At 44.1% G+C, this 60331-nt stretch overlaps 7 protein-coding genes and 1 long non-coding RNA gene across 8 annotated transcripts; 7 read left to right on the top strand and 1 right to left on the bottom strand.

The window, feature by feature from the left end:
• Positions 1-5813: 5813 nt before the first annotated feature.
• On the top strand, positions 5814-7306 carry LOC129590849 (uncharacterized). The gene is made up of 2 exons (XM_055486276.1): positions 5814-6202; positions 6449-7306. Exons 1-2 carry the CDS (start codon positions 5888-5890, stop codon positions 7115-7117), a joined length of 984 nt encoding a protein of 327 aa, XP_055342251.1. The 5' UTR covers positions 5814-5887; the 3' UTR covers positions 7118-7306.
• A 1489-nt stretch (positions 7307-8795) lies between these two features.
• On the top strand, positions 8796-10642 carry LOC129590835 (uncharacterized). Its single transcript, XR_008690778.1, has 3 exons — positions 8796-9216; positions 9593-10193; positions 10544-10642. It is a non-coding gene; the product is annotated as an uncharacterized LOC129590835 (long non-coding RNA).
• Positions 10643-10776: 134 nt separating this feature from the next.
• Positions 10777-12861, top strand: LOC129590834 (uncharacterized). Its single transcript, XM_055486257.1, has 2 exons — positions 10777-11546; positions 11971-12861. Exons 1-2 carry the CDS (start codon positions 11253-11255, stop codon positions 12628-12630), a joined length of 954 nt encoding a protein of 317 aa, XP_055342232.1. The 5' UTR covers positions 10777-11252; the 3' UTR covers positions 12631-12861.
• A 1509-nt stretch (positions 12862-14370) lies between these two features.
• LOC129590854 (uncharacterized) lies at positions 14371-16036 on the top strand. The gene is made up of 2 exons (XM_055486280.1): positions 14371-14714; positions 15258-16036. The coding sequence occupies exons 1-2, from the start codon at positions 14373-14375 to the stop codon at positions 15399-15401; spliced, it is 486 nt and encodes a 161-aa protein (XP_055342255.1). The 5' UTR covers positions 14371-14372; the 3' UTR covers positions 15402-16036.
• Positions 16037-22130: 6094 nt separating this feature from the next.
• Positions 22131-30285, top strand: LOC129590837 (titin-like). The gene is made up of 15 exons (XM_055486260.1): positions 22131-22266; positions 22448-22817; positions 23132-23354; positions 23614-23766; positions 23852-24040; positions 24212-24600; positions 24751-24917; positions 26455-26662; positions 27144-27285; positions 28066-28240; positions 28388-28563; positions 28695-28850; positions 28940-29116; positions 29334-29615; positions 29877-30285. The coding sequence occupies exons 9-15, from the start codon at positions 27237-27239 to the stop codon at positions 30077-30079; spliced, it is 1218 nt and encodes a 405-aa protein (XP_055342235.1). The 5' UTR covers positions 22131-22266; positions 22448-22817; positions 23132-23354; positions 23614-23766; positions 23852-24040; positions 24212-24600; positions 24751-24917; positions 26455-26662; positions 27144-27236; the 3' UTR covers positions 30080-30285.
• Positions 30286-32491: 2206 nt separating this feature from the next.
• Positions 32492-33689, top strand: LOC129590771 (uncharacterized). Its single transcript, XM_055486144.1, has 2 exons — positions 32492-32851; positions 33090-33689. The coding sequence occupies exons 1-2, from the start codon at positions 32540-32542 to the stop codon at positions 33687-33689; spliced, it is 912 nt and encodes a 303-aa protein (XP_055342119.1). The 5' UTR covers positions 32492-32539.
• Positions 33690-37043: 3354 nt separating this feature from the next.
• Positions 37044-38988, bottom strand: LOC129590820 (translocator protein-like). The gene is made up of 5 exons (XM_055486226.1): positions 38329-38988; positions 38158-38239; positions 37975-38023; positions 37643-37809; positions 37044-37543 (listed from the first exon to the last, which is right to left on the bottom strand). Exons 1-5 carry the CDS (start codon positions 38466-38468, stop codon positions 37370-37372), a joined length of 612 nt encoding a protein of 203 aa, XP_055342201.1. The 5' UTR covers positions 38469-38988; the 3' UTR covers positions 37044-37369.
• A 6856-nt stretch (positions 38989-45844) lies between these two features.
• On the top strand, positions 45845-48204 carry LOC129590826 (uncharacterized). The gene is made up of 2 exons (XM_055486240.1): positions 45845-46311; positions 47349-48204. Exons 1-2 carry the CDS (start codon positions 46006-46008, stop codon positions 48045-48047), a joined length of 1005 nt encoding a protein of 334 aa, XP_055342215.1. The 5' UTR covers positions 45845-46005; the 3' UTR covers positions 48048-48204.
• The last annotated feature ends 12127 nt before the right edge of the window (positions 48205-60331 follow it).

Here is a 60331-nt window from a genome sequence, read left to right as displayed (position 1 = left end):
GCGGAATCCGGTGTATCTTATCCGCTCTCGGTCCTGTGGTGATTTATCCACGGTTGATCCAGCCTTTGACGATGTGATGAAAAGAGTTGTGGAAAAGAACTCGTGTGTCCAGCGTCTTACGCCCCTTATTCGACAGCTGGCACTGCTGTCTTTTGCCCGCAACCTGCTTTTATGTACAGCCCTTGCCGTGCAATCTGTGCGAGCTGGACCTGGCAGCAAATCGTGAAAACCAGGGGAAGGTAGTATACAAAGTTAAGCAATAGCTAAAGTAATAATACTGGGTGGTATTCAGTGTGTTTATGCCATAATCAGTAGCTAAAGTAATACTCGTAATACTGGGTGATATTCAGTGTGTTGCTTATTTATTGAGTAATTCTACAGCTCCTCTTTTTTTAATCAGACAGACGTCCATTCCTCTTGGAGCATCTGCATATTGTTCAATGATCTCCCTGTGCGATTTATTCCATGTTTTGGTGTCGTGGTACTGTGTGCGGAAGATGCACAGATCGTGGTTTCTGTCGGCAGGGAATCGATGGGAAGACTGGCGGATTTCCGTCGGGTGCTTTGAAAGTGACCTCCTGAAAGAGCATCTGGATCGGCATTTCGACTTCACCATCCTGGGGACCGTCGGCATGGTGCTCGTCGTGAGAATTGTCGAGCTGTTCTATTCTCGATTTTTCTTAGCTCTCTGGCTGCATTTCCCCACATGTTCTGGCATTATTCTACCCTGGATACGGATGGATGCCACTTGTTATTGGCTACCGTCCCATCGATCGGTTTAACGGTAGTTGGCTTGATTATCGCTCGCCAATATCGCCCGATGATTCTGCGGTTTCGACAGATTGTCCGGGCCGAAGCGGCTGGGTGTGCGTGTGATCAGTCGAACCTGATTGGACGGTTAGTCAGGGATTCGCCGGTGCTTTCCTACACAGTGCGCCACATTTTGCGTGACCGGTCTTTTTGGTCAGTCATCTGGATGCTATCTTTGATTTTCTGTGGCGAAAAAGAAACTTCTGTGATGAAGACTTAAGCACTAGGGTAATTCTTTTAAATATTCCGATGCGCTACGATTTCTACCCATCGATTCGTGCAAGGGTACACTGGCTGCTTTGCGTTGCAATATTTTTCGATTGCTTTGAAAGGTAAACGATTTCTATATACTGCTAACTTCGTACATAATGTTTTGCTTCGTTTCTGATCTTTCGTGTCAAGGCTTTCCCAAGCTGAAACTTGTGGCATTTGTTGGTCCGAATAAATAGTTTCTGCTAAAAACAAATTATCAGTTTTGGGTTGTCTGTATTATACTCTGTGCAACGGTATACTTTAACAGGTTTCTCAAGGTCACTTAACGATTAGAACAGATTGACTAGTGACAGATGCTGAAGATTTATTTTTCGTGCTTGCAAGTTTGTAGTTGATACTGAAAGGATTTCTGTATTCGAAAGACTCGTTTGCTAAAAGGATCCCGGAGTTTGTAGAATATTAACCGGCTGCATTTATTACAGACACTTATGAAAAGTTGCATTCGAAAACATACAGTATTACAGATAGGTTTAAGCACAAAAGCAGACACGCCCCACATGGTGCTTCACTTCTCAAGTTCTCATTGGTGGTCATCCATCAAAATAACGCAAAAACACCTACTCGTATAATCGTATTAACAGAGAATTACTACTAGAGGAATAAGACCGGCAACAGTGAACTGGAAAACAGACGCGAACGTGGAGCTTAAAAAGATTTAACCAAACTAGAAACCTCTTCATTTTGCGATCCGTGACCTTTATTTCGGCATCTCACAGGTACTGGCGGATCTTCAGAACCGCGAAAGCAGATTCTTCTGCGCTGTGATCACGTACGCCTTCGTTTTCACCGAGCGTGAATGAATTATTCACACAAAATCTGTACATAGTATCTGTACTATTACATCTGTACTAATAAGTACAGTAGTCTGCAAAGAGTGCGTCGGAAGTTTTCTCCCAATATCTGAGCAGGTCTGTAAGTAATTTAAGTTAGTAAACACGCAACCGCCACGCCAGACAGTGAAGTCGATCAGAATGCGCTGTTACTCTTTATTTTTGGAAAGCTGTAAGTGCCGGCTGGCGCTGCTATCAGTATTCTCTCACGTTATTTCTTAGAGGCGGTTGTGGACCACTGTTCACCACCATCGTGGAAAACTGCTTTAGCCATTAAAAAGTTTTTGATGCGCGCTGATCCTGACCGGCGATAAGTACTTGCAAGCTGCAACCGGTGATGGTAACAAAGATGTCATTTACCCGTAGTTCGTCACCAACGCTAATTTGTCAGGCGTCATGCAAACACGCTAAACACTTGGCCACAACACACGAGTCAGCACAATATCTCAATAATGACTGCCATACTTGAAGTATATTCCGGAAGTACAAAGCATCTAAGTATGGAAACTGTTTTCGAAGGAATAGCATGGGCGCTAATCACTATGCAAACTGGCAAAGCCGATGTACATGTTGATCTGTCGTTGGTAATTTCTGTACCGTGTTGCACAGTTATTCCATCATTGAGACTTTTACATGCTTTTATTTCATACAACGCGAATCACTGCATATTAATTACTGCATAGTTTCCTACAATAAAATTTCGTTTAACACTGCCGCTCCTTCCATTGTAATCCTTGCTTTGGGTGTTGTGAAATTTTGCCCAAATACGAGTACAGATAGTTCTTCAGCCATGCCGGCAGCGAAAATGACCAAGGATGACTCCATGATCCGACCTGTTCCGGACACGGTACGTTTTATCCGCTCTAGGTCGTCTGGTGATTTGTCGACGTTTGATCCAGCCTTTGACGATGTGATGAGAAGAGCTCTGGAGCAGAACTCCTGTGACAAGCGTTTCAAGCCCCGTATTCGACAGCTCGCAGTGCTATCGTTCGCCCGCAACCTGCTTTTATGTACAGCCCTTGCGGCCCAAATTATGCGAGCTCTACCTGGCGACAAACGTGAAAACCACGAACGTGAAAACCGGGAGAAGGTACCCTTCACTTTTCAAAAATTAATTAAAGATACTCTCCAGTGGGTACAGTACGGCTGCATGACCACATGCATCTTCTGTTAAGTTTTGTACCGTGAATTTAAACATGTACTACGTACTTTCGCAACCAACATTTTTTACGCGTGACAATTTGAGCAATTAACCGACAGTACAACATTACTCAACACAAAATATTTTGTGTAAGCGGTGACACTACAGGGTACAGTTTAAGTTAAAACGGCGATGTTGGTTGTAAAACGACTCTTTTTTCAGCCAGATAGACGTCCGTTCCTTTTGGAGCATCTTTCTGTCCTTCAAGGAGCAGCTACCGCTTTCTCTCTTATCGATTTAATCAATGCTTTGATGATGTGGTACTGTGTCAGACAGATGCGCGGAAAGTGGTTCCTGTTGGCCGCCAGTGCACGGAAAGACACGCGGATGTCCATCGGCAGCTATTACAGCGATCTCTTGAAAGGCCACATGGATCAGCATTTCGCCTTTACCGTCCTGGCTGCGGCCGGCATGCTGTTTATCGTGGGGATTATCGAGTTCTTCTATCCTCGATTTCTCTTGGCTCTCTGGCGACATGTTCTGTTTAAACATTGTGGTGGTATTATTCTACTGTTGATACGGCGGGAAACGAATTGTTATTGGCTAACCTCCTGACTATTGGTTTAGCAGTGGTCGGCTTGATTGTCGCTCACCAGTGTTGCCCACTGATTTTGCGGTTTCGGCAGACTTTCGGGGCCGACGTGGATACCGGTGTGTTTGATAATTTGTTGAGCATAATAAGGTTGCTTTTCTACATCGCGCGCCACTTTGTGAATGACTATCGTTCATTTTGGTCGGTCATGTGGATGTTGTCTTTGATCTTCCGCGGCGACGAAGAGTATTCTGTACTGATGGCTAAACGTTAGCCTCGATGTTCCGATTTTCAGCGATTCTTTTCATTGATCCTGTCGGTTGGCGCTTTACGACTGTTCTGCAAGCTGGTTCTCAAGTTTTGTCGTTGTAATTTCTGTAATAATAACAAGGTGACTTGGTATGATTCTCTGTAATATACATAAAATGAATATGTCGGATTATTCTGAACGGTTTACTTCTGATGCACCGGTCTTTCCCAAAAACGTGCAAAAAAGTCCTTGTGCGATATACATGTACGTATATAGGGTTGGTGCTGAAATTCCATTACTGTACTTTAGTATCTGCGCTTACTCGTACATAGATAGTGGACACTGAAATGGGCAAAAATAAAAATTTAAAAAAATCATAAAATCTATTCTAGGTGTTCGGTACAAGTTCCTAGGTAAAATAAAAATCAACAGTTTCGATCGGTACGAGGATGCACGCAGTCAAACCGACAGTCAATTTTTTCAGCGAGACCAACCGACAACCACGCACACAGGCAAATTATTTTTTAACATAACAGCCACCCGTGAAAGGGAGGTATCGTTTGCACTGTATGCGTGGAACAGGTGACAGCCATCCGTGGATGGTTGGCAGTCGCTTGCACTATATGCACGGTTGTCGGTTGGTCTCGCTGAAAAAATTTACTGTCGGTTTGACTGCGTGCATCCTCGTATAAATGATGACTCTTTTAGAAATGACTCTTTTTGCAGTCTTGCTAAATATGTTCCTCAAAGTCACATAACAGCAGACTGCAGACTAAACTTTGACAGACGTAAAAAATGCATTTATCGTGTCTAAAGTTTGTTTAATGTTTAATGTTCTTTAACGTCCGCACACAATCTGGGTCAAAACCCAATTCGAGGCAGCAGACTCGTCATAAGCAGACAGAAGTAAAGCACAAATAGCCACAACAGAAAGAACAGGAAAAGAAAAGTTCACTTCTACATTTGGATTAAAGACACATGGTCAGCATGGTAAAACTTTTTTAGTGATGGTACGCACTTCCAGTCGACATCATTTAAAGCTGTCGCAAATCTACCGAGGCTTTGATAAGCTTCAGCTGGAATCCGCAGATCGTTCCAAATCCTTGCCATCCGATATGTGAATGATCTGTCCGAGGGTGGCAGTTTGTGACCGCAAAATGTTGATCCAGTGGCTATAATCCGGCAGGGGTGTTTAGCCATCCTCCTTTGGTGACGCGTTCCACCTGCAACACCAGAACGCACAGCAGTATCTTTACAAAACAATTTGTGGCCATAAGGAATTAGGTTGTAGACAAACTTATAGGTCAGCCGTAGGCTACGCTTCAGATTCCGCCGTACAATCGGTTCCCATGATAGTTCTTTCAGTCTGTCAATGTAGTGGTTGCTGCCTGTGATCGATAGTTTGAAGACTCGTGAGCTGCTAATTGCGAAAGCAGATCAATAACATGTTACTGTAAGTCGTAACGGACTTACCGTCCAGTTGTATTTATTATAGGTAGACAGCTATGAAAAGTTGTAAAAGTTTGTGTAATAATATGCTATATTTGCTGAATAATACGATAATGAACACGATAATTTGATAAACATTGCTGTTGTTTTTCCGTGCCTATCGGCTGTGGGTGCCGGTTGGCGTAGCTACTTGTAAGAATTTTTCGCATGTACATTGTAAACAACCAGCAAGGCACTTTCTGTTCTTATGACGAGGTGTTCGTGGACGACTGTTCCCACCACCGTGGAAAACAGGCTTTATGCTTTATAAGGCACTAAAAAAATTTTGATTCGCGCAGACCTAAACGGCGATAATTAAGTAAGTACATACCGGCCACCGCCCGTTTCGACAGCTACTTGTCTAGTTTTCACTTTCGACTGTCGGAAACTTTAGTGAACTGTTCTCGATTTCACATAAGAATCGAGTATACCGTGTTGCATAGTCGTGACATTGTCATTCTTGAACTCTGAAATTCTCTCAAAATCAGAGTAGTTCTTCAGCTATGGCAATAGCGAAAGGGACCAAGGATGACTGTGCGATCCGAAATGTGTCGAATCCGTTGCATTTTGTCCGCTCTCGCTCCTGTGGTGATTTGTCGACATTTGATCCTGCCTTTGACGATGTGATGAGAAGAGGTCTCGAGAAGAACTCGTATGCCAAGCGTTTCAAGCCCCTTATTCGACAGCTGGCACTGCTCTCTTTTGCCCGCAACCTGCTCCTATGTACAGCTGTTGCCGTCCAGTTTAGGGGACTGATGGGAGTGCGAACTGGCGATGAGCGTGAAAACCAGGAACCTGACAACCAGCTCCAGAAGAAGGTACTCTTGTAGTTTCATAAGTGAAGGATATTCTGGGTGGCATAATACAGCTTTCTGTCTTGTGCATTTAATTATTTAAAAAAAATGTTATTCCTGTTATACGTTCAAATTTGGGCAAGAGCCGTCAGAACAACAGTGCGTGGTGTACCCTGCGGTAGCTGCGCATCCGTACTAGAGTAACTGCATCGTTTAGTAAAAACCAAAAACCAGCGCTGATTCAGTTATAGAATTTCTATCTGTTTTCAGTCGGACGGACTTCTGTCTCCCTTGGCGTATGTGCTTTTTGTTCAGGGAGCAACTCTTGCCTGCTCCCTCATCGATTTATTCTACGCATTCTTGCTGTGGAACGGTGTACGGAAGATGCGCGGACCGTCGTTCCTGTCGGCAGCCAACCTGCGGGACATCACGCGGATTTCCATCGGCTGCTATGAAAGTGATGTGCTGAAAAAGTACCTGGAGGAGCATGTCGCCTACACCGTACAAACCACAGCCGGCCTGCTGCTTGTCGTGGGGATTATCCAGTTCCACTATCCCAAGTTTTTCTGGTATCTCTGGCTCTATGTTGTCTACATCTTCTGGAATCACTCTACCTTGGATACGGCGGGACAGGCATTGTTATTGGCTACCCTCCCGTGTATCGGTTTAGCGGTGGTCAGCTTGAATATCGCTCGCAAATGCCGTCCCTTGATTCTGCAGTTTCGCCAAATCATCTGGAAGGAGATGCTCGTCGATGTTGCCTTTGATGTGTGGGACGGCTCGAACCTGATTGGATGGTTATACAGAAATTGGCCTGTGATTCGCTACCGAGTGCGCCACATTGTGCGTGACCGTCGTTCATTTTGGTCGGTTATGTGGATGTTGTCTTTGGTCTTCGGCGGCGACAAGAAATCGTCGGTAATAATGACCAAAAACTAGCCTCAAGTGTCCCCGATGTGCAACGATTCTTTTCGATCCGGTCGGTCCGCGCGTTACGACAGTTCTTCAAGCTGATTTTACAGTATATTCGATGTGCAATTTCCTAATAATACAGTAATTATAATTCTCTGTTGTGTACGTCAGGTGTGTTTCTCATCGGGAAAATCTGTCGATACTCCGTCTGTGACACTGTGGACAACATTGCCTGTATGCATTACTAACGGTAACACCTTCAGACGACATCTGAACGAACGCTTTCACTCTTTTATCCTTTTAAAAATTCGATTCACCGTTGGTTACATGCAGATTCTTCCTTCCTTCTGTTTCTTGCATATTAAAACCATTAATTCGTCTAAAGTACGAAAGCAAATACATTTGAAATTTTATTTTCTCCTTTTGCATTACCATTACGCGGAATGGAATCGCAAATCAAACCCAAACCGCGGAAATTGAGACTGACAAACCGTATTCTTACGTATTAAGTACAACGAAATTAGTACCCAGATTTTGCCGCCTGTGTGACGTGTCCAGTCATGCGCCGCAGTACGGTTAGCATTTGATAAGAGGAGACATGGTATGTAATGTTACCGGCAACGGGGCCATTAAGGAACGATGTAGAACCTCTTATATGACAGCTGGAATTTGGGGATACCCACCGTAATTTATCGGAAGCTGCCCGCTCTGTTTCTTAACCGGAATGAACGAATTGGCCCTGCGATCTGGCGGCACGGCGTTCTGCTGTTTCTCGATTCTTGTATATGTGGTCCTGGTTCTTCCGTGTTAACCACTGAAAACGCTCGAATGTTCGTCCCGATGTGCTAGGATTCCATTCGCCTATTAAACTGTTGAACAGTTTAATAGTCGCGAACAGTTACTGTTCGCGACTTTGCAACAGTTCTGCCAGCTCATTTCTTTTAATGTTTTATCGATTAATGTTAAGTGTTTAATAGTCTATCAAAACTGCATCGTGGACACTCGCTGGGCATTACACCTGGACACTGGCTAATTTGCACTTGGACACATGCGACATTTTCTTCCGAGCATTAGAATGCAGGTCGATAAAACCTCCACAAAACGCTGGAAATTCATAGAAGCCACCCTTCCCGAAATAAAGACTTCATCGAAAACCTGTACGAGGAATAGTGACCTCGGTTCACTATTGGGCAAAATCGTGATGGAACCTTGGTAAATCACGTCCAGACAGCTAAGTTAAGTCAGCCCGTCTGGAGAATCCGTTTCACTGGACACGGTACTTTGTACTTATATACAGTAATTGTCAACTTTGTTTACTTGCGGTCTTGTGCAAACGTTTTCTGGCGCTGCACGAATGCTTCCACGCATTTAATCGCTTGAAATTTAGAGTGAAGTGGGATGTAAAGTGGGATGAAGTCGCAAACCAAACCAAAACCGCAGACGTGCCTTGTTGCGGTAGTGCATACATGATACATGTGTATTGCTCACTTTAAGCATACTTATATTATGGTTTCATAATTTGCTACTGTGTCGTCGACGTCAAGCTCTCAACTCATATGCACTGCAGTACGGTAGCATTGGCTAATTTAAGAAGAGCATGTATGTGGTCGTTTCGCCGGTTTTATTGATTTTCTGTTGTAGGCAGTAAACTACCGTAAACCGTATCCGTATGTCATTTTGATTCTTGCTTTGGTGAGAACAGATTTCGTCGAAACCCCGATTAGTAAATCAGCCTTCATCCATGCCAGTAGCGTTAGAAACGAAGGATGACTCCTCGGTCCAAAATTTTCAGAAACCGCCGCATGTTATCCGCTCTAATTCCTATGGGGACTTATCGACGTTTGATCCTGCCTTTCACAGTACGATGAAACGAGCCCTCGAGAGGAACTCGTATGCCAAGCCTCTGAAGCCCCTGATACGACAGCTGGTACTCTCTTCATTGCATAAGTTGTATGTGGAATGTTTGGCGATTGTTAAACGACTCAGTCGGAATCAGTTGTTTGAGCTTTCTGCTGCCCGGAACCTGTTACTTACTGTACACAGCTGTTGCCGTCGACTTTATGCGACTAATGCGAGCTCGATCAGAATCTGGTGGCCAGCATGAAAACAGGGAACGTGAAAACCAGGTAAAAGTACGTTTCTGACGTTCCACAATTTAGCGATAGCCGATACCCACCGAAAACTAGTATGGCTGTACAACCCTAAAAGTTACAACCATGGAGAATCATTGTGTACTGTGCGTATAATGGTATAAGTAAAAACTTTCTATGCGTATAAATTTGAGCAGTGGCGCCAGTATATATTTTTTACAAACGCGGTGGCTTTTCGGTTTATTTATGCATTCTTATACTATGAGTGCACATGGTCAGCATTTCTGGAAAGTAGATTGAGCTTGACTGCTTGAGAAGTTCTTAATCGGTTCAGTAAACACTCAGGGCAATCTCTTTAATTTTCTTGCTTATTTAAACACCGACTTAATAATATGCGCCCGTCGCTTTTTAGCCACATACACGTCCATTCGTCCTGGAGCATCTCCCTGACGTTCAAGGAGCCGGTGTTGCATTCTCCTTCGGCGACTTAATTATGGCTGTAGTGCTGTGGTACGAAGTGCGGAAGATGCGTGGACAGTGGTTCCTGTCAGCATGGGATCTCGGCGAAGACTCACAGATTTCCGCGGGCTGCTGTGCAAGTGACAATCTGAAAGCGGGTCTGGAACTGCACTGCTTCTTCGCCATACTGGCCACGACATGCATGGTGCTGGTAATGGCAATAATCCAGATATTTTAACCGGGATTTGTCTTGGCTCTCTGGCGACATGTCATCTATGTATTGTGGCATTACTGCACCGTGCATACGGCGGGATATGGCTTGCTTTTGGCGACTTTCCCATGTGTCGCTTTAGCTCTGCTCGGCTTGATTACCGCTTGGCGGTGTCGGCGAACGATCCTACCGTTTCGGCATATATTCTGGGACGGGGCACAGGATGAAAGCGGCTATGATCTGTCGAGCATGTCAGGCTGGTTAGACTGCATGTTCCATATGCTTTCGGATCGATTCTGCTTCGTATTAGTGGACCTTGTCGATTGGTCGGTCCTTTGGTGGGGTATGTGGTCCTGGTTCTGCTGCGTCGGAAAGAAGTCTTCTGTGTTAACGACTAGCGGCCATAAAGTATAGGCGCTCAGTTTGTCCCGGTGTGTTAGGATTCCAGTTCACCGATGCGTTACTCCAAAACTTGACGAGAATTTAGCCTGTTTAATTTTTCCTGATTAATCGTTTGCTATTTTTCTGGTTAAAATGATTATTTGTTAACGCATACTCAATCTTTATCTAACAAAGCTTACGTCTGATATTCAAGTTTTTTTGAAAAAAAATAATGCACGGTGTGTTGCACAAGGCTTTCAAATAATCAATCATGTAATACTAACCAAAGTCACGCCGTTTTGACACATATAGATGCGTACGGACACATCCGTTGATGGCGTCGACTGAAAAACGTTGTGACCGCCATTGCTCTCCAGAGTACCTCTTCTACGCTAGTATCCTGTCGCGACAATATCCATATTTCCCTCTGCGATCCCTTTCCCTTCACCACGCCTTTGTCGAGCCGTAAACAGATTACTGTGCACTGGCTTGGTCAACGACGTCTTCGGGAAATTTGTAACAATTCAGACCATAATAGACCACTGTCCACCACAGTCGCAAAGGAAACCGCATTGATGTGCCTCAGAACTAAGCGACGATGCCTGCGAGTTTTAGTCGGCGCCGGAGGTTGTATCAAAATGCATTTTAAATAAGTAGAAATACCATAGAGCCATTGTAAAATGTGTTAGATTTTGCTAATGTAAAATCACTAAAATGTATTCTCGCATGTGCTAATCGTGTTCTCTAATGAAAAGTACCGTATCTGTGCGTAGTAAATACCTAGATATGCATTGTAATATAATGCCTGCGCCCATCGCGTCATGCAAATGATGCAGTTAAATATGGTTGCATTTCAAAGAAATAGAGCATATACCATGATATAATCTCCGCCGGTGTTATTGATTTGCTGTTGGTTGTTAACTTGTTGTAGCGAGCGATGTTGGCACGGTATCTGTATCTGGTTCTCGTTGCGGTTGTCATAAAATTTCTCGATCCCAAATCGTAGTTCTTCATTCATTGCATGGCATTAGTAACCATGGATGACTCAACGGTCCGAAATGTGCAAAAGCCGCTGGATTTTATCCGTTCTCGCTCGTGTGGTGATATTTCCACGTTTGATCCAGCCTTTGATGATGTGATGAGAAGAGCTCTTGAGAAACATTCATATGCCAAGCGTTTCAAGCCTCTAATCCGAGAGCTGGCACTGCTTTCTTTTGCTCGGAACCTGCTACTATGTACAGCCCTTGCCGTCCAAATTATGCGAGCTCTGTCTGACAACGAAGACGAAAACCACGAATGGGAACACCGAAAAAAGGTAGGGCTTTCAGGTTTTAAAGATTATCTCCAAAAATATTATGCTTACTGTGCATTTGTACTGTGCGTTTACATACCTATTGGCTATTTGATTACAAATATTTGTTTATGCAAATATTTGTTTCGCATGTAAATTTTAGCAATAGCTGACAGGAACAATACTTGCATACGCGGAGACTTGTATCTGTAATACAGTTTGTTATGTTTCCTAGAGTAAAGCTGTGTGCAGTGCTCTGTACATGTAACTTGTAATTATCACTAATCAGACTACTGCAGCCGTTGCTTGAGTACTACTACCGATTAAGGAGATAAAACTTTAGAGAAAGTTCTCTAACCATAATCTTGATCGAAAGGCCTCAAACCTCTTGAACTATTTTGCCTAGTGAAACGATGACTCCATAATTATAAGACTACCCTTTTTTTAGGGAGCCCGACGACCTTCATTACTCCTGATGCTCCTTCTTATCACTCAAGTAGCAGGTTTGACACACTCTCTGCTCGATTTATCCATGGCTGTATTGCTGTGGTACCGTGTGCGCCAGATGCGCGGACAGTGGTTCTTGTCGGCCGTGAATCCCTGGGAGAACACACAGATTTCCGTTGGCTGCTATGAAACTGACCAACTGAAAGTGCGTCTCGATGTATATTTCCTGTCTACCATACTGGCCACGGCCTACATGGTGATGGCAATGGCGATCGTCCAGTTCTATTACCCGGGATTTTTGCTCGCTCTCTGGCGACATTTTGTCAACGCACTGTGGCATGATTATACCGTAGATACGGCGGGATGTGACTTGTTGCTGGCTACCCTCCCCTGCATCGGTTTAGCACTGCTCGGGTTGGATACCGCGTGGCAGTGTCGGCAAGCGATTCTGCCATTTCGACAGCTGTTCTGGGCCGAGGTGCAGAACGTCAGCGGCTTTGATATGTCAAGCATTGTAGGCCGGTTACATTGGATTTCTTATGCACTTTCGCATCGGCTCTGCTATGTATTGGTGGACCTTGTCGATTGGTCGGTCCTTTGGGTGGGGTATGTGGTCCTGGTTCTGCTGCGTCGGAAAGAAGTCTTCTGTGTTAACGACTAAAGCCAATAAAGTACAGACGCTCAGACGTCCGTCCCGGTGTGTAGGATTCCAGTTCACCGATCCGACAGTTCACGAGACGCGAATTTAGCATGTTCATCTTTTCCTGATTAATCAATCGTTAGCTGATTTTCTGGTTAAAATAGTTCTTTGTTAATGCATTCACAATCTTATTCTACCAAAGCTTACGTCTGATATTCAAGCGTTTTATGACAAAATCCTGTACGGTGTGCACGCCCGATAATCTCTAGAGTATGGCCTATACGGATAGTCGGATACCAAACCACAAGCAGCATGCAGTTTTATCGCTGTTTAAATACTGCAGCGACGACACTGGTTGGTTTGCGTAATCTGCGCTGCTCTCTTTTTGCGTCCTTCTGGAAAATGGCTTCGGTACTGGTGCTTCGGTCTTTTTAAATCAAAATGCATGTGACTCTGTTTCCTGACATGGTCAATTACAATTGCGCTAGCAGGACAACAATTGAATTTTATTTTGATCAGTTTACTTCTCTTCACCGAATTACTTCTGGATTATACTAAAACACGTTATGGTGATCATGGGTTGAAATTGTTTGAAGTTGTGAAAACTTCACACAATTTCGGTCCACGTATGCTTCTTCGGCAGCCGTGTTGACAACCGCGTAAGCTGTCGCAGTGTAGAAGTACTAGTAACACCTTGTATCTCGGCACGTGACATTTTGATTTAGCAGTTTTGGCCCAGCAAGCCGAAATGGATTTCGTGCTGGCCACTGTACAGTGTGATAACAATAACATTAATATTTAGAGGGTACCACTTACGGCGAACTACTTGCACTCATTACAATGGCACGTACTTTAATTGTACAGATAGGTGTGCCACAGGAATCCAAGATATCCTCCTCATGCATAGCAACCAGCCATGTCTCTGTGGCTCTATGAGAAACTGCCGGCACTACTACCATTAAACGGGGAAAATCTTAAGAGAAATCTTCGATACCGGAAACAGGATAAACTTGAGAAGTAAAGCGTTTCACGACGACGAGTTTTTCGTTCCTCCCTTGTGCTGGTTTTATAAGCCGATCTACTTGAGGACCTCTGTAAAACAATGCTCTGGGGGCCAAAAAGCTGTTGCACGGCGTAAATGAATAGTTCACGCAGTTGATTTTATATTATTAAAGTAGTCCACAAGACTTACGTCGGAGGTGTTCCCTAATATAGGTAACACATTTTATATGCGAACTTTGTATAGTACGCTTGTGGTACACAGTGGATCACTTGGTGGGCCATGTTGTCATACGAGTCACCGGTGAGTGCTCTGCGCATTTCGATTAACGGCAAAAATTCCAAAGCCGGAAGACGTGACCTTGAAAAAAGCTACCAAAGTACGCCTGCATGAAGCACATATTGTTACAAAATTATAACCAAGAGCGCCCAAATTTAGTCAACCGTGTTTAATCGGAACTCTTTTTAAATAAAGCAAGACATCTAGAATTTTCATAGATTTTAGTTTTGGAAAAGAAAGTTTTTACACGAAGAATCATGCAGAAGAAAAATAGCTCTCAAAAATCGGAAACAATTCATTATGTATTCTGACGGTCAATAAGCGAGCATACGTCATAGTGAGATATGTATGCACTGTTTTAAGTATCTGCTAAGAAATGGGACCCGCTCCGTTGGCGTTATCGATTTGCTGCAGGCAAGTGTTGCAGCAACTCGTGTTGCATCGTCTTCTTAGCATTTTAATGCTTATTTGTTGCTCGGTTGTCATGAAATTTGTTCGTAATCCCAGTAGTTCAGAAATGCCTGTAGCGTTAGTAACCAAGGATGACTCCGCGGTCCAAAATGTACCATACGCATTGCATTTTAACCGCTCTCGCTCGTGTGGTGATTGTTCGACGTTTGATCCAGCCTTTGACGATGTGATGCGAAGAGCTCTGGAGAAGAGCTCGTATGCCAAGCGTCTGAATCCCCTTATACGACAGCAGGCACTGCTGTCTCTTGTCCGCAACTTGGTTTTATTTACAGCTTTTGTTGTTGAATATATGCGATTGCCAGCCCGGTCTGTCGGGGAGTTGGAACATGAGGAAGCAGAAGATCAAGAAGAGGAGGTACGCGTTAAGGTTGTACTCGTATTTTTTGTATGTGAAATAAAAAAGCATACCCTTCGAAGTTTGGTATACAGCGATTTTGTAGCCAAGTGTACTGTACATTTAGATATTTTTAGAAAAAATTTCTTTGCGTTTATCCTTGTGAATTTGAGGATGAGGAGCCGACAGGGTGACGGTTTGTTTATGCTGATACCATCTTAGGAGTAGAGCCATGTGTCTGTATGGTTGTTTGCGCTAAGCAGACTGATCGATTGCTTTCCTTACCAAGTAACCTTGAGTACGCAGCCGCATCTCGGCTACCGGCCCGATTTGCTGCTGTTTTTTCTAACTATTTGGTTTCATTCGCTACCGATTATAAAGTGTCCATTGCGGGTTGAACGAAGTACGGTTTTTTCGTAATCGGCTTAGCCGAGAAACGAGCGCGAACCGAGCGTTAGTGTTCCGTAACGAAATCCTTACTGATCCGCCGTATTGAGCGGTTCATTCCATCCTCAGCGTTAGGAGTGCGCTGACTTAAAAATGATACAACTATCGTTTTTTTAGCCAGACGGACGCCCGTTCCTCCTGCAAGCTTTCCCATACCTTTTGGGAGGATGCTGTGCACTTTCCATTGCCGATTTTGTCAACGCCGTCTTGCTGTGGTGCAGCATGCAAAATTGCGTGGACATTGGTTCCTGTCGGAAGTGAATGTGTGCCGAAGCAGCCGGCCTCCTGCCGGCTGCTGGGAAACCATGCTCATGGAAGCCTGTATGGTGTTGCACTCAACGTTCGCCATACTCGCCACCGGCAGCATGGTGACTGTCGTTGCGATCGTGCAGTTCAATAACCCTACATTTTTCTACAGTCTCTGGTGGCACGTTGCCTATATATTGTGGCATGGTTATTACGTGGACACGACGGGGTACGACTTGGTATTGGTGACTCTTCCGTTTATCGGTTTAGCTGTGTACGGAGTGATAACTGCCGGAAAGTGTTTCCGCATGATTCTGGCTTTTCAACAAATTTGCTGGGTCGACGTCGACATTGACTGTGTTCTAGAAAGCACGATCGGGCCCATCATATATCGGTTACACCGGAATTGTTATGTGCTTTTTTACCGGGTGCACTACGTTTTATGGGACCTTATCGATTGGGTGGTATTTTGGATGGATTATGTTGTCTTTGACATTCTGCACCGAAAAGAAGTTTCCTGTGTTAATGATTAAGGACGAGCCACGCTCCAACCTCTGTCCAGAATCCAGATGTCTGAGGATTCCACTGACCGATCCGACCGTTAAAGACCGTTAATTGCAGTACCTACAGTACTGCAATTTTGCAAGTTTATTCCTTTCATGACTTATCGCTTGATATTTGTCTATTGAAAAAGTTATCTTTTAGCACAATCGCAATCTACAAAAGTGTACGTGTGTTTAAAAGTGTTCTTCTTTTAAATACGAGTACAGTACTTACACGCACGGCAATCCCTATAGCCTACAGATACACACGGATACTAAACCACAAGCAGTAGCGTTATCGTTGTCTAAAAATTGCATTGTGGACTCTGGCTAGAATAGTTCTTATAAGCTATCCTCATTTTGGACGCACATGGCTTTAAAATTCAGTCATTTTAATTTTAAGTAAAAATACTGGTACATGTGACAGTTTATAGATACATACAGTAGGTGAGTGTTATTGCGTTAGCAGCTCTTTATTTTGTTTTGTGGTTTTTTTCTTTCTACAGATCACCGGTTCCCTACCTATAATATGAATCCTTTTCCTTGATACTTGTACTGTTGGAATCATCTTAAGCTGTATATACTGAAACCAAAAAGGGGCTCGCGTCGCTTGCGTGGCATTGCATAGATCTTAGGTGTATTACCCGCAGCCGACGCGGGTGCTCGGGAACTAAAGAAAAATTGCGTACACACACAGTGCCCTGGAATCTACGATATAAAGTGTTTGAAATCAAAATCCGGGTGAAAAACCAAGCCATGCCTTGGAACTCGCTTGGGATGGTGCATCCGGTAAATTTTGCCAGCCAGTAGACGTAGTACAGAAAAATGTGTCATCCGACAATTTCATTCGGGCAACTGCATAGAGAAGTTTGAAAAACATATGAAGGACCGTATTTGTACCGGTACTTATTAAATAGAGGGCTGTAAATAAGGTCTGTAGTCTAGATCTGACGTATGTTTGCCGCCTGCTGTAATCGCCCCATGCAGTTTAGCACGGGAGCACTTCCAAAGAAACACAGTATTATGCGGTATTCGCTCCAGCAGTTTTATTGATTTTCTGTTGCCTGTTGGCTGTTGACTTGTTGCAAGAAACCGTGTTGGCACAGTATTGCATTTGTTTTCATAAATTGATCGTTGTTTCGGCTTTTACACAATTTGTTCGAAATTCGAGTAGTTTTTCAGCCATGCCTGTAGCGTTATTAACCATGGATGACTCAACGATCGGAAATGTGCCGAAGCTGTTGCCTTTTATCCGCTCACGCTCGTGTGGGAATTTGCCAACGTTGGATCTTTCCTTTGACGATGTGATGAGAAGAGCTCTGGATAAGAACTCGTATGCCAAGCGTTTCAGGCCCCTTTTTCGACAACTGGCACTGCTATCTTTTGCCCGCAACCTGATGTTCTTTACCGCTGTTGCCATCGGTGTTGTGCGAGCCCTGTCTGAGGAACAGCGTGAAAGCCAGGAGCCAGAAAACCAGGAAAGGTACGTTTTCAACCTTCAAAGGTTATCTCCCAAAAAACGTTATGGACCCTTTATGCTTACTATGCATCTGCATATTTATTTGAAAACTATTTTGTTTATACAGGTAAATTTTTAGCCATAGCCACGAAACTAAAATTATTTTCTATTTTGCAAGCATAATGAGTACATATGCATGCGCAGCTGTATAATCACCGCGCAGTTCTCGAGTAGAGACATGTACAGCCGTACAGGTAACATGTAAATTAACCACTCTACGCTGACGACCCGTTTCTTTACCGAGAGTAAGGAGCGGAAATCACAGGCATATTATCTTTATCAGCTGCTTATCGATTTTAAGCTACCCTTTAGAAACTTAATTTTAATCACTACAGTACATTTACAATTAAATAATAGAAATGAGTTTGTTAAAACATGGTTTTAATCATAATCTTACGGATTAAAACCTACGGAGCCGAGCAACTATCAATTTCTTGAAAAAGGCCTTAAATTGAAATTGTAATGGCTTCAATAAACCCCACAGAGTAACACTTCCTAATCAGGTTTTTTTTGCCGATGCGCTGATTTATAATACGACAATTTGGTTTTCAGCCAGTCAGACGTCGTTGGCTCCTGGAGCTTCTTCCCGTTTTCCAAGGATTAGGCTTCGCCTTCTCCCTGGGCGATTTAATCATGGCTCTGAAGCTGTGGTACAGTGTGCGGAAGATGCGCGGAAAGTGGTTCCTGTCGGCCGTGAATCTCTGGGAGAATACACAGATATCTCTGGGCTGCTTTGAGAGTGACGATCTGAAGGTGAATCTGGATCTCTATTTCCTGTTTGCCGTACCGGCGACATGCTACATGGTGACGGTAGTGGGGATTGTCCAGTTTTATTTTCCGGCACTTTTCTTAGCGCTCTGGCGGCATGTTCTCTATGTACTGTGGCATTATTACACCGTTGACGCGGCGGGATGCGGCTCACTCCTGGCGACTCTCCCGTGTGCCGGTTTAGCCCTGCTCGGCTTGATTATCGCTTGGCAGTGCCGGCGAATGATCCTGCCGTTCCGACAGTTGTTCTGGGCCGAGGTGCACGACGACGGTATTGATCTGTCGAGCATTTCAGGCCGGTTATACTGGGTATCCTTTCTGATATCTGCTCGAATCTGCGACGTTATGGTGGACCTTATCGATTGGTCGGACCTTTGGGTGAAATATGTTGTCTTTGTTCTTCTGCGCCGGAAAGAAGTCTTCTGTATCAATGACTAAAGAGTAAAGACTAGCCTGCTCGAACGCCGCGATGCGCAAGTTGCAACAATCACTTTCACCGCACTGACCGTCGGCCCCTTTACTACCGATCTGCAAGCGCATTTCTTTAAATTCCTGTCTGATAGTTTCATGCTTTTCTGCTCTAACAATAACTTGTTAGCACACACATACTCGTAAATCGCTAATCTGCAAAAGTTTACTTCTGATGTTCAAGTTTGTTCAAAATACATTAGCGCCAATCCCTGTCCCAGACCCCATGCAGTATGGCGTTACTGCTAGTAAGAATTGCCCTGTGGACGCTGATTTGCTTGTGTAGTCTGGTCGCATTTCGAGTGCATCTGGGAATGCACAATTCAGCCTTTTCCAATCAAAATTCAGCCTTTTTAGGGATTTGGGAACGCTGCTCGAAGGCAGCATGATTATCACTTTGCTGCCGGCAACGTATAAAATTATAAACAGAAAGTAATATATGTGTTTTCTATCGTTTCTGTTCGCAACCTTCTACTTGTACAGCCTTTGCTGTCGAATGTATGCGACTGGTAGCCGACGATGGGTGGGAAAACGAAAACAAGTTGGAATATGACGACATGTGGAAAGCCAGGAACGATCAACCAACTGTATCCATGTAATACATTTTCGAAATAAAACGGCAACGGCCAGGAACGTGAAATCCAGAGAAGGTGCGCAGTGCGCTTTAAAGTGATAAAATTAACGCACCTCCGCCGAAGGATAGTGCGTACTGTATGAACAGTGAGATTTTCTTATAAAGTGCACTGTGCATTTAAATAGTTCTTTTAAAAAAATATAGTATTGTAATATCTTCTTTGTGACTTACCAAAATTTGAGCAGTGACAGCCGCCAGGGTAATAGTATGCACTGTGTACTTCGGTAATCAGTGCGTTGGTGGGACGCTCTTGCTGTACGAGACAATATTAGAAACAATACTGTCTGTCCAGAAAGAAGTGATTTGCTAAGCGTTACGTTCTTCATAATTAGACCGAATAACAAACCGATTGCAAGCTTTTTGAGTGAAGTCCTAAATAAACCGCAACGGTTCGACAATCCATCAGCGCATAAGAATTATGTGCCCATTGGTTTTCTAGTCAGGCGGAATCCCGTTCCTCTAGCAACTTTTTCCTTTCCTTTTGGGAGTAGGTCACCTATTTTCCCTTGCTGATTTACTCAGTGCCTTATTGCTGTGGTGCACCGTCCGAAAGATCCTTGGACACTGACAGTGGTCCCTGCCGGCCTGTGTGTGGCACAGTACACGGAACTATGCCGGTTGCTAGGAAAACGCTCTCATCGTAGGATGCTGGGCACTTACTAATTGCTCGCTCGCCATAGCCTGCATGGTAAATTACAGTGGGGATCATCCAGTCTATTATCCTGAGTTTTTCTATTCTCGCTGGTGTCATATGGTGTTTGTATTGTGGCATGAAGCCGCATGATTATTACGTGAACACGGTGGGATACGATATGTTGCTGGCTACTCTCCCGTCTGTCGGTTTAGCGATGTGCGGCTTCATAACCGCCCTGCGCGCTTTTGCAGCTTCAGCAAATGCGCTGGGACGACGTCGGTATCGCGGACTTTTTGGGCAACATCGGGCGGGTATACTGGAGTTCTTATGGGCCTTTCTACCGGCTGTAATATGTTTAGTGGACCTTGTCTATTGGTCGGTCATTTGAGTGGACTATTTTGTCTTGGACTTTTGGTAGGTTTCACGTAAGTTGCACGGTGCACGTCCGATTTACCTGTATACGGAGGGCAATACAGTAACCGGTGTCCTTGTGGTGATCGTATAGCTAAGTGCGCGCAATTTTCCGCGAAATAAATACGAGTTAGGTCCAGCATTTTTCACGAGCGGAAATGTCAGCTTATTAATAAATCCTATGTCTTGAATACGTTAACCCATGCTGGGTATGTAGTGTTCAGAGTAGATAAAGAACTAGAGTACTATAAAGTATATGTAAATATTTAGAGTACTATAAAGAATCAGAATAACCTGTTTAATCGCGACGTGTTAAATTACGGAAACCTGTGATGAAACTGTAATCTGAAATCGATAAGTATTGGTACCAGGAGATTCATTCGTACGCTATCTGTTAGTGGTGGTATGTCGCAGCTTTGAATAAAACTGTTCGTACGAGTACTATAAAGTATAAGCAGCCGTTGTGCCGCGATCCAATCGGCACTGTCTATCGAGCGGGATAACCTTTCCCGGAAGCGAGCTGTTTCACCACTATGCCATCATCGGCGCATCAAAATAAGCAGGTGGCTTGTTAACGCAATAAGAAATTCTTGAACTGCGCCATGGACCATGGAGCGCGATAACCACTTAAAGCCGTGAACATTGTGACGCAAACCGCTCATATTAATGCAGCCGGCATACCAGCTACAGGCTTCCGCGCCCGGTGAGCCCAGATACAAAGGCGCCGCAGGGCCGTCATGGGCGCATCCGTAGTAATACGCAATCTGGAGTAAACTGCACTGTATGCAACATTGTAACATAAATTAGATTACTTCGAACACAACAATTTTTTATGACCGCACTTCCAGGTCGTAGTCCAGTAGCCACCGTAGTAACCTGTACACTTCCATTCTGTTCGTCGACTTCCGAAAATCTTAGTAGTCACTCTTAGTCTGGGTAGTAACCTGTAGTTTTTTGTAGTCTCGGTAGTTTACGTAGTTTTCTGTAGTCTCGGTAGTTTGCTTAGTTTGCTCTAGTCTCGGTAGTTTGCGTAGTTGTCTGTAGTTTCCTGTAGTCCCGGTAGTTTACGTAGTTTGCTTTAGTGTTGGTGGTTTGCGTAGTTTGCTGTAGTCTCGGTAGTTTGCTGTAGTCTCGGTAGTTTGCGTAGTTTGCTGTAATCCCGGTAGTCTACGTTGTTTTCTGTAGTTTGCTGTAGTCTCGGTAGTTTTGCGCCTACGTACTGTATATGTACTACAAAGACTACCGACAGTACTGGGAGCCACAAAAACTACAAAACTACAGGCGACTATGCTGGCTACACGAACTGGAGTTATTACAGGAAACTGCACAGGCTTCCGAGACTACAGGAAACTGCCGAAAACTACGCAAACTACCGAGACTACGAGTTACTACAGGCCACCGCGCAAAATGATGAAAATGCAGGTAACTACAGGCATGGGGGAAAATTTTGCCATTGTATAAACAGTCTTTGCGAATACATAGGACCAGGCTACTACGAAAAGGTGCACTACATCGTCTAAAGAAGGCCGTAAAAAAATGTCGTGTTCGAAGTGTGCCATAGGTGAACAGTCAATGTTTGCTAATTTTGCATCAGTAAACCCAGGGCAACGCCGTCGGCAGCTTTGCGCCTCTGAATCCGTCGGAATGATCCATCTGTCGAAATGGACAGGATAAACCCTGCCGATGTTTTTCCATGGCTATCAGTGGCGGTTGGCGTAGCTACTGGTGCTACTCATAGGTATGTAGTAAGAATTCTTCTGCATGGACATGGTAAAGAACGAGCAGGTACTTCTTAAGTTCTTAGGACGAGGTGGTCGTGGACGACTGTTCACCACCACCGTGGAAAAATGCTTTATATGACTTTTTTATAAATGTTTGATTCGCGCAGACCTAAACGGCGATAAGTGAGTATACAATAAATTACATTCTGTGGTTATTTCCTGTCTGGCGAGTGGCATTGGTTTTGCGAAGTATTGCACACACGCTTGTTGCTTTTTGCTTTTCTTGTTCTTAAATCTTGCGGATTTTGCATTTACTGAAAATTTGGTTGAGTTTTCTGTTCATGCTTCGTAGTTTTCGATGTAGGTTTCGTCAACTGGTATAGGCTTTTGCGATCATGAATTTATCTCCTTTCGCACGCGCGCTGTTCCCGCTTGGCTTTCTTGACTACGCGTTGTTTCTGGCATCATGTGCTTAAGTTAGCGACGTCCCAAAGCCGGAAGCCACCGATCCGGAATGGAGTGGTTTTTCGGGTGAACCAGACATGTCTAATTGGGTGGACCCTCAGCAGATGTATGCAGTGAAACCGAAGAAACCTGTAGCGCAGGCTGCCAACGAAGGAGCCTCGTCGCTTGCTGAAAAATACCAACCGTTACTGCGTTCTCCCGCTGCGCAGCAGCAGATTACTTTTCTGCGCCATATCTTCCGACCCTTCGTATCCACTATCCATGCAGCGGTACTTTATGTTCTTCTTTAAGCGCATTAAATTTTTTATCTTTTTTTGGAAATTCATTTTCTGTTAAATAATGTTGTGGCTTTTGCGCTGTAATTTTTTTGATATTATTCCGGAAAGCAATGTTTTGCTTGTCGTTAACTAGTTAAGCGATGTTTTGCGCTGTAATTTTGTAAGTTTTTTTTCCGAAATTGATTTTTACAGTGTTTTGCGATGCGGAATAAATTTTGGAAATTTGTGTTGTGAGTAATTAATTATTAATGTGATCCGTTGTAATTTTTCTCGGAAATTGGTATTTTATTTTGTGCACCATGCAGCAGCCATGCACCAACGCGCAGGTGGTGGATGTGATGATGCGCATTCACAGGGATGAGATGCTGGCGTTCGAGCGGCTGTTTGAGGCGGAGACGATGTCGGATACTACCCAAGTGCTGGACGCATGGAAGCCATGGTCCGTACCGTCAGTGTCGCTAAAGAGCCTACATCGGTGGAAACGATTGAGAAGTTTATAGGGGTGTGGAATTGCGATTAATACTGCTGGTAGGGAACACAATAACAGTGTACTGGATCTTTTATTACATTTGCGCTTTATTTTCGTAAGAGTACTGGAATGTTCTTTTTAACCGGATCAAGTTTTAACTAAACCTTAATTTTTTGGCTTAAAAATTTAAAACAAGCGTAGAATCTTCGGATGCTGCAGCCTGTAAATTCTCTACTAAAAACTTTTTTAAATTTCAGTTATTAGCTGTATTTTTCGTGAATGTCGATACTTTGTGTACAGTAGACTCTTTGTTTTCAGGCCTTGCTCATATCGGTTATTCCCGTCTTCATAATTTACGTGGAAGTGAAGTTGCGTTTATCATTGGTCATGTTTCTGATGCGGATGCTCAAGTATGGGTTGATTGTCGGCTTTCTTATCAGCGCTCCTTGGACCTGGCTGAGATTGTACCAGGTTAATGAAATCCCAAATAATTAGTACGTAGTTAAGCCTATGCGCACTGTGCATTAACTTAAACTGTATATTTTGTGTTATTCAGGAAAAAGTAGCTGAGCAGCAGGCGCGCTTAATGCAGAATGATCAAATTCAATGCAAAAAGCTGAACGTCTGGCAGACGTTGGGACGGTTTGTTGCCAGTAAATTGTCCATGGTACAGGAAAGCACTCCGTGTGAGAAATATTATTTAGCCATTAATGTCCATCCGTATTTGGATGTGCCTTTCACGTCGGTAATTTTAATGCTTATTCTAAACATTGCAATTTGCATCAGCTTTTGTTCTGTGTACTGTGATTTATGATTTTGGAGTTCTCACCATTCATAGCGCGTTCATATTTTGTTGCTTTAATGTTTTTTTCACTCATTCATTATAAGCCTTCTAGTTAGTTGTTTCACTTTTTAGGCTATTGCTAAAACGTTACTCAGTTTATAATGGAACCATTGAAACTGATTGGAAAAGGCATCGGGGAGTTCTTCCATTCTTCCAAGGATTGCTGGCGCCTCTTCCGTTCTACATGTCGCCAGTGATGATACTGTGTTCCCTTTTAATAATTTTCCTTGTCATTCTCGTTCGATCCAATCACAAAATCCATCTACCATACTTTTTTGCCCGAATCGAGCCAGGGAATCCACCGTCATCGGCTCCGCAATTGTCGATAGAGCGACGAATGAGTTCTCGCGGATGGCTCTGGAGGAGGATATTGACCGTCGCAGGCGTACGAAATCAGCTTTAGCCTCGCACAGTGGACACCGAAAAATTGTGTACAGGACCGCGATGCGCCCAGCGGCTAGGTAGGATATTCGTATAAAGCAGATTATAAAGCGTCTGACCTTCACCGACGTGGTCGAGGTCCGCGACCAACGGGGCCGGGATACAGATTACGCGGTGGCGAACGATAATGAGGAGAATATACTGGACTTACGCCATAAGTGTCGTTCTAGTTATGTTCAAGCGATAGACGGTCGGGGGCGATAGACGAAGACTCCAGGAGACGCTTGCGGCGGACGCGGGCCCGTAGCTTCGAAGGGATTAGGCGGTGTCACAGGCCGTGGAGTAGGAACCGGAATTCTATTGACCAATTGAAATCGTGGTTCGCCTTCTACGACAGGTACAAAACACCTTCTATAAGTAACTCTGACGAATAGCGTACGGGTAAAAAAGCCCGTGTAATGGATATTTGAATTCTCCAAGTCACTTAATCCACTGGAAAACTTTTTGCATAATTATTTCTGTATCTACTCGATCATCAGGGACAGTGAAATCCCCTAAACCGCTCGCGCTAAGCGTCCAGGGAAATCCGCTATCCCTTAATGTCGAGTGAACACAGTACTACATCGACATTGTTCGCTTTTGAAAATCAGATTTATATTACCAATAATGTTAGTGTACAATACGAGTGCGTATGATAGATAACTTAAATTTTATAAAATAAACTAGTAGTATAGTTCGTTAATCTCGATTAACCTACGCGGGTGTCGGCAAAACGGATGGCGGTGTGACGGCACACGGCGGCGCACAGGTCGGGCATGCCGGACATGTTTTCGCCGGTTTCGAATAGGATGGCCACGGCCGATCATAATCACTCCGCTGCGGATAATAATAATCCGCCGTCGCCGCGCATACGAAGAATATTATCAGCTAAATCATTAGCCTGTAAAATTTCCATGAAATTTTGCACGGTAGCATGGCAAAATATACACAGTGTATCGCAAAAAGAAGCAACATTTAAAAAAAAACTGTACCGTAAAAAAACGTAAAGCATTTATGTAACTAAACTAAACGAAAGCATTTATGTAACTAAAAAAATTATTATGATAGCCGTCTAGGAAACGTCAGCTTCTCAAATAATTATGCGTTTTTTAATAATATTTAACTACTTCGTGTGGAGTTTACAAAGATCATACAAAATGTATCATTTACTGCTGCAAGCCTTGTACTGGAAGAGACGGAGCACCAAGCACAATTGCCCAGCATGGTTGATAAAGGTACTACTAACCCGGACAACAACAAAATGCCAGTAATTAAAAATTAGGAAGCTGTAGAAGGTGTTTCCCAGTCGCGTGCCGATGGCTTGCTGAATCACTGTCATGGTTGTTTCGTGTCTGAAGCGATGCTCCAGAAACCTTTCCAAATTGCTCCAGAAACCTTTCCTTTGTAATTTACAATTTTTCTTAACTTTTTAAAAGCCAGGAAACTGCTCAGCATCGGCAATCTGGAAGCACCGTTATTTGCAGCAATATGACAACGTAATACAGATACATACCGCGATGCTGTCTATAATACTCGTATTTGCATTACGAATACACGTTACTTTATTCGGTATACGAATACACATTGCGATACCGTGAAACTGCTGGAGCGAATATTTTGACGCCAGAATTCTGTTGCGCTGTAAAAAACGTGATATTGATCACGAGTAATGCATCCACGGACGTGTACACGCGATCCAAAACAATTAAATTGCTACTTATTACTTTATTACGACAACGATTTTAAATGTTATACCTCGCTTGTTGTTGCGGTATTTAATTAGTTTAAGGGCTTTTTAATACACCGGCTTATTAATTAGTATACCGGCTTTCGTCTGGGCGCACTGATCCTTCGACGAACTGCGTACAGCGGAATGGCGTTGACTGTTTCTTCAGGTAGCAGTCATTCGTTGCGCGTTGGCGATTGTAAATCGCAATCGGACGGCAGCACCAGCAGTCCATTGGAGTCGACGCCGGATACGGGTGCCGGCGAGCTGGACTGGTCATCATCATCCGGTGCCGGTGTGGCCGCACTACTGCTGGCCATGGTGCTCGTAGGGGGACATGTCGCCGGACACTGCGGACATTGTGGACATGTATCCGGGTAGGTGTAGTCGTCATATCGGTATCGGGACGAGAACTGTCTTCCGTATTCACGTGACTTGTACGAGGATCGGTCGGATGAATCATAGTAGTCGTTTTTCTTAAAGGAAGAACGTTGCGGATAATCCTTCGTGAGATTTCTATATGAGTACTGGTCGTCGTAATTCCTGTGGTACGTATTGTTGCCGTAGAGCGATGGATAGTCCCAATAAGCCAGCACAATCTCGCAGTAGGCGGGGCTTCGGTGCGCAGCTGTGACCATTGGGTATTAGCCCAAGTCCATTGAATCCACACTGGCACATCGAGACCGCCGTGACGCAGCCTTTTAATCAGTCGATCCTTTTGTGGGTTCTTGAAAGTTGAAAGTATCAGCCAGTTTAGCACCTTCCATCACTTCAGTTAGGTTTATTCGCTGAGACTGGGTTGGTCATGATTTGTTGATCCTAGTAGAATTAGAACCCTAAAATTTTGGTTTTTGATAGTGTTTCGGCGAAATCCGTCCACTCTCCTGGAATCTCATCAAAGAGTTTAAGTTGTGGTTTTATCCATCCCGTCCGTCGTTCTCCGGTTTGAAGATGAATGATCTGGTAAATTTCCTAGTCGGTGGATTCCTTCTGTCAACAGGTGAGTTATTTTTAAAATAATCATGGATTTCTCCTGTTTGTTTAAAACTCAAAGAGCTGAATGATTGATTAGAAATGAAAATTCTGGAAAAATCCTGCCTGCACTTCCTGGTTGTCTTGAACGTGTGGGACCAACTGGAAATCGTCCGTTTTATTTTTAAAAAAATAACAAGCCGTTTATGTATGGAAATCGATGACTGTAAAATGCAGAAATAATAATATCATGGTAATAAATTAAAACTTTGAAAAATCATAAAATTAATATGGTGTAGATTTTTCCTAATTTTGTTCTTGATTTTGATTGAAAATGATATCGGTTAAATATTCATTTAGGCAGGCAGCCCATTATCAAGAATATGATTATTAATTAAGTGTCAGCCACACAGCGACACAGGCCAGCTGCGGTGCAGCGTAGCGTGATTATTTATTACCCGTCCTGTGGCCGGCCATAAAGCATGACCGCAGATTACATTGCACGATAAGGCCGGAAAATTCCTGAAATTATCCAGCCTAGTAGTGATAATTAGACTCTTAATTATGCTGCGAATTAAACATATGATTGATTCAGTTAAGATTATGGCAATTTTGATTAAGTATGCTGAGCATAATTGAAACTAATATAACAGCGTTCCGTAATGAAAATAAATTGAATTTAATTTCGTCACTTTAAGCCTTTAGGTGACTTGAATACAGAACATTTTTGAATTAAATATGAAAAAAAATATGTGAATTAACTATATTTTATGCCAACAGAAACTGCATACGTGTTCAATTTTTGTAGTGTCCGCGGTATTTAATCCGGATACCGATATCGTGTTCCACCCCTGGACACCGACCGGCATGAAATACGTCAAACAGAATTCCAGCGTGGTAATTGTATGTTCGGCCATGAGCTACAATCAGATGCTACGTGCTGCCAATGTGACTGTGGAAAGTAATAGCACCGCTAAATTGCGGTAAGCTATTTTCTGGTTCTATTATGCATAAGGATGATTTAGTTACTTCTTTAATTGTAAAATATAAATACCGTATTTTTTGAATAATAATAATAGTATTAAATTCCGGCCCTCGCGCGAAAAGTTATCCGCAGAATTTTTTTGCAGATGGGAAGCGCCTTTAAACCTGCTGGTGGACGACCGCTGCTCGACACACTACTGCTCGCCTATGACCTCCGCCAAGATTCAGCATTTCGGGACCGAGCACGTGGGAAATTATACCTGCTTGGTGACGATTGGCGGGAAAGTCGAGGGTCACCGCAGTGTCTTCATCAATTATTTTCGTAAGTTTTGCCAAAATTAACGTAAAATAATATTAAAAAATAATATTATAAGATAATAACATTGTTGGTGGTTAATCACAGTAATTACGCTGATGAAAACAAATTAAAAAATGCCGCGTTGTTTTTTGCAGCCAGCCTGAATTTGTCCGGAACACCGGAAGTCGTTACTAAAGATCTCGGAGCCGAGGCGGTGGAGCTGGTGTGCAGCACGCCGACGGTGCCCCACGGGGCGTTGGGCGGGGTCACCGCGTACTGGCAGTTTCCCAACGGGACCAACATCACCACGAGTACGTATTTTCTGCAAGTTTTGCTCTCTATTTTTGCCTCTTGTGCTCGGTGAAAGATGGAGAAGAGATTTTGAAATTTTAATTTGCAGCTCGTGAACTTGTCCCCAAGTATGCCGTCAACGGACTAACGCTGACCATCAGGAACGTTTCCTGGAGCGACGCTGGAGCGTACAAGTGTATCGCCTACCAGGTGATGCCCAACGCCAGCAATGACGGCAGCGATCACATCGATGTGGCATCGCGGATGATTACGCTGGCCGTCGAACGTACGTGGTGAAACAGATTTGCAGTCAGTTTTTATGTAATGTGCCCGAGCTTCTGAGTTTTGTTATACGGGTTACTAGTCCCTATTAAGAAGAATTTAATAATTCGATTTTGCACACTTATAATTTATTAATTTGGATGACCATTTTTATTTATTACTGTTATTGATAATTTTAGGTTAACTACTTTCGGAGAAATTCATTTGTATGTTTATCGCAGGTGCTCCGGAGTTTTTTGAATCCCTGACCAAAGTGCATCGTGGTGCCAATGATATGGTCAATCTGACGTGTGACGCCGTCACGGGCGGCGCATTGGATCCCGTGTTTACCTGGTCCCGCAACGGAACGATACTGCGCGAACTGGACGACTATTTCCTGCCGCCCTGCACACACCGCAGCTGCCTTATTCCTTTCAATGAGGACCATTCGCTGTTTGACGATATCCGCTGCACAGCCACGAATGCTTTGGGTGAAGCATCCAAGGCGTTCAGAATCATCGATGGTAAGCCAAATTTGGTTAACGATAATTTTATAATAATTTGTGATTACTGTGTTCAATTATGAGAATCTTTTACGTATTGCACAAAGATTTGGACTTCTTTGATTAGTAAAGTAATTATTAATCTAGTTTGTACTTGTACCGTAATCGTGCAAATAATTCGAAATTTAATTGGTATTGTTTTTACGAGATTATTTGGAATTTTTAATGCCGACATGACAGGAAATGAATCAAAATCTGGTAAATCATTTGTCATTTCTGTAGGCGCCAGAACGGCCACCAGCATGGACGCCGTCGACCCGCCCGCTGGCCAGACCGGTCTCGTGCCCACCGTCCCCGGAGTCAACGTGGAAACGCAGCCCACCGTCCCCGGAGTCAACGTGGAAACACTGCCCAGCGCCGCGGCGGGTCTCGGAATGAAGGGAGCGCTCGTGGCCCTTATCGCCCTGTTTGTTGTGTGTGTGTAAATTGTGAATACTGGACGTTTTTACACTATCGTTTTGAGTGGGTAAATACAAGGATATGTCAGAATAATGATTATACTACATTGTATTGGAACGTGTATGTGTGTTGATGGGTTTGCGGTTTTGCTTGTTTAAATGACGGTTCTAGATGTCTTCGATTCATAAAGCTATGTTCGAGACTTTTTATTTTGTTCGTTATATTTTATCAGCTGTCCTGTGTTGTGCAAAAACGGAATTCGGAGTTAACCTTCATTAAAATAATCACACGTTTTATATAAATTCCGTGGTATTTTGATGACGGACCAGTGAGTTAACAGCAAAAATACAGTAATACCACTACAAAAACAGGAACGAAAACGGAAGAAATTCATAAAGCTATGTTCGAGACTAAATAAATTCTGAATTATTTCAATAAGCTAAATCTGAACCATACAGAAAATATACACACCAGATTAACGAGCACTGAAAACGAACAGTACGTTTGAGAGGCTATTGTTACAAATCACTTACAACCTTATTTAGTTTTTTGCAGCATTATCAGTTTTCGCGCCGTTACTGATTAAGTGTCAGTCACACAGCGACACAGGCCAGCTGCGGTGCAGCGTAGCGTGAACGGTCAGTTTGATTGTTATTTATTACCCGTCGGCCTGCGCTGAAAGTCTGAATCTGATTCTGATTCTGAATACTAGAAGTCTGAGTCTGAATACTGAAACTCTGATTCTGAATGCTAAAAGTCTGATGTTACATATTACTCTGATGGCAGAACGTCTTGAAAAATCTAGAGCGTGAAGTAAAGTTTTTTTCTCACCGCACCTGGCCATTTGGGAGTGTGACATTTCGCCGCAATTAAATTCGACGCGCGACTTTTCGACGCAAGACGTCGAAATGTCGCAAATTTCAAATGTCACAATGCAAATTGCAAAATATCCCGCCTCTCGCGGCGAAATGTCTCTGCGCGAAAAGTCGCGCTTCGAATTTAATTGCGGCGAAATGTCACACTCCCAAATGTCCGGGTGCAGTGAGAAAAAAACTTTACTTCACGCTCTGAATTTTTGTTAAAACGTTCTGCCATCACAGTAATATTAAGCACAATATTGGCAATTGACACATCAAAAGTTTCGAAAGAAACTTTTCAGCAACGTTGCAGCACAAATACTCGTATGTAAAGAGTACTTCTACAGATTTGCTGCAGCCGTTTTTATTGTTTCTTATGTTTATCGCTACTGGATAGTCTGAATTCCAGTTTTTTGATAGTAGAATCCGTATACGCTGTAGACTCGCTCGCATGCTTCAGTTAATAATATTGTTACGGTTTTATTACAGAGACTTTGGTCATCACCGGCCAGCTTCCGAGATCCAGAATTCAGATCCAGAATTCCAGTAATCAGAATCAGAGTTTTAGGATTCAGAATCAGAGCTTCAGTATTCAGACTCAGACTTTTAGCATTCAGAATCAGAATCAGATTCAGACTTTCAAGTTTCAGCGTCTTACCCGTCCTAGAGATGGCAACGGCCGGCTAAACGGCTGACCTTTCGGCTGACGGCCAGCTGAAGCCCTTAGCCGGCTAACTCAACGCGGCTGGAAGTCTCAGCCGGCTAGAGCGGCTGACCAAATTTTCCAGCCGGCTTAGCCGGCCGGCTAAGCCGTTTATTTTTTCGCTTCAAAAAAATTTCACACAAAATTTTTGAAATAACGTTGCAAAGTGCAGTAAAATCACCAAAAATTAGAAGTTGTTCCGTTTATGTTGTGAAAGCACGATTTTTGAGAACGTTTGAAGCAAAAAAACAGCGGTTATTCGGGAATTCCGACTCGGAATTCCCGAGTCTGAACGAGTTAAAATTCCATAATTTTTTACAGTTAATGGCGTCATTGCTACTGAAATGGCATCATGACGGCCGAGTTTAACAATATCACGAGCGAAAGCGACAGAAATTAGGCGCAAGCCGAAGAAAATGTGACGCAAAGTGACTCGGTGGCGCCACCTTTACCGCCGAAAATTGCACAACGATGCCGCCGTTCAAGCCGCTTCAGCCGAGTCGGCCGCCGGCTTAGCCGCGGCTGGCTGAAGTCTCAGCCGGCTTAAGTAGCCGGCCTGACGTCGGCTACGGCTTGCAAAAACCGTCAGCCGGCTGGACAATAGCCGGCTAAGCCGCGGCTTAGCCGGCCTCGGCTAAGCCGTTGCCATCTCTAACCCGTCCTGTGGCAGGCAATAAAGCATGACCGCAGACTTGCAACTGGCGCTGGTGATAAACTCAGATAAAGATATCGAATAGGGCGATTCGTCCACGCCACCGCCCGTTTCGACAGTTACGAGTCAAGTTTCCAGTTTCCACTTTTCGAATTTCACGCACGTTCTCGATTTCACATAAAAAGTATACCGTGTTCACTTGTTGCACAGTTATATTATTGCTCTTCTTGAACTCTATTCTCTCAGAAATCAAAATCCAAATAGTTCTTCAGCTATGCCGGTAGCGAAAGTGACCAAGGATGATTCCGCGATCCGAAATGTGTCGAATCCGTTGCGTTTTATCCGCTCGCGCTCGTGTGGCGATTTGTCGACGTTTGACCCAGCCTTTGACGATGTGGTGGGAAGAGCTGTGGAGAAGAACTCGTATGCCAAACGTCTCAAGCCCCTTGTTCGACAGCTGGCATTGCTGTCTCTTGCCCGCAACCTGCTCTTCTGTGCAGCCCTTGCCGTCAGGTGTATGGGACTAATAATTGCAGTGCGAACTGGCGGCGAGCTTGAAAATCAGGAACGTGACAACCAGGATGAGGTAATCTTTGTAGTTTCAGAAGTAAAGGATATTCATTATTCTGTGAGGCATAGTGCGGCTTTCTGTACTGTTGATTTCACTATTTTAAAAAATATTATTCCGTTCAAATTGGGTCATTAGCCGTCTGGACATCAGTAGGCGGTGCACTGCTGTAATTGCGCATCCGTACTAGAGTAAACTGCATTGTTTAGAGCCGAAACGGCGCTGATTTGGTCATAGAACTTTGATCTGCTTTTAGTCATACATTCCCCGTCCATTCCCCTTGGAGTATGTGCCTGCTCTTCAGGGAGTAATTCTTGCCTGCTCCCTTATCGATTTATTCTTCGCATTCTTGCTGTGGAACGGTGTGCGGAAGATGCACGGATCATGGTTCCTGTCGGCAGCGAATCTTCGGGACGGCACGCGGATTTCCATCGGCTGCTATGAAAGTAATTTTCTGAAAGAACACCTAGAGGAGCATTTCACCTACACCGTACTAGGCACAGCCTTAATGCTGCTCGTCGTGGGGCTTATCGAGTTCTTCTATCCGCGATTATTCTTGGGTCTCTGGCTTTTCGTTCTCGAAACCTTCTGGTATTATTCTACCGTGGATGCGGCGGGATACGCAGTGTTACGCGCATGCGCATTGTTATTGGCTACACTCCCGTGTATCGGCTTAGCGGTGGCCGGTTTGAATATCGCTCGCAAATCCCGTCCTATAATTCTGCAGTTTCGCCAAATCTTCTATCACGAGATGCACCTTGATATTGCCTTTGATCAGTGGGACGACTCGAACTTGATTGGGTGGTTCTGCAAGAATTGGCCTGTGTTTCGTTACCGAGTGCCACATTGTGCGTGACCGTCGTTCATTTTGGTCGGTCATTTGGATGTTGTCTTTGATCTTCTGCGGCGACAAGACATCGTCGGTATTAGTGACAAAACACTAGCAAATGTCATGATGTGCGGCGATTCTTTTTCACCGATCTGCTCGGTCCGCGCTGTACGACATTTCTGCAAACGGATTTTCCAGTTTATTCGATCTCGGTGTGCAATTTTCTGATAATAATGATAATTATCTGTTATGGACGTAAGGTGTGTTTCCCATCGAGAAAATCCCTTTTACAGGTTTTACTGGTGACGATACTCCGTCTGTACATACTATAATTATAGCCATTGCCAATTACTTTAGTAGCGCTACCGCCTTCAGACGACAATTGAGCGAACGCTCGCACTTACTTATGGTAATTATTGGTAACCTTTTTAAAAATGCTATTGCGATTCACCGTTGGTTACATGAAGATCCTTCCTTCCTTCTGTTTCTAATTTTGCATATTACCATTGTTCGACTCGCAATCTTTTTCTGAACAAAATAACTATAGGATCTTCACTCTTGCGAAGAAAACACCAGAAATTTAATAACAAAATTTATATATATATATACTATATAGCATTTTTGACCATGACCTTTAGATGACCTTTTCCTCCCTTAAGGTTATCGCCATTCGACTCAGAAAAAAATACTGAGTCGAATGGAGCCATCGGTTACGTCATAGCAATCGTGGGGTATATTACCATTATACCCGAACAATGCATAGTTCACGTGGATCCAAGATCACGTGATCAAGTTATTCAAGTTACCGTTCTACATTAACAGTTGGTTTCTTAGGTTCTTAGGGTTTCTTTCTTAGGTCAATAAGGTTACTGTTTTATATTAGCGGTGGTTTCTTAGGTTCTTCGGGTTTCTTTCTTAGGTCAATAAGGTTACTGTTTTATATCAGCGGTGGTTTCTTAGGTTCTTAGGGTTTCTTTCTTAGGTCAATAATGTTACTGTTTTATTTTAACGGTGGTTTCTTAGGTTTCTTAGATCTCTGTGGTTTCTTAGGTTTTCTTAGATTTTAGGTTCCTTTGGTTTCTTAGGTTTCTTAGATTTTTTAGGATTCTTAGGTTTCTAAGGATTCTTAGGCTATGCTTGGGTTATTCTTAGGTTTCTTAGGATTCTTAGGTTTTCTTAGGTTTTTAGGTTTCTTAGGTTTCTTAGGTTTTTAGGTTTCTTAGGTTTCTTAGGTTTCTTAGGTTTCTTTGGTTTCTTAAGTTTCTTATCCACCAATCTGCCGAAGGTCGGCAGATTGGTGGATGCGATTTCATTGAACATCCACCATCCACCCGTCCACCTTTCTGCCGGCTACAATCGCATATTGCGGCAGTGCATAATACTCGTATGCGTTTGAAAAATTACGCTAGCAGTCAGCCACTAGAGTAAGATTTTTGACAGCCAGCAAAATTAAAATTAAGTGTAATCAAAGAAAAACCTATCAAACCGTATTCGACGTTTCGTACGTATTATGGTAAGTACAACGAAATACCCAGATTTTGCCGCTTTTGTGGCATGTCGAGCACCGAAATACGGTAGCATCAGATAAGAAGAAACATCAGACATGGTATTTACTGTTACCGGCAATGCCGCCATCAAGGACCGGTGCAAATCCCTAACATGCGGGAGAGCCGGTACTACGTTCTGTTGTCCGTAGCCTGTTATTGTGCACCACCTTTGCCATAGACTATACGCTTAACGCGACTAATAATCAGAATCTGGCGACAGACATGAAAACCCGGAGCTTGGAAATCAGCTGGAAAAAATACGTTCCGATGCTTTCCAGTTTAGCGAAACCCATCGAAATTTATCGGATTAGCTGGCCGTTCTGTTTCTAAACCGGATAAAATTATTTTAGTTTTGGTTCTTTCGTTCGCTCCTCGTTCTTTAATACGTTCTAACAAATTCGTTCTAAATGAATTCGACCCGCGATCTGGCGGCACGGTGTTCTGCTGTTTCTCGATTCTGGTATATTACGTGGTCCTGGTTTTTCTGCGCCGGAAAGAAGTCTTCTGTGTGGACGACTGAAGACACTCGAATGTCCGTCCCGGTGTGCTAGGACTCCATTGCCTATTTTTGCTATCAAACCCTTCGAGACTTTGCTACAGTTCTGCCCGCTCATTTCTTTTAATGTCTTCTCGATTAATGTTTACTAGCTGATTATAAAAAGGGCATCGTGGACACTCGCAGGGCATTACATCTGGACACCGGCTAATTTGCACTTGGACACACGCGAAATTTTCTTCTGAGCATTAGACTAATGATTAATAAAACTTCGACAAAACTCTGGTGATTAACAGAAGCCGCTTTTCCGATTTAAAAGTTTGAAAGCCTTTCCCGAAATAAAGACTTCATCGAAAACCTTTACGAGGAATAGGGACCTCGGTTCACTATTGGGCAAAATTGTGATGGAACCTTGGTAAATCGCGTCAAGACAGCAGTGTAAGGTCAGCCCGTCTGGAAAAATCCGTTTCAGTGTTCATGGTACGTTGTACTCCTATAGTAATCGTCAACTTTGTTTACTTTTTTTCGTCTTGTGCAAATTTTCCTGGCGGCAGTTGCACGAACGCTTCCACGCATTCAACCTTCGAAAGATTTTGTTGCAACATTTTGTTACAGCGATTATCGAAAAACGACTTTCAAATCTGTTATATACTTATGTTTTCTAGTACTACGTTTGTACTCATGACATGATACTTATTAAAGGTTTTACTGTCAAAAGCGATGGAGTTACTGTAGAGTTCCTTACAGAACCATTCTTTCTTCTGCGCGTGCTAATTATAATGCCATTTATTTTCTAAAGGACTGAAGCTGGAGCGTTTGTAATTCCATTTTCTCCATTTGCATTACTGTAAAGAGGAACGAAGACAATTTTAAAACCAGATACTTTATACAGTTTTCATACATTCATGACCAAATGCAGAATTCAAAAACGATCTGCCTTCAGCGAGACCTTGAGTCCACCTGTTGCGTTCTATTTTTGAATTTCATTTCTTAATCCAATACTCCGCACCGGATGTAGCACATAAGAACAGTTTTCACAGCAATGAGACATCAGACAATATAAAACAGTATTCTGGAACGAACAACAGTAAATTTTTTGTGCATGTCCAGGAATATGGTGCGGTGTAACGGGTTATATCGGTAACCGTCCATGATGTCCGGATATATGAGATATCCGCCGGACGTTTTAGACGGTTCCACCGCCAAAACGTCGTTTTGGCGGTGGAACCGTCTAAAACGTCCCGTTAGGTTTCCGTCAGTTTTGAAGCACTTCAGCACTTAGTAGCGCGTTCGGTTTCGATGGGAAAAATGATTAGGTAAACAACAGCTATCTGTTCATCATGATAAATGCTTTATTCAGTAATTTCACAAACCATTACCTAAGGCGGTGTCTTCGCCCTCCGCCCACCGGCGATCGCAGAGGTGACATCTGTGATTCCATTTTCAAATGCAAATCAAAATGCATAATACAGACCAGACATACACAAATAAAACATCATTGAATTAAAAGCTTTTTATATGATCGTAAATAAAGCGTGCAGCCTGTGCATCAAATTAAAACAATTGTCACAATTATCACTTAATATTGAACTTTGCCAGCCAACACGCAAAACGTCATACAGTCCATAGATTGCAGAACCAAGAATTCTAATACAAAGTAAATTTTACATCCCGTCCGCGTCGGAATTGTCGCGCCACAAGCGAAAATTAACGGCTGCCGCCAGTGTTAGCCAACCGAGATACGGGACCATGAAAAACGCCGCGGTTTTGTTGATTGGATAGAAACAGCCGATACAGGCAGCCACGTTAATCCAAAGTGCTGAAGCCGTCGCAAATGTCTGTAACCGACGATTTCACAGATATCACAAACTTATTTGGTCGAAGTCATGTATACGTTATAGGCTTATCGCATACGTAATGTGTAAGAATTTTTATACCAGGCCAAGACGATGATATTTAAAAAACATCGGTGACCACGCCCAGTTGAGTGCCAGTTGCGTTGCGTACAAGACGAGAGGAACCCGAGCTGCTCCGGTCCAACCACCGCCTTGTCGCCACACTAACCACGATGCGGCACCCATGCTCCCGTACAAAACCGTCCACACTGGCGACAAAACCGCAAAAAATTGTTACAGGAATCAATAGTTCGATGCCGTATCGAACCCGATAAAAATGGACTTTCCGAAAAGTCGTTATTTATAAATAGTCCGAAATAATTCTATCGTTTGACGGAAATTAAAACACTCAAATAGCGGTTTTCTCACTGTACCTGGACCGAACACCCATTTTGGCGGAGTCCACGGTGGTTTCTTGAGGCGCTATGGGAGAGAAGAATGTTGACTAATAAATTCGAGAAGTAATTAATTTGTTAGATGGTTTGCAATGTAGCGAGTACATGTATATGCCACGCGACAGTAATTTTGTTGCATAAAGCGTTTGAATTTTGAATTACCTCGTACCACGTGAGGGGTCCCTCAAATTCACTGCGGAGCAGATACCCCCATATCGATCCGCCCAAATTGGGAATCACCATTCTACAACGTTGTCATTCTTAATAAAATGTTAACCATTACGTACGTATTACTGATATTTGCACGCTGTGTATTAGTGTTCAGCTTCTCACGCTGGTAGCAGCTCCCGTGCAAAGATAGACATGGTTATCTGAGGAAACGGATACAAATGCTGCAGTTGTGCATGCCCATGGCTCAGTGTGTCTCCGCCCTCCGGTGCCAGCGATCGCAGAGTTGACATTTGTGATCCCATTTTCAATACAAATCGAAATGCAAATTAAAAATCAAACTTATACAAAATACAAATCATCCAATGAATGGAATGGAGAGCGCAGCCAGTGCATGCTCCGATAGGAGTACTAACCATAAGCAATTTCACGTGTAAAATTTGGTACACGCTGTGTAATGACTGTAATCTTATCGGACAACGATCAGGTCAAAGATAATTATAGCACAGTTAGTATTTGTACTAGAAGGATCACCGAAAACAGACATTCACAAACGCGATGTTCAAAGCAACATCAGCTTCCGGGGCTGCGGGATGTTCTTGGAGGTATGATGCCATGGTTCGCGCATTATCGAGGATAACGCCGCCGTGTAACGGTTTATACTTGTAAGTTGTACCGTATATGATCTGCTTGAAATTGAGTGAAAAGCTTACGCTAAGCAGCGTCAAACAGCCTTTTTAACCTGTGAGTTGGGTTTACTGATACGAATCTAAACGGACTGAAAACGGCAGATCTCCGTGCAAAAACTGTCAATTAAAAAACGCAGGCCTGTGCTGCACACTGTTTGCTTGCCTTGGCATGAGGAACACTCACGTATACATAAATAAGAGTATATTCACGAGCCAATCGATCGATGCGTACTGCCAGCAGCCGGCTCTGTGTTCGTATTATTTTACACATCTTGCTGTAATACAGTTTTAAAACCGGTTCTCATCGTTTACGCTGAATATGCAAACAGAGACCCGTTGCATCAAAATGCATTTGCTAAATGCATTAACTTACCAATGATAAGACGATTGGCTGCAGCACATCTAGATTCTAGATCTTTATTCTTTATTAAAATAGAAAGGGGTAGGCCAACCCAACTTAACCGTACGGAATTAACAAAACCATTTCCATAATATTATGAAAGCCCATGTGCCAGAACTCGGCCAGACAGTTTTACTTTTTTTAATAATCCATTCTAACGGTGCCAGCTATCATTTCAGCAAACCTAAGTATCTCGGCATACTTTACTAAAGTATATCATTTTTTTCCTGAAATATAGAGGCAACTGTTGCTATGTGCGTAATTGAAGATTTAAATTAAGAGTAGAGCCATGTGTCTGTACGGTTGTTTGCGCTAAAAGGTTGATCGGTTGCTTTCCTTACCAAGTAACCTTGGGTAAGCAGCCGCATCTCGGCTACCGGACCGATTTGCTGCTGTTTTTTCTAACTATTTGGTTTCGTTCACTACCAAATATAAAGTGTCCATTGCGGGTTGAACGAAGTACCGTTTTTTTTCGTAACCGGCTCAGCCGAAAAGCGAGCGCGAACCGATCGTTATTGTTCATAATGAAATCTTTAATAAACGGTATTCGCCATAGTGAGCGGTTCATCCCATCCTCAGCGTTAATAGTGCGCGGTAATAATGATACAAAACTATCGTTTTTTTAGCCAGACGGACGTCCGTTCCCTCTGCAAGTTTTTCCTTACCTTTTGGAAGGATGCTGTGGACTTTCCATTGCCGATTTCGTTAATGCCTTGTTGCTGTGGTGCAGCATGCAAAAACTGTGTGGACAGTGGTTTCTGTCGGAAGTGAATGTGTGCCGAAGCACGCGGCCTCCTGCCGGCTGCTGGGAAACCATCCTCATGGAAGCCTGTGTGGTGTTGCACTCGACGTTCGCCATACTCGCCACCGGCAGCATGGTGACTGTCTTTGCGATCGTGCAGTTCAATAACCCTACATTTTTCTACGCTCTCTGGTGGCATATTGCCTATATATTGTGGCATGGTTATTACGTGGACACGACGGGGTACGACTTGGTATTGGTGATCCCCCGTATATCGGTTTAGCTGTGTACGGAGTGGTAACTGCTAGACTGTGTATGGAGTGGTAACTGCTAGAAAGTGTGTCGGCAAGATTCTGGCGTTTCAACAAATTTGCTGGGCCGACGTCGATATTGACTGCGTACTGGAGAGCACGATCGGGCCCATCACAGATCGGTTACATGACCGAAGTTATTATGTGCTTTTTCACCCGATGTACAGTACTATGGTTTATTGGACCTTGTGGATTGGTTGGTATTCTGGATGGGTAATGTTATCTTTGACCTTCTGCGCCGGAAAGAAGTTCTTTGTGTTAATAATTAAAGACGAGCCACGCTCCAACCACCGTTCAGATGTCTTAGGATTTCACTGACTGATCCGACCGTCAGCGACAGTACTGCATTTTACTCATCGTGTACTGCCTTATCGTTTGACATATGTCTGTAGAAAACAGTTATGTTTCATCCCATTACGTCTGATGTTCAAGTTCTTTATATATCGTACCAATCCCTCTAGCCTGCTCACAGATACCTAACCGCATCCAGTAGCGTAATCGTTATAAAAAACTGCATCGTTGACTCTGGCTAGTATTTATATAGCTGTTATAAGCTGTCCTCATTTTGCTCGCACATGGCTTTGGAATTCAGTCATCAAAATGCATGTGACACAGTTTCTAGGTACAGTACATAATATTTTAAATGTTATTGCATTAACAGTTGTTTATTAGACACGGTTTTTGTTTTACGGTTGCGGTTTTTGTGGCTTTTTCTTTTGTTTTACGGTTTTTTCTTTCTAAAGATCGCCGGTTTCCTACCTATAATATAAATCCTATTCCTTGATACTCCTGCTGTTGGGATTATCTTAAGTAAAGTATATGCTATAACAGGAAGGGGCGCAGAATCGCAGATCTCAGGTGCAGTACAAACTATGTACGCGTAGCAGACGCCGGCGCTCGGCTACCAAAGTAAAACTGAGTAGACACATTGCCCTCGAATCTGCGATATATGTAAAGTGTTTGAAATCAAAAATCGGGTGAAAATTAAGTCAAGCCGTAGAACTTGATTGGGACGGTGCATCCGCTAAATTCTGCCCGTCAGTAAAATTAATAAAATCAACATTTGTCCCACAATTTCATTCGGGCAACTTCATAGAAAAGACTGAAAAAGCATATGAAAGACTGTATTTGTACCGCCAGTACCGGTACTTATCAAGTAGAATGCAGTAATTAAAGCCTGTACAGTCTAGTACAGTAGTACTCACGTGTACAATGCCGCCTGCTATCATCGCCCCATGCAGTTTAACACGGGAGCATTTCCAAAGAAACAGAGTATTATACGGTATTCGCTCCGATAGTTTTATGGATTTTCTGTTGCCTGCTGACTTTTGCAATAAACCGCTTTGGCACAGTATTGCATTTGTTTTCATAAATTGATCGTTGTTTCGGTTGCTACACAATTTCTTCGAAATTCGAGTAGTTCTTCAGCCATGCCTGCAGCGTCTGTAACCAGGGATGACTCAACGGTTGGAAATGTGCCGAAGCCGTTGTCTTTTATCCGCTCTCGTTCCTGTGCGAATTTGTCAACGTGGGATCTTGCCTTTGACGATGTGATGAGAAGAGCTCTCGAGAAGAACTCGTATGCCAAGCGTTTCAGGCCCCTTTTTCGGCAACTGGCACTGCTATCCTTTGCCCGCAACCTGATGTTCTTTACCGCTGCTGCCGTCGGTTTTGTGCTAGCTATGTCTGAGGAACAGCGCGAAAGCCAGGAGCCAGAAAACAAGGAAAAGGTACGCTTTCCAGCTTCAACTATTATCTCCCAAAAAACTTTATGGATCCTTTATGTTTACTGCACATCTGCATATTTATTTAAAAAATATTTATATATGCAGATATTTTTTAACCCTAACCACCAAACTAACAAGATTTCAAGATTTGCAATTTTGCAAGTATGCATGCCGCATGCGCAAGCTGTATACTGTATAGTCACCGCGCAGTTCTAGAGTAGAGCTACAGTATCTGCAGCCGTACAGGTAATACGTAAATTGCTCTACGCTGACGAGCCGTTGCTTTACCGAGAGTAAGGAGGGGAAGTCTCTGCACATCAGCTGTTTATCGCTTTTAAGCGACCTTTTAGAAATTTAATTTCAATCACTACTAAAGTAAATTCTCTATCAATTAATAAAAGAAAGTTGCTAAAGCATGGTTTTAATCATAATTAATTTTACGGATTCAAAATCTACGGAGCCGAGCAATTACTTTGAAAAATTCCTTTAATCGCAATTTTAATCGATTCAGTAAACATCTCAGAGCAAAGGTTTCCTAATTAAGTTTTTTGGCGAGCGCTGAATAATAATACGGCAATTGTTTCCAGCCAGTCAGACGTCGTTGGCTCCTGGAGCTTCTTCCTGTCATTCAAGGATTAGGCTTTCTCTTCTCCCTGGGCGATTTAATCATGGCTGGCAAGCTGTGGCATAGCTTGCGGAAGATGCGCGGGTCATGGTTCTTGTCGGCCGTGCATCTCTGGAAGAATACACAGATATCTCTGGGCTGCTTTGAGAGTGACGATCTGAAGGTGAATCTGGATCTTTATTTCCTGTTTGCGGTACCGGCGACATGCTACATGGTGACGGTAGTGGGGATTGTCCAGTTCTGTTTTCCGGCACTTTTCTTAGCGCTCTGGCGGCATGTTCTCTATGTATTGTGGCATTATTACACCGTGGACGCGGCGGGATGCGGCTCGCTCCTGGCGACTATCCCGTGTGCCGGTTTAGCCCTGCTCGGCTTGATTATCGCTTGGCAGTGCCGGAGGATGATTATGCCGTTCCGACAATTGTTCTGGGCCGAGGTGCACGACGACAGCGGCATTGATCTGTCGAACATTTCAGGCCGATTATACTGGGTGTCCTTTCTGATTTCTGCTCGAATCTGCGACGTAATGGTGGACCTTATCGATTGGTCGGTCCTTTGGGTGAAATATGTTGTCTTTGTTCTTCTGCGCCGGAAAGAAGTCTTCTGTATCAATGACTAAAGAGTTAAGACTAACCTGCTCGAACGCCGCGATGTGCAACGATCACTATCACCGAACTGACCGTCGGCCACTTTTCTACAGATATGCAAGCGCATTTCTTTCCTGTCTGATAGTTTTATGCTCTTCTGTTTCAACAGTAATTTGTTAGCACACACCTTCCCTTAAATCGCTAATCTACAAAAGTTTACTTCTGACGTTCAAGTTTTATTGAAATACACTAACGCCAATCTCTATACCAGACCGCATGCAGTATAATGTTATTGCTATTCAGAATTGCGCCTTAGACACTTGGACACTGGTTTGCTTGTGTAGTCTGTTCTCATTTTGAGTGCATCTGGGAATGACTGCGAAATTCAGCCTTTTCAGATCAAAATCCAAGTTTTTAAGTAGTTATGTTGTATGGTATTACGTTAGCAGTTTTCATGATTATGCGAGTTTTAAGTTTTTTTCTGTCCAAAGGTGGTCGCGGGTTTCTACCTCAGTGAGTAAAATGTTTATCACAAATCCCTGACTGTTTCTTGACACTCGTACGGTTATTACCGACTGTTCTTCATCGCCGGTCTCTACATCCTCGTGTTTACGAAGCCCGATGTTTGTCATTCTACTCTGTATGGCTGCCGTCTGCATTTTACAAAACCCACGAACTAACAGCCAGTTTTAAGTGGCAACTACTACAAAATTTCACATACGTACTGTACTTGTAATCAAGAGAAGCCACGTCAATGTTCTAAACCATTCGGCACAACACCATCGCTGCAGTACCTTTATTCTGGCATCCTACGGTTTCCGAATTATGTTCAACCATTTCAAAAACAGTTTCTTTTGCGTCCTCATCCCGTACACACTTTGTTCTACTTAGTACGTATATTTTCAGGGATTTGAGTATGCTGCTCGAAAGGCAGCATAGTTATCACTTTGCTGCCGGCAATGTATAAATTTAAAACAATGTATAAACTTATAAAAAGTCATAAAGTTATGTAACAATATGATATCAATATCAGTTACATACACATGTCATACGTGTACTGTGGTAACTACTGCTTTCATATAATATGTCTTTTCTGTCCAAAAGGAAAGGAAAAAGTTGCTGGAGGAATGGGATTCCGCCTGACTAGAATACCAATGGACACATAATTCTTATGTGCTTAATGGTTTGTCGAACCGTTATGTTGCGGTTCATTTAGGACTTCTCTCAAAAAAGTTAATCGGTTTGTTATTCGGTCTAATTATGAAGAACGTCATGCTTCGCAAATCACTTCTTTCTAGACAGACAGTATTGTTTCTAATATTGTCTCGTACAGCAAGAGCGTCCCACCAATGTACTGATTACCGAAGTACGTATAGAGTACATACTACCATCCTGGCGGCTATCCCAGCTCAAATTTAGGTACGTCACAAAGAAGATATTATTATCATATTAATTTTTTTAAAGATTTATTTAAATGCACAGAGCATTTTATAAGAAAATCTGTTCGTACAGTACGTACTATCATCTTTCGGCGGAGGTGCGTTAATTTTATCACTTTTAAGCGCACTGCGCACTCCTCCGGATTTCACGTTCCTGGTCGTTGCAATTTTATTTCGAAAGCGCATTACATAAATACAGTTGGTTGATCGTCCCTGGTTGTCCCTCATGTCGTCATTTTCCAACTTGTCTTCTGTTTCCTCGTCGTCGACTACCGGTCGCATTCATTCGACAGCAAAGGCTGCACAAGTAGGAGGTTTCGGGCAACGGAAACGATAGAAAAGACATTTAATACTTGGGAGTAGGTCATGTATTTTCCCTTGCTGATTTACTCAGTGCCTTGTTGCTGTGGTGCACCATGCGAAAAATGCTTGGACACTGGCAGTGGTCCTGCCGGCCTATGTGTGGCACGGTCCACGGAAATATGCCGGTTGCTGGGAAAGCGCCCTCATCGCATGGTAATTACACTTTACAGTGAGGCATATTGAGATTTAATATCCTGATTTCTTCTACTCTCTCTGATGTCATGTAGTGTTTGTATTGTGACATGAAGAAAATAAACTAAGAATTCTTTAAAGTTGCTTAATCAAGCCTGATTCACGTGGGTAATGGCTAACTACAAACATACTCGTATCCAAAAGGTGTTCAAACAACCGTAATATTCAAAAAAACAGCGTTTTCTTTAATGACAGGTAGAGTAGACTAAGAAAAACAAAAAAAGCGCCTGCTTCCGTTAAACTCTAAATTACGACCCATGAAGTTGTCAGTTCATTTATAGCCGGTCTAAAAAACTCCTGCGTTTGATATCGGGTATTGAATATACAGAATAACGAATAATAATTTGTCATTCACGTGACTACTGGCTAAGTGCGACAGTGCGCAACATAAGGCTAACTGTAAGTTTTGCATCAACAGATGCCGACGGCGATATTAAAATTGTAAGCACAGTACCGCTGTACGAAGAACAAGAATGAAACACATAGCTTGCCGCCTGTAGTTAACAGACGATCGGACCATTAGTCACGTCTACGAGCCAGCACAATATTTTAATAACACAACTATGCAAGACAGGTTCAGCGAGCGATAGGTATTATTTTCTAAGAAACAGAGTATGTCCTCACTCAATCAGCGAGGGTTGTTGATTTGCTCTTGGCTACTCGTATTGCAGTAAACTCTTAATTAACTATGTGGCACAGTTGCTTGCCGTTTTGTTTCTTGCTCCGGTTATTATAAAATTTCTTAGAATCCGAAGAGTTCTTAAGCCATGCCGGTATCAAAAGTGACCAAGGATGACTCCGCGATCCGAATTGTGCAGAATCCGGTGCATTTTATCCGCTCGCGCTCGTGTGGTGATTTGTCTGCGTTTAATCCTGCCTTTGACGATGTGATGAAAAAAGCGATCGAAAAGAACTCGTATGCGAAACGTTTCAAGCCCCTTATCCGACAGCTGGTACTGCTGTCTCTTGCCCGCAACTTGCTTTTATGTACAGCCCTTGCCGTTCAGTTTATACCAAGTCAAACGGATCATAAGCGTGAAAACCAAGAACATCAACATCAAAAGGAGGAAAAGGTACTCTTTACAGCTGCAAAATTAAATGATCTTTTGCGAAGTCTAGTTCGGCTGTACGACCATAGAGCATTCTCTGTTTTGACTGCATTAAATATTTTCGATGGATGTACAGTATTTACTTATGCGCCCAAATTTGAGCAATACCCGCCAGCGTCAGGATAACAATACTTTTATGCGGGGTAATCTTGCAGTTTTTTTATGTTGCAATTTCTTAGTGCATGCTATTTTTCATGATTTTTTTGTTAATAGTTGAAACGCCGGGAGACTTTGGCGCAACTCGCACAGAACTCGTATACTTCGAGACTTAACAGGAGTAACGGGTTTTACGGCTTCTTTAAATGTAGCGCTTTAGTCTAACGGTTGTTAAAACGAAAGCACAAACGGTACGCCGTACGGCTGTTGTAACTTGTGAGTACTTAACTTTTTTGTTGGTTTTAAATGTGTAAATGTATTGTTATGTTGGTGGCTACTGCCGCTAAATGCTACTGGTAAAGGTCAATTGCATTTGGGTAACCGATGCGCGTCGGGTAACGGAGGAACGCGTACAAAACTATCCATGACTCAGCTAACAACTTATCGTCCAGTCGTAAGTCGAGTACGCTTCCGTGTCAAAAAAGAAATTGAACCACGAAGTGGAACGAAAAATTTATTTTTGATGCTGTAATGTGGTAAATGTAGTAATACGTCAAAAGCGTCAAATTTTTGAGTTTAGGAGTGTGAATCTGGGTCGCTGGATGTACTTTTAATTTGGTCCAAAACACAAAACTGTTGTTGATCTGTGTTGGAGAGTTAGTTTGGGTGATGGTTTCGCTTCGACGTCGAAGCGCAACGGTTGCACGGACGAGTAAGCTGAAAACCCACCCCAGAATTCTGATTCACCAATTAAATCGTTTACCTCTTACGTGCCGTGACATCATGTTTTTTTACCCGCCGTTTGCGCGTCGCGTAAGTCTTACACAGTGCAGTTGACCTCTCCACCTGATGAATTAGCTAAAATGTCGCTGCTCTAGTCATTACACAACTCCTCTTTCTTTCAGCGAGACCGACCTCCCTTCCTTTGGCTGTGGGAGTGTCTGCCTGCCATTCAGGGATTAACTATGGGAATATCCCTTGCCGACGTATTCTTTGCGGTGCTGCTGTGGCACTGTGGGCGGCAAATGCGCGGACCGTGGCACCTATCGGCCGGCAATCGATGGGACGGCATGTTACCCGGTAATCCATGCGACGGCGCGCAGATTTCCATAGGCTGCTATGAAAGCGATCTCCTCACTCAATATCTGGAGCTGCACTGCGGCTTCGCCATACTGGCCACGGCCGGCCTGCAGCTCACCGTGGGGATCATCCTGTTCTTGTACCCTCGATTTTTCTTGGCGCTCTGGCTGCATCTTCTCTACAACTTGTGGCATTTCTCTACCGTGGATGCGGTGGTATACAAGTTTCTAGTGGAAATGATGGCCCTTCCGTCTTTCGGTTTAGCGGTGGTCGGCCTGATTACTGCGCACCGGTGTCGCTCCATGATTCTGCAGTTTCGACGGATCTTTTGGACCGAGATGCGTGTCAGTGTTGACTTTAATATGTCGCTTTTCACGGCGTGGTTAATTGGGAATTTGTCGGTGCTTTTCTATCCCGTGCGCCGCATTATGCGTGACCGTCGTTCATTTTGGTCGGTCATTTGGATGTTGTCTCTGATCTTCGGTGGCGACGAGGAGTCTTCAGTGTTGGCGACTAAGCACTAGCCTCAAATCTGCCGGTGTGCTGCGATTCTTTTCAACGATCTGGTCCGTCCGATAATTTTCGACTAGTCCCGTCAGATTAGCGATTTAAAAGTTACTGTAGCCGCCCGCACAAGTTGCTCCACTGGCAGATCCGGCAGTTGCCTTCTCCCTGCATACGCTGCGCTGAACAGCGGGCAATAAATGTGGGAGGGGGGGGATATCCGTATACCTCACTCTGTGGAGCAACTTGTGCGGGCGGCTGCAGTATTAGTTTTTGAAGTTTTAAGGTCAACATTCTGCAGTCTGATTTTTTAGTCGGGTCGTTCTATGTTTTTCAGTAATGGTAATAATTTGCTATCATCACATAAAATAATTCTGTACAGATAGATCTATAAAGCTTACGTCGTCGGATGCTTTGGTCTTTCCCAAACATGCATAAGGCAGTCCAGGAATCGAATTGATATCTGTAGTAGTATACCATACGGCGTGCGGTAACGTTGCCACTGATCAAACACTATTTTGCTAGGCTGTGAACTAAGACACTGGCTGCTTCTCGTAGTGCGCTGTCATAATATTAATTTCCAATCAGTGTATCTGTACAGTACAAGGGCAGCGATTTTAGAACACGGAGTAGTGTAAAGGTTATTTACGCTACAGGCATGGCCGAAGAAATACCCGAATTCCGGAGAAATTTGATGACAAACCAAACTCGAATCACAATATTAAAAACCAACGCAACGTCCTTTTTATCATCTGTTAATTTACGCTACAGGCATGGCCGAAGAAATACCCGAATTCCGGAGAAATTTGATGACAAACCAAACTCGAATCACAATATTAAAAAACAAAGCAACGCCCTTTTTATCATCTGTTAAAGCTTACTTTTCCAGAACAAGTTTTGAAGTGTTGACAGTTTTTGCATTAGTTGAACAGTTTCCGGTAGAAAACGAGTGATTAAATTTAGTCGGTCTCAGTTATGCTGTACTTCTATATAAAGACATTGACATTGGCATTGGCTGTTTGTTGGCCTTCTTAAGGTCACTCCTATCGGAATCTTGTACACGGCTTCGGAATGTATATCCTTAACTTAAAGCTGAATGCACTTAGCATATTCGCAGGACAACAAAAACTGACCAGTGACCGGAAGCAATTTTAAATCAGCAATAACGCTCCCACCTTGCAGTACAAGGACGGGGATGACGGGATAACGAGTGCACCTTTTGGTAAATCGAGTTACCCCCATTACATAAATCTATGACCGCTTACCACCGAACTGTAAAAATGAAACAACAAGAGTGTAAGATATTCAAATGCCTAATATGTTTCAGCTATGTACAGTATGTGTTACATGTTCAGCAACTTCATGTATGTGTTATACTTATCATAGGTTAAAGCCAAAGGGTAACTCGACTTAAATAAAAAGAGTGGGTGCTTTCGTGTAGCTTTTTCACAGTCACCTTGAGCTCACTGTCCGACCGTCTCCGGCATCTGCGTGACACACAGGAAGAATTCTTTACAAAAAAACAGCCGCTTGATTGCAACAAAGTACAGTGTCTTTTCTCTTTATTGGGCAGAAGCCATCAATACAACAAAAAGTGCATACGCTGAATACTACGCAAAATGCTTTACTGTACATCTAAACATTATAAAAACAACCAAAATCGTTAGCGCTATCAGTCATTTTAGAACGCATACTTCAAAAGTACTCAGAGTGCCCAAAACAGCAGCAGCATTTCCTTTTACAACAGCTAGGCTAAATCTCTGCTTTAAAAATGCAGTAGAACGGGGCTGCCCTTTGGCGTCGTTACTTTATCTTAATTTATCAAGGTACCGGTAGTTGTTTGGAACGCATCCTCAAACAAACGAATGAAGAGTAAAGCAAAAGCAGCATCGGGTGCTAACTATCATGAGAACAAAATCTATTTCCTTGATGTATCGAAATGTAAATGGTCATCGTACCTATAGAACGGATGCCTCATTTCCATTATCAATCTGGAGAGACATCGCTGTCAGCTGACGTAGGTAGACGTTCTCGTGTGAGCAGGGTTCAATCGGCTCATTTTCTCCGCCTGTAAAGCAACCGGTGCCGCTTTCGCGGAGCGTTAATAGAGGAGAGAGACTATGGTGAGAAAACGAGATCAACATCGATGCAAAAGGAGCTCCTGGCATTGCATAGCTTTCATAAAAGGGCAACAAATCCGGAAGACTCAAATTATGACAGTCTAATGGTAGATCCAGAATGGATCCACAGACGGAGACAGAAACGGAATCTATCCCGTGGAGTGAGCGACACGATCTGGGTCGCGAGCTATGCGGAAACACAAAACGTCGCACCGTAATCGCTGACTTTTAATAATATTGAAAATTCCGACAACAGAAAATCAACACTGATCGGCGCAGCTCGATCGTAAAGCGTGAGCCCATTCAACAGCGTGCAACGCTGTGCAGCACGCTATGCCGCGCCCACTGACAAAACACAAACCAATCAGAAGCGAGACACAACACAGGCCATAATCCAAAGGCGTAGCGCCTGGCATACTGACGCGTGAACGCTAGTGATCCCGGTCTCACATGCCTCTGGGGGATGCCGAGCTCCTGTGAGGCTGGACACACTCCCGAATCCACGAAAAGACGGTCGCCAGTGTCTGTGTGTGCTCGAAAACATCAAATTCTCTTATTCCATTTATCACATAATTCCAAATGCACAATGTGAATAAAGAGATCTGTATCAAAATACTATTCCATATCAAATCTAATACAAAACAGATCAACAGTTAAAAGATCAACAAAAGTATTAATCAAAAGTAGACTAGGATCCTCCATTTCTGACTCGTATAGGTCACAGGTCCTGTCCACCGTTTTCCGCACTTTGGCCCATTCCGCTCCGTTGAGCAACTTCGCGCATCCATAATGCGACTTCCATCACAATCCGCTTTGAGAATCGGGTGCGTATCAAGTACGACTTAGGAATACTGCTTCATCTTTGGAATATGGTGCGTATCAATTGTACGACTTCAAAATGAGATCCATAAAGGTCATGGAGGGACGTCAATGAAGACAAGCGTAGTTCGCTTCCTCCCTAGTAAAGGTCATCCTTTGTTAAGACAATCCGTTGAGATGTGCGACTCAATTTGGGTTAATGATCCCAAAGGTCATGCGACTTGAATTCCATTATGGTGACTCTGTTGGGCAATTGATGATCCCAAAGGTCATCCCACTCGTCAAAACTTCCATTAAAGGCCATGGAGGGACTTAGCCAATTTTCTGCGGCTTTCAAGCACTTCTTCGCTTGCCTCCCTGGTAAAATTTGCAGTTTGACCTTTCTGTCGCACATCCAACTTCAGTATGCCTCGAGCGGCCAGAGTGCCGGCAAAGTTTACCGTAGCATCTCTGATGGGGCCGGCTAGTTACCGCATTGAGTTTACCCCATGACGCTTCCACATTAAATCTTTTACTCTTGTTCGCCGCTTGTGGCCCAGCTTCCGTACGAGAGATCCGGCTTGATTACCGTTATTTCTCTCGTTAAATTTTGACACTGAGTCGATTAAAGAGATTGCCGGCATGTTTACCGTAGCATCTCCGATGGGGCCGGCTAATAGACCGAATCAATTTCAACCCCATTAATATTTCCACCTGTTGTCTTTCTCTTTTTCGCCGCTTGTGGCCCCCTTTTGTCTTCAAGAGATCCGGCTTGGTTACCGTAGTTTCTCTTGCCGATTTGTAACACTGAGTCGCTTAAGGAGGAGAGCCGGCTAACTGCCGTAACTACTCCCTTGGGGCCGGCATTATAGACCGAATCAATTTTAACCCCAATCGATGCTCCACATGATTTCTTTATCCTTTGCGGTTCTGTGCTATAAACGCTGAAAACAACAAATACACAAATACAGTTTATGTAGACAAGTCATATCGCCCTCATATACAACACCATTTTTCATTTTTGTGACGTACCGACAAATGCCGTAGACGTCCTTTTAATAGTGTGATCCTAACGACCAACACTATTCCATTTCATTTGAATCATCTTCGCCGTCTCTCTCGGCGGACGTTTCTTAGTGCTTTCCGGTTGATTACGGTCAGATGTTCGGTCGACTGGTTCTGTTGAATCAACCGCCATGACCTTTTCCGGATCAACTTCTCGCTGACCGCGACCTTTCCCTTGGCGGCTTCTCTTAATCGCCTCCACTTTATGGCGTGCATCGTGTTCTTCTAACCGTAGTCTTCGGTTATTAGGGTCATCCGCCAATCGACGCTGCACGTCGGCGAGATTATCCCGAAGCTGTTGGTTTCGGATGCCGCGTCGTCCCATTTGATTAGGAGCGCGTTCTGGGCGTCGGTCGCCTTTATTGACCAGAAATTCGTTAACGTAAAGGTCTACTCCGTCCACTGGTTCGACGTAGTCACTTCCCATGGTATCTTTAATCCGGTTGATCCGCTCTTCGACTTGGGAGGCATGGCGCGCTGTAAGATTGCCTTTCTCCATTCGTGTTCTACACTTCTTCAACGCTTTCCGAGCCGTGTGGGCTATGCCGACATGTTCCATAGGTTCTCCCAACTTAACGACATGAGGCCGGAAAAATGCCGGGATATCGTCCTTCATTGTATTAGACACCAATTGATTTTGTGTCTTATAATGTGCCAGTCTCGCGGCGAAGACCTTTTGCCCCATCCTTTTGCGGCATAGTCTTTCGGGTCCACACTTGTAGTCCAATCGATGCTCAGCTGCGAGAGCAACTTGAAGGCCGGATTCACGTGTCGTAAAACGAACTGAGCCACATATTCCTGTCGTTCATCGTAGTCTGTGTACCAGGGTGTCGTACCGACTGGGTCAGTCGTGTCCAATGGCACATCCAATAAACTCAAATCCAACAAACTGTGTAATCCGTTTCGTCGGATGGGGAGATAACAATCTCGCGCGGAGTCGCGAGGAATGAATAACCGACGGAAAAGTCCTTGTTCCACTCCTTGTTTAATCTCTCTCGCATAACCCGAGTCAAGTAGGAATTGGCTCAACTGTCTCAGAATTGTGCCAATTTTGTTGGCTTCAACCGAATCCGGCTCAAGTCCAAAGTATCGACAAATTTCGACCGTTTGCTCATCGATATCAGTCGTCTTATATTCCATGTCAATACTTTCTGGTTGTCGGTTATTAAATCTGGAGTTTAATCGCTGATTCCCTTGGCGACGATTATCCGGTTCGCCTTGACCTTCCAGTTCGCGTCGGTCTGCTGATGCTGGCTGCGACGGTTCATTACTCGTCGATGAAGCCGGTTGAAGGTCACTATCCAAGATTACATTTCGTCGGTGAGTCACATTCTCTTGAGACGTGGTTTCGACAACTGAGCCAGTGCCTTCCATCGCGTCATCTTCTTGTACGGTACTCGCGATGGGATCCACTACATGAACCACTGACTCCACCCGCTGATACTTTGGGGGTGAATCTTCCCGTTCAGTGCTTGATGACCTTTTATTTGCGCCCGAGTCAAAGGTCGCGTAGAATGCAGCCCTCTGTTGCCATCTTTTATCGCGTGGGTCAGGCGTTCGATTTCGCGTATGTTCGCGTCTTTTATCCCATGATGACCTTTCGGGTGTTGACATCCTGACGTTACGATTACGGAAAGCAACTTCCGTCGGCACCTGATGTCCTTCCTTTTCAGGTTCTGTACGGAATGTCTCCGCACGCCGTTTGTCTTCACGTTCTCTGGTCGCTGCCAGTAACTTCGTTGTGTCGATCTTCCTCTGAATGCTCATCTCTGTTACTTCATCGCCGTGGCGTACCCATCCTCTTCCGCCGCGGTAATCCCTGTCGCAGGAACGTTCGCGTGACCTTTCACGGTGGTAGTCACGTGTCCTTTCACGAGAGTGTTCACGTGACCTTTCGCTCCGTCTTTCAGAAATCCGTTCATGTTCACGTGAATGTCCGCGTGACCTTTCTCTATGCGGAGGCGACCGTGGCCGTATGAAGCCTTCATCCCGTTTGAAGCTTCTGAGTGCTTGCAGCACATCGCTTTCGGTTCGGCGAGATTTACGTAGGTCATCCATACGTCTTTCGACTTCCTTCTTTATGTATGGTGCCGGCGCGAACCCGTCTTGCAGTCGTTTCTTCTCCCGCAACAGCATTTTGAATATCTCGTCTGACATAGCAGCTGGATCCTTCGTTAACGTTTCAATTTGAATGATAAGCGACTGCCGTACGAGTTGCATTTCGTCTTCATTAAGGCTGGCCATGCCCGTGGGTGCAGCTAAACCCGACGTACTGGGCAACGCCTCTCGTGCGGCCTGTTCGCTTGCCTTCTTATTTTCCGCATTAATTTTCGCGCGGAGTTCGTCTTCCATTTGCTGAACTCGCATCTTTTCCTGGTCCTCTGCGAATTTCTTCCGATACGCGTCCGTATGTGGACACTTCAACGGCTCCAAGGTGTCATCCCAACCAGGTTCGTTGTTCCGGATCGCTTCCCGGTAGCGATCCTCGAGTAGCATTCGCTCTTCCACTGGGATGCTGCCGTAGTTCCTTGCGCTTATCAGATTGCGGAAGACATCCAGGTTCCCGCGTTTGGCTTCCGAGACTCCAACAAGTGCGACAATATGTGGGTCATCCAGCTTGTGAATGCATGCGTAGCACGGAAATTTCTTATCAACCTTTTTGTTATTACGTAGACAGTCCGGACACTTTGGATTGTAGCCCGTAAACCGATCGATGTCTGCCGCCGTTCCCGTGCGTTTAGGAGTGGTTTGACCTTTCTGTGCCATTTTCCGCTTCAATCTGTAATTATAAAACAATCCGTCATATTAACTTTTCCACGTTAATCCTTCCATTTCCTATCCATATCAAGGCTTTTCTATCATTTTTACGCCTATTCCGTTACTGAGCTGAGACTTTCCTAGCTCCTGCTGCCTTTTCTATCACTGTAACGTGGTGACCTTTCTCACGTTATCAGCACTTTCTGACTACTGTGACCTTTTCTATTAGTCCTAGTACTGCTTTCAGTTGACCTTTCGTAACACTTTTCGCTTTCGTTTTAAACTGTTTTATGCTTTTTCTGTAATATGCAGGGTTCATTACTCGCTGCATATTACACTATATTAGTTCACTCGGATTCTTTCATCGATGGTTTATACGGCTTGAAATCGATTCGGCCATCTGGCTTAATATGAAGCACTTCGTCCGCGATCAAGGCTTCAACGGCATTCTTAATCCACTCTTTATCGCTTTCAATATTCAAATCTCCCAATTCGTAATTGACGGCCATGAAGTTTGAAAGGTCATTCCATGACGCTCCATTGGTACCGCCAATGGCGTCCAAACTACATCTGTGATGGCTATCTTCCAGGCCTCCAGTTCCATTTTCAGTCTGGGCGTTCGTTCCGTGCCCTGTTTCGGAAGGTAGTAGACGACTTTGTTGTCCTTGTTATATTTACATCCCAACTTTCCTTCCTTATAAGCTCGTTTCAAGACTCGTTCAGTCATGTTAAGTGACGACCTTCCGTTCGTATTTATCGCCACTTGTCTTTTCAGGTCTGTCCCAAGCATTTCTTTTTCCCGAATAATCTGGAGTGCAGCTTGGACTTCGTTCCATGTACGATTATTCACGTCCAATGCCGGCCCTAACATGTAATCTGTAGCCTCCTTTGCCGGTGTACCGCTACTTTTCTGGGAGGATGTCGAGTCCGTTGGGTCAGCCGTCACTGTCTCGTCGATCCTCAGCTTTGCCAGTGATCCTGATGATGACCCCGCCGATTTCGGTTCGGCTGTCTTCTTCTCCTCCTGTGGCAAAGTCTCTTGACCTTTTAAATCGCCGACCGACTTCGATCGTTCCTTCTCAAAGACGTCCTTTAATGGTATGAACAGTGATTTGTGAAACACCTGGCGCGCCGAATCCGCTTCAGCTTCTGCCGCTGCCTTATCCATCGGGAGCATGACCTTTTCTTTCTCCCGTTTGTCTGAAGCTTCATGACCTTTCGGTTGAACTTCTGCGGTAGTTTCAGATGTCTTCGGACCTTTCGTCTGTTCATCTTTTTCTGTCGTAAGTCCAGAAGGAGCCGTTATAGTAGCGCCGTCGTCGCTTTCCGATTCCGAATCCATTGGGCCTTTTGTCTTCGATGAAACTGTGACCTTTTCCATGTCCTGACTGTCGGACATATTACAGTGGATCTGTCTTTCCGGTGGTATTAGACCGACTCTCGTGTATCGGATCGGGTGTCCTTTATGTGCATTTGTCGTGGCAAGGACGTTCTGTTTAATCAACTTTGGCAATACGCGTTCGGTTGCCGTGTCGATCTCCTTTATCATTCCATTTCCGTCGTTCCAAACTGCGTTGATGTATTGGCTAATCCGGTGACTCGTTGACCCTAATGGGCTTGTCATTCCCGCGATTGCCCTTTCTACTCGCATTGGGACCGCTTCATTCGGGGTTGTCAGCGCCTTATCCGAACTAGCTGGTCTGAACAACTTGGCCTCATACGAGAAACTCGGGTGCTTCTGTATAAGTTTTCCTGCGTTCCGCGCGAATTCCAATACGACGTCGAACTTTTGTTTAGTGAAGCTACGATGTTGTTTCTTCAAATACGTCTTCAGGCCTGATTTAAATTTGGATGTCACCGATGCTGTTCTTATTCGTGTGAAATTCTTCTCCGCTCCGTTATACGCTTTGATTATTTCATCGACCGTGTTCAAATTATCATCATCTGGACCATCAAATTCTTCATCCTCTGTAAAGTCCAATTCGCTCTCTCCATCTGGTTCAGCGTAATTGATCATTGCCATTGCATCAACTTTCATGGCTGTTTTGACCTTTCCTTTCGTCTTAACGGGCTCGCTCTTTGCTTTTTGCCCTTTATCCAAGGCCTCCGCTAAGCTTCTTGGCTCAGTAGTCCTTGATCGTGTCGTTTTCGAATCTGTATGTGACCTTGCACTGACCGTCGAAGTGCTTGGAAGGCTCACTTCCGATGCCTCCGATTCACGCGACGTCTCCCGTTTCGCTTTTTCGCGAATCTGTTTGTCCTTGCGCTCCTTTGGCGTGGATGCGGAAATGACAATGGGGACAGCTTGTTTCACCGCTATGACCTTTCCTTTGAGTTTTGATGGCTCTGCTGTAGCCGATTGAATAACTTTCTTTGACTTCGTAGGTGTCGATGACCTTTCTTCAACTTCGCCAACTGACTCGTCCAATATCTCGACATCATGCGACGCTGGTTCATCTCTTTTCTTCTTCCCGGTGCTTGTGCTATCGCTTTCGTCACCGCTCTTCTTCTTCTTATCTTCTTCCTCCTGTCGTTTCTTCTTCTCTTCTTCCTCCGTCGTTTCTTGAGAAATCGCCTTTCTTAACCTTGTCACGGTTCATGGCCTCTTCCAATCTGGGCGCTTTCCTCGGTTTGACTTTTGAGGGCTTGACCTTTAAGGGCTTTTTATGCTTATCGGCCGTTTCTTCGTCTGAGCCTTCTTCCTCAGGTGGGTCCTCGTCTTCCGACTCTGGTTCGTCGTCACCAGGTGGATTACAATGGGCACAGTTTGGTTCATCACACTGAAGGTGCTCATGACTTCCTTGGGCAATCTCAAATACTCTTTGTAGCGAACGTCTGGCCCCTCCTGTTTCAGTTACATTTGCCGACGTGCCCTGCGCCTCTTCCGTCTCTCCGGCTCCGCCTTCTTGTGCCGGGGGCTGGATTTCCAAATGTAGTGTCTCTGTCAGCTGTCCCTGTGAGGCGACCTCCCACAAAGGGTTCTTCTTAGCATCGTAAAATACCGTTTTGTACGATCCGTCTTCCATTCGTCTTGTGAGTCGGAAATGTGCTCCATCGATTTCCGCTCGATGCCGCATCATGCTGATCAGTGTACTCGCTTGAACCACGGCATCTGTCCGGTCGCTTTCAGGTATCAGATCCCATAACTGCTCAATGGCTGCCTGATTCGCATTTCGGGCGCTCTCTTCTGATACATCCCATGGGGCATATGGAACCGGGTCTCCTGTTATTGGATCGACTATCACTGCAGTTATGGTTTCCACAGCTTCTCCATTACCACCGAAAAGTCTGAGGGTGACCTTTCTGCTTGTCGCCTCTGTATATCTCAGGACCGACTCATAATCATCTGACGATCGTTTCTTCGGATCTGGATCCGCCGTCGGTTTTGAGCGAGTTCTCTCTTTGATCAACAGTTTGCCGTCCGTTGTGTATGTATATGCCAAGTGGTCATCATCTGTGCCCACTACGGATCCATGCATCTTCTTCGGTTGCAACTTTAGATACCACGTGCTTCATCATCTGAACGATAACTCTTGGGTTATGACGTTCTTCTGGGGGAATAAACTGTAGCGCCTCATTGACTATCGTTTTTGACTCTTTCCCAATGGCATCCTTGACTGACCTATCCGCGAGGGGATTATACGAGTCGATCTCTTTGTTCGTGTTCTTATCGACTATTCGTGCGGTGACCTTTCGTTCTCTATGGTCTTCGCCAGTGTACTTGGCCGTGAAGCTTCTACACTTCGGAAATCGAAGTTGACCTTCTGTTCCAGCTGGTGTGGGTGGCGCGCTCTTTCTACCCACTGGAATCGGGGCCTGTGGCTTTGCCGGCTCAGCTGGTGTTGCTTTACCTGACGTGGCCTTCTTCGTTCGCTGCCCTTTCTTGTCAGTTTCTTTTGGGCTTATCGTTGGTGACCTTGCTCTTTTTCCACTCTTCGTGGCTCCGCTAGATGGTTCTGTAACCGAACTGGTCCGTCCACGTGTTGATCCTGCGGTCGAGCTGGCCCGTGACCTTTCTGCTCGTTCAGTTAATTCGGCATCAATCTTTCTCTTTGTTGCCAAAGGTCACTGTCAGACATTTCATCCACCGAAGTGGCTTTTTCGACTAATGGCTTAGATGTTCCTGCTGCTGGTCGCTGGAATCGTTTTCTCTTCGGAAATACTTTAAGGTATCTCAGAACCTTCTCGATAATCCGCGGCCACTGCCTGCCATGTACTGCCGGATGATATTGCCACATCGATGCAATTTTATCGCTAATTCTTTGCGCTTGACTTCTATCGCTTTTGTTTTCTCTTTCAACGCTGTGTGGCATGGTTTGATGACTGCCTCCAGGCTGATCAACTTTCCATACCATCCATGTTCGTCTTCCACTCTCATGAATTCTGTAAGGTCACGGCACATCCTGTTAAAGTCCTGAATGGCCGTTCCATCCGCTTCTGTCAACTCTTCTGCTTTGTCCACGATTACGTTTAAACGCGCATCATCCTCTCTGAGGTCCAAAGGGAGTTTCGGCGCGTACTCGTGTACTGAAGGTTCGCCTGGTGGCGTCAACCGTAACCCATCTGGTCCCGTTTCGTCCAAGTTAGGGCCCAGTGATGGCAATATGCCTCGCGGTCGTGGTGAATCGAACCGGTTTCCGCCTCGTCTTCCTCCTCTCTGTGGCGAGTTCGGTGAGATCGTTGCGCTCAAGTTGCTGCGGTGTTCTCATGCGAGGCGCTCCGATATCCGACAGTGACAAGCCTCCCGTCTCCGGAAAAGGCGGTAATATCGGAGATGACCTTTGTGATCGTGGTGGAGTTCCGCTGAATCCACCATGTCCCATAAATCGACTCGGTGTGGTCTGTTGCGGTGGCGGCATCAACATTCTTGCCGGTCCCATCATTACTTGTGGTGGTCCCATCGGTGGGGTATACGATCCTGGATACGGTTGATACGGGGCGCCCGTTACTTGTCCCGAATACTGGGTTCCGGCAGGTGAGCCGTGGTGCACCCAGTTAACCGTGTCCTGATAACTCGTCTGCTGTCCTGGGTCGTGATACACGTAATATCCCTGGCCGCCATAGTAACCTCCTTGACTTGTTCCAGGTTCATTCTGAGCCGTTCCACTGACGACGTTGATCCTTCACCATATGAGGTGTCATAACCGTATTCACCTTCCATTCTTATAGGTGTAGATGCTTTTAGTGGGTTTCCAATACTTTCCGAGTCTGAATTATCCGAGTTTTGTCGTTCCAATCTGTCCATTAACTGTGCTTACCTTCTATAAAACGAAACAATAAAGGTTAACTTTTGCACAGTGGTGACCTTTCTTTTTTCCTTTTCGACTCCTATTTTTTAATTTATTGTGACCCCTTATTTATGTCTATGTGGTTATTTGTTCTCTCGTCCTTTAGTTATCCGATCAAGTTCTTTCTCGGCTGCATCCTCAGGTTCGCCTTTTTTGGGTCAATAAGTCCGTAGGGGTCGGTTTCTTTTTCTTCTGTTTGGCTTTCCGCTCGTTAATTGCTTTTCATATCACGGCCCAATTGTTCAGCTTTTGATTTGACCGCTTCATCTCCTCTTC

This window comes from Paramacrobiotus metropolitanus, unplaced genomic scaffold (assembly GCF_019649055.1).
Source record: "Paramacrobiotus metropolitanus isolate TYO unplaced genomic scaffold, Prichtersi_v1.0 Parri_scaffold0000042, whole genome shotgun sequence".
In the NCBI taxonomy this organism is placed as follows: domain Eukaryota; kingdom Metazoa; phylum Tardigrada; class Eutardigrada; order Parachela; family Macrobiotidae; genus Paramacrobiotus; species Paramacrobiotus metropolitanus.
This window is presented reverse-complemented; position numbering and strand designations above follow the sequence as displayed.

Excerpts from the sequence above, each read along its gene's own strand:
- LOC129590771 (XM_055486144.1), top strand. The coding sequence starts at position 32,540 with ATGCCGGTAGCGAAAGTGACCAAGGATGATTCCGCGATCCGAAATGTG. Across the intron at positions 32,852-33,089 it reads AACGTGACAACCAGGATGAG|TCATACATTCCCCGTCCATT; the intron begins GTAATCTTTGTA and ends ATCTGCTTTTAG.
- LOC129590834 (XM_055486257.1), top strand. The coding sequence starts at position 11,253 with ATGGCATTAGTAACCATGGATGACTCAACGGTCCGAAATGTGCAAAAG. Across the intron at positions 11,547-11,970 it reads AATGGGAACACCGAAAAAAG|GGAGCCCGACGACCTTCATT; the intron begins GTAGGGCTTTCA and ends CCCTTTTTTTAG.
- LOC129590820 (XM_055486226.1), bottom strand. The coding sequence starts at position 38,468 with ATGGGATCACAAATGTCAACTCTGCGATCGCTGGCACCGGAGGGCGGA. Across the intron at positions 38,240-38,328 it reads GCACGGGAGCTGCTACCAGC|AATGGTGATTCCCAATTTGG; the intron begins GTGAGAAGCTGA and ends ACAACGTTGTAG. Across the intron at positions 38,024-38,157 it reads GACCCCTCACGTGGTACGAG|CGCCTCAAGAAACCACCGTG; the intron begins GTAATTCAAAAT and ends TCTCTCCCATAG.
- LOC129590849 (XM_055486276.1), top strand. The coding sequence starts at position 5,888 with ATGGCAATAGCGAAAGGGACCAAGGATGACTGTGCGATCCGAAATGTG. Across the intron at positions 6,203-6,448 it reads ACAACCAGCTCCAGAAGAAG|TCGGACGGACTTCTGTCTCC; the intron begins GTACTCTTGTAG and ends ATCTGTTTTCAG.
- LOC129590826 (XM_055486240.1), top strand. The coding sequence starts at position 46,006 with ATGCCGGTATCAAAAGTGACCAAGGATGACTCCGCGATCCGAATTGTG. Across the intron at positions 46,312-47,348 it reads AACATCAAAAGGAGGAAAAG|CGAGACCGACCTCCCTTCCT; the intron begins GTACTCTTTACA and ends TCTTTCTTTCAG.
- LOC129590854 (XM_055486280.1), top strand. The coding sequence starts at position 14,373 with ATGAAATTTGTTCGTAATCCCAGTAGTTCAGAAATGCCTGTAGCGTTA. Across the intron at positions 14,715-15,257 it reads CAGAAGATCAAGAAGAGGAG|CCAGACGGACGCCCGTTCCT; the intron begins GTACGCGTTAAG and ends TCGTTTTTTTAG.
- LOC129590837 (XM_055486260.1), top strand. The coding sequence starts at position 27,237 with ATGAATGATCTGGTAAATTTCCTAGTCGGTGGATTCCTTCTGTCAACA. Across the intron at positions 28,851-28,939 it reads CGGGACCAACATCACCACGA|CTCGTGAACTTGTCCCCAAG; the intron begins GTACGTATTTTC and ends TTTAATTTGCAG. Across the intron at positions 29,117-29,333 it reads GATTACGCTGGCCGTCGAAC|GTGCTCCGGAGTTTTTTGAA; the intron begins GTACGTGGTGAA and ends TGTTTATCGCAG.